The sequence below is a fragment of the Aedes albopictus genome, chromosome 3 (assembly GCF_035046485.1).
Source record: "Aedes albopictus strain Foshan chromosome 3, AalbF5, whole genome shotgun sequence".
NCBI classification, from domain to species: Eukaryota; Metazoa; Arthropoda; class Insecta; order Diptera; family Culicidae; genus Aedes; species Aedes albopictus.
The window spans coordinates 164,146,337-164,218,425 of NC_085138.1; the positions used below are offsets into that span (position 1 = coordinate 164,146,337).

Sequence of the window (72,089 nt, forward strand, 5' to 3'; positions counted from 1 at the left end):
CATGCTGAAAGAACTCTCAAATAAATGGTCATACTGCGGTCTAGCGAATACGGAGTCGTGGGTACGAATCTCACCAGAACTCGGTGTTTTTTAAATTCATCTCTCAATTTGTTAATTAGCAATATTCTGGGCCGTCTAATTAATTACAAGTTTGTTTTTCGTATATTCCTAAAGGAATTGACAAGAGATTTCTCTAGTAATACCTCCTAGCATATCTCTGGAATTTCCTACTATTCCAGAAACTCGTATTCCTCTAGAGATTTCTATCGGGATATCTTCAGCTGGAATTCCTTAAAGAAGGTCAAGAGGAGCTCCGGCAGTAATACCATGATTAATTTTTAGAGTAATCCATGAATAAAAACTCTAGATGAATTCCTAGATAATTCTTTAGAAAAATCTCTGGAATAATCAACAGCATTTCTGGAAGTATCCTAGGGAAAATGCTTAGAAGAATCCCAGCAAGAATAGCAGGAAAAATCCCTAGAGGTATTCCTGCAGGTATCATAATAAGAATTTCAAGATGAGATTCAGGAGGCATCGCTGAAACATTACAGCAGGAAATAAAAGAAAATCGCGTTAAGTACTTGACTCGACTGAAGAGATCCATCGCATTCTACACGTTTTATACATCTTAGGTAAAAATAATAGGTAACTTAATTCTAGGTAGCTTTTTTTTCCGGCATGCAAAAACTTATATCTATATAAACCTCCACCATAGAATAGGTAAAATTTTCCTCCACCACCGAATAGGTACATTTCATCTCTTCAGTCGAGTCAAGTACAAGACACTGAAGACGACCTTACAGTTGAGGTCGAAATACGTATCTGTCAAAGCATGCAAATTCTTAGTGGAATTCAAAAGAACAGTACTTAACGCGATTTTCTTTTATTTACAGATATTCCCCTAACAAGCCCAGGTTAATCATCATCATTACAGCAGGAGCCGCTTATGGAATCCCAGGAGGAGTTCCTGGAAGAATCCAATGATAAATATTTGGAAAAATCCTAGGTTCCTCTAGGATTTCCAGGAGAATACACCGAAAGCAAGGTTCCTAGGAAAACTGCCCTGAATAGTCCCAGTAAGTTTCTGAAGAAATTTCTGGAAAAAATTCTTAGAAGAATATGTAGAATAATTCCGGGAGGTATTACAGTAAGAATTTTCGGAGGAGTCCTAGAAGGAATTGCTGAAAGAACCACAGTAGGAATAGCTTCAGAAATCCAGTTGAAATTCCTGGAGAAAGACCAAGAGGAATTCATGGAGGAATCCCATGAGAAATTTATGAAAGAATCCTTAGATAAAATATTTTGGATAAAAATTCCTGGAGGAGCCACCGGAAAGCTTCTGAAGAAATCACAGGAAAAATATCAGAAGGTATTATTAGAAGGATTCTGGGATGTATCATTGTAGAAATCTCAGCAGAAATCCTAGAAGGAATTGCTGGAGCAAACTATACAGGAATTTCTAGAGAAACCTCATCAGGAATGCCTGGGGGAATCCAAAGAAAAAAATCTTGAAATATCTAGAGAAGTTCCTGCAAGAACCGGTAGAGGTGTTCTGGAAGCATCTATAGCAAAGGCCCTGAGGAATCGCAGAAGGAATTTCTGAAGAAACCTCAGGAAGATTTCCCGGAAGACTTCCAGTTGATTTCCAGCCACAATGGTAAAATAAATTCGTATAGGAATCATTAGAAGAATTTCTGTACGTATCATAGTAAGAATTTCTGGAGGATTTGCTGGAAGAACCGCAGGAGAAGGTGTTTGAGGTATTCTTGGAGGAAGGCCAAAAGGAATTTCTGGAGAATTTTTTGGATAAAATATCTAAAGGAATTCCTGGATGAGTCTTTGGAGAAATCCGTGGTAGAACAATCAAAGGAATTTCTGCAAGAATTCCAGGATGGTTGCCTGGAAAGATCCCAGCAAAAAGCCAGGAGAAAGCTCTAGAAAAATCCGTTGCATAATTTTTGAAGTACCACAGTTTGAATTTCTGGAGGAAGAATAACTGGAATAAACACAGGAATTGCTTGAGGAATCCCAGCTGGTATATCTAGAGGAATTCCTAGAATTCCGGGAGGAGGAGCAATTTCTAGAGGAATCCTAGAATCAGGAATGCCGGAGAAATACAGGGGATGGCCAAAATGTTTGGGATAGGCAACTTTTTTTTCTCCCACAAAAAAGTCCAACAAGCTATAACTTTTCATAGAGCGCATCAAAAAAACTGAAATTTTGACTATTTGTCAACCTATTATGTGTGCATCATTGGTACAAATTTGGGCTCGATTGATTAATATTTCGCAAAGTTAGAACCGTTCGGGTAAAACACTATTTTTCTTACAACTCATTTTTGAGCTGTCATATCTCGGAAACCAGTGAACTGAATTGAATGAAATTTTGAACGTACACTAACAATATGTGAATGCTTCACAAACTATTAAAACATAGGTACTTTTTAAACGTTGAAAAAAGTTATCATGGATTGACACTTTTTGGATTTTTTTCAAAAAAATGTAATTTTTTTACATCAATGTCAAAAAATTTTAGTGTTGATATCCAAAGATTTTCCACTTCTGTTCTCAAGTTATCTCTAATCAGATATATTAGAGCCTATTAATATTGAAGAAAGAACACATTTAGTAATTTTTGTGTGGTATTGTAAATTTGACTTATTTTCCTCTATATGGGTAAAAATTTCAATCCGGTATAACTTAATTCTTCGTGAGAAAATATCACATTTTATAACATCGTATTAAGTATCAATATAATGTTGATAAACGATAAAAAATTCATTCAATTCGGTTCACTGGTTTCCGAGATATGACAGTTCAAAAATTAGTTGTCTGAAAAATAGTGTTTTACCCGAACGTTTCTAACTTCGCGAAAAATTAATCAATCGAGCCCAAATTTGTACCAATGATGCAAATATGATAGGTTGACAAACAGTCAAAATTTGAGATTTGTTGATGCACTCTATGAAAAGTTACAGCATGTTGATTTTTTTTTTGCGGGAGAAAAAAAGTTGCCTATCCCAAACATTTTGGCCATCCCCTGTATGTACAGCTCTCCTTGAAAGAATCGGTAGAAGTATACTGGAGGAATCCCTGATGGAATCGCAGGAAGGATTTCTGGAGAAATCTCAGGAAGATTTCTCAAAAGTATTGCAGTAAGTAAGTATGCCAGGAGAAATCCCTAGAAGTATTTCGTAAGGAGTCCTAATGAGAATTGCTTGTAGAATTCTAGCTGGAATTCATGGAGGAAGGTCAAGAGAAGTTTTTGGAGAAATCCCCTGTGGAATTTTTGGAAGAATCTCTTGAGGAATTCCTGGATAAATCCTTGAAGAAATCTCTGGAATCACCGATGGGATGTTTGGAAAAATCCTGGGGAGATTTTCCGGAAGAACTTCCCTAGTAGAATACCTGGAGGTACCACAGTGAGCATTGTTGGAGGAGTTCTAAGAGAAATTGCTGGAAGAATCGCAGCAGGAGTTGCTTGAAGAATCCTAGCAACAATTCCCGGAGAAAGGCCAATATAAGCTCCTGGAGGAATTCTATGAGAAATTTCTGGAAGAATCTTTGAATAAAATCTCTGAAGAAATTCCTGGAAGAACCACTGGAGGAACTTCTAAAGATTGTCTTGAGTGATACCACCAGTATTTCCTGAAGGAATCCCAGGTATCAAAGTAAGGATTTTCAAACAAATCCTATGAGAAATCGCTAGACCAATCTTTGCAGAAATTTTTAGTATGTGCAACCCCATCTGGACTGCCTGGAGAATCCTAAGGGAAATTTATTGAAGAAATATCGAGAGGAATCCATACAGCAAGTCTTGAGAAATCACTGTATGAATAGATAGAGGTATTTCTGAAGGAATCCATGGAGAAGTATGTTGATTGTTTTTACCAATATGTATTCAAAACGCTAAAGTGTGCTTAAGGTTTGTTCAAATGTGCCATTAAATAATATTAGTATAATTGTAATAAGTTTTAAATTTTAGGTGACTGTCAAGGAAAAATTCTAGGGGGTGCCAAATTTGTTCTAGGGGGTGCCAGGCACCCCTGGAACCCCCCCAAGCTACGCCAATGGACAAAGCCTGCTTCTCAGCTTAGTGTTCTATGAGCACTTCCACAGTTATTAACTGAGAGCTTCCGCTGCCAATGACCATTTTGCATGCGTATATCGTGTGGCAGGCACGAAGATACTCTATGCCCAAGGAAGTCAAGGAAATTTCCTTTACGAAAAGATCCTGGACCGACCGGGAATCGAACCCGAACTCAGCGTTTACCGCCTCGGCTATATGGGCCATTACAGCATAATTTTGGAAATTCTCATCAAAGCAATTAAAAAAAATACAAGAAATCAGTAACAAGCAACAGATTATAGTGCAATTCTTCAGTTTTTTAAAACGCATGAACTCTTCAACGTTTATCGATAATTAATTCAAAACTCAGGTTTGTTCCAATTTATATAAATTTAAATTAAATTAAAAAATTGAATTTTGAAAACACTATCTTATTTATGTTCTTTCACGAGCTTATAGAAACGTATCATATCTGTTATTCTAAGCTTATTCCTTACACGATCGAACACAGAATAAATTACCACAAAGAGGAACTCTGCTTACCCTTCCATGTTGGCACACTTCTAGTTTCAACACAATAATCACTAATAATCACGGTGGTTCACAACTGGCCTACATCTGCAAACCCAAGCGCAGACAGCTTGTCTAGGATAACACCCGACCTGAAATGCTCATGTGTCTATCCTATAATAAAAGTGCAACCAGCACCACACAGTCTCATCAGCAGGAGAAGAAGAGAACTTGTAAGTGGGAAAAAACTGGGCGGGGTTGATACTCTTGATTCCAGGAGATTGTAGGTCCTTACGGGAGAAGGGTGCTGCACCAGAAAAAAAAAACAACAATGCAATGAATAGGTAATGCCACCGATGATGTGGGCATTGAGGATTGTGCATCTCTTGATGTTTTTTTTCTATTTATTTTTCACCACGAGAACGAGCCACTTGAAAGGAGCAAGAACGGGTGGAAAGAAGGGAAGCAGCTAATTGTTGCTAAACTGTGTCTAAATGCGTTAAAAGCCTTTAGGAAGTGTTGCCAGTATATGAGATTCAACCTACATAAGTCGAATTGCTAATTCATATCGCAAAAAATATTTAGGAACTGTGGAGTCGTGAGTGTATTGCTCCTGTGCACCTTACCCTACTCAATTAATAAATACTTCTTCCCGAGATGCAGAGGATTCCCCATTTTCTAGTACCGTAATCCGGGGTAACATTGATGAAACTTTAGAATTTGTAGATTTGGGATAACATTGATCATCTAAGTTACCAATGTTCGTTTGTCGTGGAAAATACTACTAAATTTGAGGCCCTGATTACGAATATTTTACATATTATGTACTTTTTGAGTTATTTTAGCATTAAAATTATCTTAACCGTGAATAACGCTTAGGCGTTGGAATGTCTACATGTCTTAAGGAATTCAAAACCTACTTTTAACAAATCGTATATTTTATTGAAAAGGAGCACTTTCATAAAAGTTTTGTTTATGAAATTCAACTCTGTGATATCATATTGAACTTACACAATGATCCCGAGCAGAAGAAAATAGCAACAAAATAACATATCGAGGTATTAATCTTAAATAACATTATACCTCGATATGCCTTTCATTAGGTGGACATAAGAAGCAAAATAACAAAAATTAATATCATAATTTTGTTTAAATAACACCTGAAAATAACAAGTCTTGTTATTTCAATAATGAATGCATACCATAAATTTCAAATGCTATATTTATTATCCAGAAGGTATAAAATAATAAATTAATAGCATTACTGCGACAGTATTTGGCCATAATCATCCCCTGGAAAGATGCTTCGCACTCGTCAACGATTTGCCTTGGTTTGATTTTAATATTAGTAGAACACAATTCAAAACGTGTATTAGAAATATAAGTTAATTTGGTTTTTCTGTTTGATCAGTCTGTACGACAGTTTTGTCGAAGACGTAGAAACAAATAAATAAATAAATAAATAAATAGATTGTCTGGTACTTTTTGAACTGCTATATATAAGTAAGTCAAGTTTGTGATGTGTATCGGTTATGTATCTGATTCTGATAGCATGAACTATTGCGCGGGTTTGAATTTCCAACAATCCGCGGGTTGGAAGTATGCTGTGAGACCTATCCGAGTAAAAGTCGGATATAGATAAGGAAGGGCCTTTTTGTGGTTTATTTTAAAACTCATATGCACTGCTGCAGATATTATAAAAACGCTAAGAGTACACTGGGTCAAACATTGGACAAGAAAATGAAGAGTTAACAAACTCTGGTCCAGTCAAACCAGATGTTTGAGCATTGATTTGTATTTTGGTCACATATTTGACCTTTTTTTTTCTCTTCTAAACCATTGGGGGAAAATCTGCTCAACAAACACCCTAACAGGAAGGTTAGGGTAGTGTGGGGTTTATGCCGTCTTCTACAACAAAAGTAAAAGTCAGGACTACTCTCTCCTCGACCCACTAAAACACATTCATATGGTCGCCAAACCCTTCGTCTCTCCGGAAGTCCGGAACCACCAAGAAGGCATTGCTTCAGAGAGGGGCTACCCAAGTAACCATGACGCTGGATATAGCGCATTAATTTTGCTTTATAGTGTATTATATGACAAGCGATGTAAAGTTGTTTTGTCATTTAGGTATCATTAAAGTAGGTTTAAAGTCGAAAGTGGCGCTACTATTGTTGATTTAAAGCAAGCTTTACTGTGGCGATTGCTAAAGCATATAAAATGCTTATGCCATATAGCTAATGCAATGAAATAGTATGGAATGCATACTTAAGGCATCATGTCAACAAAAGAAAAAAAGTATTTTTTTCATTTTTCTGTCTATTTTTATCTTCTCATACCTTACACTGATATTTTTTATTCTATTTCGGGAATTGAACCTAGACAGCTGAAACTGGACCGCGATGAAACTCGGACGCGCTAACGCTGCACTACGACTACCATATATTTTGCACCTGGAAAAATGTGCAACATAAAGTAACGTATACTCAGCTCGTGCTTTATTGAGTTGTGTTTTCAGCAGCTCTAAAAAGTTGTGCTAGGGTATGAATGCCATCAGTTATCTTACTCTCCCAAATCCATTCGAAAATAAGCGACTACAGAACCGATTGATTCCACAAACGAAGATAATATAAAGATATAAATTAGTCTGTGTTGATTCTGTTCTTATTGTTTTCATACGTTCTCACTTCTATCATTTCTTTTATGAAATCGGGGCACTATGTTAAATAAGGAAACAAATATCTTAACCCTACATAATTTTTGTTCCCTCAGCATCTGATTGTTTTCAAGTCCCAAACAGATACCAAAAAAACCATACGCAATATAAATTTTCAAACAGCAACATCTGAGCATAATAATCCAAGTTCTACGCAGCAATCAATGAAAATTTGGGTTTGTTCTTCTTTTCTTTTGAATGGTTGTGTTTCTAAAAATGTTTTACAGATTTTTTTTCGAACTGAGGATTGTTTTCTGTTTACAACGATGAAAGCATTAGTAAAGGCATATAGAAAGTAATAAGTCCTTGCATTATCGATTGCCATAAAGCTTTTAACATGGTAATGCAATGAAGCATTAAACAACGTCGCTATAGAACTATACTGAACTGTCAAAATCCTATAATGCTTCAATGCTTTCATAATGTAGAGTAAACGCTTTATTACTTGACAGGTGCAGAATAAAAGTTATCTCGCATTAGCTAAACTATAATACGATTGAATTAATGTAATGATATAATGCTTGTGGTTACTTGGGTAGTGCACATCGCACCCTCAAGGTTAGCTGCGTAGCCTGCAGCAACGAAAATCGATGACTCGCTTTGGAGAGTCCATCACGCATGCCGGCATGCTGGCGCTTAGCCAGTTTCCCGAGTGGTCCTCGCCACTCCCTTTGTCTTCGGAAGGCGGGCAGGGTCAACCCCGCCCGCGCCCAACTGCTTTGCAGACATCAAAAACTGATGCCCACGTGCAACCCGATCTGACCTGCTGAAGGCAAGGGTATCACTACCCTTCAGGCCCTATCAGCTGCACCAGAAGGTTGCTGACAGCAGGGTCTCCACCTGCCCCGCCCTTGCCGGGGACCCCTTTCCAACCGCGGGCTCGGATCCAACCCAGTAGACCGACGCCACGGCAGCACCGCTACCGGGACTTCCTCTCCGCGGCCACTTAATCGCTGTAAGGGTCGATCTCGACCGCAGGGCACCGGTATGACCTACGAAGCCGACTCCGAACCCCTGGACCACCTCTTGTACTGCATCTGGACTAGCCATTCTCCGAGTCCACGCGCCACCTCCTCTGTAGCACCCAGACGATATGGGTGATAGCCGTTGAAACGGCGTTCCAGCCAAACTCATCCCTACACATCCTCTGGACCAAGTTGTCCGGGTTTGTGTCCTCCCCGCATGTGGCAAGAATGCGGTCACGCATTGTGCGAAAACGCGGGCACACGAACAAAACGTGTTCCGCCAGTTTCCTCTAAACCATTGCACACTGGGCATTCGGGAGAATCCGTATGCCCGAAACGGTGTAGATACTGTCGTACCTGTATCTGTAAGGCCTTGTGTCAGGTGGAATGTAACTTCCCCCCCCCTCTCTCTCTCTCTCTTCTCTCTCTCTCTCTCTCTCTCTCTCTCTCTCTCTCTCTCTCTCTCTCTCTCTCTCTCTCTCTCTTGGCGTAACGTCCTCGTTGGGACAAAGCCTGCTTCTCAGCTTAGTGTTCTATGAGCACTTCCACAGATATTAACTGAGAGCTTCCTCTGCCAATGACCATTTTGCATGCGTATATCGTGTGGCAGACACGAAGATACTCTATGCCCAAGGAAGTCAAGGAAATTTCCTTTACGAAAAGATCCTGGACCGATCGGGAATCGAACCCGTCACTCTCAGCATGGTCATGCTGAATACCCGTGCGTTTACCGCCTCGGCTATACGGGCCCTCATTTACATTTACAAAATTACATTCCGCAAAACATGCCGATTTTGTTTTTCAATAAAGTTGTTCAAATCGTTCAAAGATATGAATAAAACGTTCTAGTGGTCCCTATCATTTTTATCAACATATAGGACGATAAAAATGACGTCACTTATTTACGTCCAAAACTGTTGTTTACCAATAATAGCCTACTTTGTCTTATTGTATGCCGTGTATGTGTTATAGTAATCAAATTGTTCTAACCATGGAAAACATTACGTTAACTCACTGGTCCATCTCATCCCATCCGTTTCAATTTGCCTCGGTGTATCTTATTTTCGGTGTTAATAAGATAGTTTAAATCAGTAGATGTAAAAAAAGAAATGCCTTGCTTTTCAGAATGCCTTGAATTGGAACTTAGTATCTAAAAATTGGTATTCTTACGTAAGATGTTCGTAATCGCGATTTGAATTTGGCATGGATCAACGTTTTCACCTTTATTCACTATGCCACTGTTTCCTGGGCTGTTTCACTGGTCCAGGACTCATAGGTCTTCATGTGGAAAAATAATTGAGAATATCGACAGGCAAGTAAGATAAACGCGAAAATATGGCTCAATATTTTGTGGAGAATATCTTTCAAAAATCAATAGGCAGTACGAAGCTTGTCAAGAGAGCTGGCTTTTTAAGAAATCTTTGCTAGTTATTTTCTATATGAAGGGATTGAATCATAAAAAAATAAAAATCAAACAATGATGTCACCATACACTCATTGCACAATTATGGGTCACTCAAAGAACAACCATTTCATAATATGGATCGTTTTTCATACAAAAATAACACTTTCATTATTTTTATTTTATATTCTCATCATTGAAACCCCTCTTTATTGTTTTAAATAAAAATCTGCTTGTAAAATTCATTTTAGGCGGTGAAAATTACTAAAATGTTGGTGAATAATGAAAACCATAATAATGGGTCAAAATTGGCTGTGTAACAATTATGGGTCAATTTGTTGCCTATTATGGGTCACTTAAGAGAAATCGGCTCAAAAATAATGTTTTGTCTATTTTTTCAATGAATGATCACTTATTCTCGATAGACCAACTATAGTAGAATCTAAAACTGGTCTCAAACCTTTTAACGAAGCGTGTTTTCACGATTTGGAATCAATTTTTCAAAATTGGGTCAAAATCTCCAACACAACCACCGATAAACGCCTAAAAGTATGCAATGCCCATGTACGCAGAACTGTCAATATTATGCTGCACAAAAAGTGACCCATAATTGTGTGATTTTCGGTGTTCCTTGGCACAATAATGAGTCACTTAAATTATGCCAGAAATAAGCTTTAATTGGCTGCAGTCACATGAATTTCTACATTTAGAACGTTAATTATACCTTTGTTCTGGTGACGATACCATTTCGCACATGAAAATCACTGAAGCTCGCTTTTACAGAGCTTACGAAAGCAGCGCACGCACTGTCCGATATACACAATCGAAGCGTTACTTTGACAGCTAGTTTTGCGCCGATCAAAAAAATATTGAAAATATGTATATTTCGATGTATAAGCCCGTGTGCGATACGTATAGTGACACAAAACAAATCAACTTATGTGCGAAAAATAATAATAGCTAACAAAAGCTTGCAATTAATTAGTATTTATCTATTAAAGTGGAAAGTGACTAATAATTGTGTGTGACCCATAATTGTGCAATGAGTGTAATTCCATAACACAATCAGGACAAAAACTTGTCGAGCATATGTGTTTTTTTACTTTGTATGTGTTTTTGGGAAGTTCTGATGTGACATTTTTAGAAAAATACCTAAAAATTCAAATTTCACCAAATAGTAAATTGTGAATAATTAAAACTAAAACGGATAGAAAAAACGCCATGCTGTCTTCGGCAAAGTTTTTCCTCATAAAATTTTCTATCTTTTCATGCAAATTGTTTAAAATTAGCATTAGGTTCCGATACTTTTTATGACGGGAAAAATGCAAAGTATATCAAAAAATGACAAATTTTAGTAAATTCAAAAATTCAGTACCGTCGATGGGGGTGACAATGGGTCTGGGGGGTGAGATTGGGTCAAAACGGAGAAACATCAAATTGGAAATAGCTCATAAACTATCGCTATTTTATATTGATAACTTTATGTTATTTCAAAGAGAAGATGTTTTTACACGTCATGATGCAGAATAAGATGTTTAGCAATAATCGTTTTTTTGTTAAATTTGTGACTAAACCTATATGATGAAACTACTAGTAAATCACTCTGAAAAAATTTCTCCATCGTAATGTTTCACACAAGTACCCAACCATAAATTATCCTAAAAGTGGTTAGCTGTGGGTATTAACTGGATGATGCAACGAAAAAAGCGGGCTGTCAATGCAATTTTTATTCAAAAATTCAATATTTTCGACTCTATGTCTAAATATTAAGAATGGGGTTGAGATTGGGTCAAGCAAGTTATCGAGTGCGCATAACCTTAACTAAAAATTCAACTTGTTATCCAGTCCCCATTTGACGTTAGAGTGGTGCCATGTTTACTGTATCTCCATAAAAGCACGATTTTTTCGAAAATATGTCGAGGAAGTGTCAAGCGAATGTGTTCATACGTTTAGTGCCTAAAATCATTTATAACAATAAACCCATGCGTTTGGACAGCTCCTCTGATCATCAGCTAATCTTTAGTATACTGCAATATCGTAAGCTCACAAAATAGACTTGATAGCGTTTTTATTCTCCACTCATTTTTTAAATTTTAAGGAAATATCGTGAAATTACCAGAAGGTTGTGGCCTTCAGGAAATACCGGGGCCATAAAACCGGAAACATGACAAAATATCGGAAGACGAACGAACGACGAAAAATATCATGTTTTTTTTTTTCAATAAATCTTTCAATGCGCCTCTCCCTCATTGTAACCCCCCCTCCTCTCATGGAGGTTGAAACTTTAAATGAGGATGATTATGGTGGCTAAAAATGGCGATACAACATACAAACGTTATTTTATCAAATTTCAACAATTTTATCGGTTGTATTAACCCTTTTAGGTGGATTAATCATCTTTTAAAATTACAAAAGTTTTTTTAGTCATGGTTATATTGTTTTTAGGTAGGCTTTTTTTCTGTGTTGGGGACATGATACCACTGCGACCATTTATTTCTGGAGCTCGATTTGAAAAGGTCGTATGTGCTTTTGTCGATATAAAATTCGATCAGTTTGTTTTAGTTATTGTAGAAATATGGAAGATATTTTGAAGACTTTTAATGATGGAACGGAAAGCCTGTTTTGTGAGGATTCTTCTGTATGTATCAACATTGTTCAATTTCAACGGTATTCGCTACAATGAGCGAATCCAACTGATCGAATTTTCCATCGACGAAAGCACATACGACCTTTTCAAATCGAGCTCCAGATTTGATCTATTGTGGTGTGATCCTCTTTGTTTTGCCGTACTGGAAGTATTCGTCTCTATTTAGAAGGGATTATCCTCCCAGTAGTTGGCATGTGTCCCAATCAGGTACTATATTTCTAATGAAATTCAGCACCCTTTTGGGATTTCAGACCCATATTTCCCACGGCGCCAAGCCCTTATCAAGGTAGAAGTAGGCTTACTAGATATGATCAATAAAATTAACTTTTATTCATAGATAGGCGATTTCGAATACTTTGACCCATTCTCACCCCCTCTAAGGGGTGAGATTGGGTCAATTTTCAAACATTTGTAGTTTAGCAAGCAATTCATATAATGTAATACTTTCTTGCTAAATTTTCAATACCACATATAAGAGTATACAAACCAAATAAAAAGTTATTCCGACTTCAATTGCATTTGTTATTTAACAAACAATCTTTGAGTATCCTTTTTTGACTCATTCTCACCCCCAACGATGGTAAACAAAATCAGCGCACCTGAACTTCTTATTCTAAGCTTATTACAAGTGAGCAAGCACAGAATAATGAAATGCATTATTGTTTGAAGCCTAAGCATTAGTTAAAATATACAGAAATAAAAAATAAAAAAGTTTTTACTACTTTTACAATGTTGAATCACAACGAATATATTCTTTTAATTTTTTTTAACGAAGATTTAATTATTTTTACATACCATATAATAAATGTTCTTCATGCAGTTTTGAGCTGCATTTCTTTTTATATTAGACTAGCTGACCCGGCAAACCTTGTATTGCCCATTTTAATTGTTGCTCTTGCACAGTTTTTCTATTTTTTTTTTTGTTAATTTTCTTAACTTGTTCTACATACAGGGTGTTTGTTTCCGGAGTGCAGATATTTTTAGGGTGAATAGGTCTCCATGAGTTATGAAAAAGTGCCCAAGGAACATGGGGTCGGAAATCACTGCTAAGTGAGTTAATCACATTTTAAGTTTTTTAATTTAGCTCATCTTTGAAACCTTCTATCTACTAAACTATCAGTCGTACCATCAATGTCAACGCTCGAATTGAAAGCTAATGACTTCTACTATCTTAGCCTCTTGGACGTGAACTTTGTAAAATTAGTCTAAAAGGCTTAAATTTTCAAAACATTGCAAAACATGTCGAAAAAACAGCTCTTTTTCAGACATTTTTGATGATTTTAATATGAGAACAAAACTTCTGTTAAAAAAGTTCTTCTACAAAACACGCACGAACTTGTTCTCTAAAAATGTTTCTTTGACAGCAAAAGTCTATCTTTTGTAGATTAGCTAGAAAATGATTTTGAAAATATCGCTCCAAATTGCATCAACACCATGCCAAAATAATGGTCATCACCCCATCCGTTCGTGCGTTCGTGTGATGTTGCTCTATGGTATGAGGACGACGGCAGCTGCTGGTGCTGCCATCGCGAACAGAGAACGAGTTCGCTCTTTGTCGCGTTGTATCCCCGCTTGTGGAAAATTTCGAGGCGGAGTGTGGCTTCTGTGCCATATTCAGTTTGACGCGCACTATACACTTGCTTTGGACGGAGCGAAAGCGCTGACAAAAGTGTATTTACAAGAGCATCCCTTTAAATCCTTCGCACTCGTAGCTCTGCTGCGGTGCTGTTCAGATGGGGAGGTCTATGCGTGCGGGAATTTAGAGCATGCACTAGAGAATGCACTTATTAAATGCATTTTCAAATGTACTTAATGTATTATGTGTAGCGTTATTCTTCTTCTTATTACTGGTTTAACATCCCCAATGGAACTGAGCCTGTTTCTCAAATGCAGCAAAAATTTGCGGGATTTAAAAAAGAAAAAAAAAAGACACAGACACGTTTAATGCTTCCAGTGAGCTATTTGCTCTTTGAAGGAAGCACGACACTAGACAACGGACTAGCATGCAACGCCCTGTGGCACAGCCGAAAACTTTTCCTGACAGCTGCGGCGGGAATCGAACCCGCGCTCCTTAGTACGATGCGACTAAAGGCTTGGTGACCTTAGCCGCACGACCACGAAGCCACCAAAATTTCAAGGTTAATAATGCTCATAAGAAATCTGGGAAATAAATTAATCATTTTAAAAGAAGTTGTTGGTTTTTAGAGAACGTTGGGGATTTTTATGGAATATTGGGGATTTTTAGGAGATTTTGAGGATGTTAAAGGAAACTTAGGAATCATGAGGGTCGTCATGGGAAATGATGCTTTTGTGAAGTCTATGCATTAAGTTGGACATTTTAGGAAAAGTTGAGGATTTTTTAGGAACCATTGGGGATTTTTAGAGAACAATAGGGATTTTCAGGAAATATTGAGGATATTAAAGGAAACTTAGGAATCATGAGGGTCTTCATGGGAAATGATGCTTTTGTAAAGTCTATGCATTAAGTTGGACATTTTAGGAGAAGTCGGGGATTTTTAGGGAATATTGGGGATTTTAGGAGATATTGAGGATGTTAAAGAAAACTTAGGAATCATGAGGGTCTTCATGGGAAATGACGCCTTTGTGAAGTCTAAGCATTATGTTGGACATTTTAGGAGAAATCGGGGATTTTTAGGGAATATTGCTGATTTTTAGGAGATATTGAGGATGTTAGGGAAACATGGGAATCATCAGGGTCTTCATGGGAAATGACGCCTTTGTGAAGTCTATGCATTAAGTTGGACATTTTAGGAGAAGTTGGGGATTTTTTTAGGAAATATTGGGGATTTTTAGGGACCAATGGGGATTTTTAGGAGATATTGAGAATGTTAAAGGAAACTTAGGAATCATGAGGGTCGTCATAGGAAATGATGCTTTTGTGAAGTCTATGCATTAAGTTGGACATTTTAGGAGAAGTTGGGGATTTTTAGGGAATATTGGGGATTTTTAGGAGATATTGAGGATGTTAAAGGAAACTTAGGAATCATGAGGGTCTTCATGGGAAATGACGTCTTTAAGCATTAAGTTGGAAATTTTAGGGGAAGTTGGGAATTTTTTAAGAAACATTGGGGATTTTTAGGGACCAATGGGGATTTTTAGGAGATATTGAGGATGTTAAAGGAAACTTAGGAATCATGAGGGTCTTCATGGGAAATGACGCCTTTGTGAAGTCTATGCATTAAGTTGGACTCTTTAGGAGAAATTGGGGATTTTTAGGGAATATTGGGGATTTTTAGGAGATATTGAGGATGTTAAAGGAAACTTAGTAATCATGAGGGTCGTCATGAGAAATGACGCCTTTGTGAAGACTAAGGATTAAGTTGGACATTTTAGGAGAAGTTGGGGATTTTTTTAGGAAATATTGAGGATTTTTAGGGAACAATAGGGATTTTCAGGAGATATTGAGGATGTTAAAGGAAACTTAGGAATCATGAGGGTCTTCATGGGAAATGACGCCTTTGTGAAGTCTATGCATTAAGTTCGATATTTTAGGAGAAGTTCGGGATTTTTAGGGAATATTGGGGATTTTAGTAGATATTGAGGATGTTAAAGGAAACATAGGAATCATGAGAGTCTTTATGGGAAATGATGTCTTTGTGAAGTCTAAGCATTGAGTTTTTTTTTCTTTTTTAGTCCAAGCATTTAGTTAGACATTTCAGGAGAAGTATTGGATTTTAAGGGAACGTTGGGGATTTTAGAAGATATTGGGAGGTCAAAAGCAAGCAAGGAATCATGAGAGTCTTCATGGAAAATTACGCCTTTGTGAAATCTAAGCATTAAGTTGGGCATTTTGGAGAAGTCGGAGATTTTTAGAGAACGTTGGGAGTTTTTAGAGAACGTTGAGGATTTTAGGGAGACATTAAGGGTGTTAAAGGAAACTTAGAAATCATGAAGGTCGTCATGGGAAATGATGCTCTTGGGAAAGCAAAACATTAAGTTGGACATTTTAAGAGAAGTTGGGGATTTTTAGGGAACGTTGGGAACTTTCAGAGAACGTTCTCTAAAAATCCTTAACTTCTCCTTAAATGTTCAACTTAATGCGTAGATTTCACAAAGACATCATTTCTCATGAAGACCCTCATGATTCCTAGCTTGCCTTCGACCTCCCAATATCTCCTTAAATCCCCAACGTTCCCTAAAATCCCAAACTTTTCCAAAAAATCCCCAACGTTCTCTAAAAATACCCAACTTCTCCTAAAATGTCCAACTTAATGATAAGACTTCACAAAGGCATAATTTCCAATGGAGACCTTCATGATTTTTAACTTGCCTTTGACCTCCCAATATCTCCTTGAATCCGCAACGTTCCCGAAAATCCCAAACCTTTACAAATAATCCCCAACATTCTCTCAAAATCCCCAACGTTCCCTAAAAATCCCCAACTTCTCCTAAAATTTCCAACTCAAAGCTTAGATTTCCCAGATGCATCATTTCCCATGAAGACCCTCATGATTCCCATGTTTCCTTAACATCCTCAATATCTCCTAAAAATCTCCATTGTTCGCTAAAAATCCCCAATGTTCCCTAAAATCCCCGACTTCTCCTAAAATGTCCAACTTAATGCTTAGACCTCACAAAGGCGTCATTTCCCATGAAGACCCTCATGATTCCTAAGATTCTTTTAACATCCTCAATATCTCCTAAAAATCCCCATTGTTCCCTAAAAATCCCCAATGTTCCCTAAAAATCCCCAACTTCTCCTAAAATGTCCAACTTAATGCTTAGATTTCACAAAGGCGTAATTTCGCATGAAGACCCTCATGATTCTTAAGTTTCCTTTGACATCCTCAATATCTCCTAAAAATCCCCAATGTTCCCCAAAAATCCCCGACTTCTCCTAAAATGTCCAACTTAATGCTTAGACTTCACAAAGGCGTCATTTCCCATTAAGACCCTCATGATTCTTAAGATTCTTTTAACATCCTCAATATCTCCTAAAAATCCCCATTGTTCGCTAAAAGCCCCAATGTTTCCTAAAAATCCCCAACTTCTCCTAAAATGTCCAACTTAATCCTTAGACTTCACAAAGGCGTCATTTCTCATGACGACCCTCATGATTCCTAAGTTTCCTTTAACATCCTCAAAATCTCCTAAAAATCCCCAATATTCCCTAAAAATCCCCGACTTCTCCTAAAATGTTAAGTTGGTAATGCATAGACTTCACAAAAGCATCATTTTCCATGAAGACCCTCATGATTCCTAAGTTTCCTTTAACATCCTCAATATCTCCTTAAAATCCCCGATATTCCCTAAAAATCCCCAACTTCTCCTAAAATGTCCAACTTAATGCATAGACTTCTCAAAAGCATCATTTCCCATGAAGACCCTCATGATTCCTAAGTTTCCTTTAATATCCTCAATATCTCCTGAAAATCCCTATTATTCCCTTAAAATTCCCAATGGTTCCTAAAAAATCTCAAAATTTTCCTAAAATGTCCAACTTAATACATAGACTTCACAAAGGCGTCATTTCCCATGACGACCCTCATGATTCCTAAGTTTCCTTTAACATCCTCAATATCTCCTAAAAATCCCCATTGGTCCCTAAACATCCCCAATGTTTCCTAAAAAATCCCCAACTTCTCCTAAAATGTCCAACTTAATCCTTAGACTTCACAAAGGCGTCATTTCTCATGACGACCCTCATGATTCCTAAGTTTCCTTTAACATCCTCAAAATCTCCTAAAAATCCCCAATATTCCCTAAAAATCCCCGACTTCTCCTAAAATGTTAAGTTGGTAATGCATAGACTTCACAAAAGCATCATTTTCCATGAAGACCCTCATGATTCCTATGTTTCCTTTAACATCCTCAATATCTCCTAAAAATCCCCAATATTCCCTAAAAATCCCCAACTTCTCCTAGAATGTCCAATTTAATACATAGACTTCACAAAGGCGTCATTTCCCATGAAGACCCTCATGATTCCTAAGTTTTCTTTAACATCCTCAATATCTCCTAAAATCCCCAATATTCCCTAAAAATCCCCGACTTCTCCTAAAATGTCCAACTTAATGCTTAGATTTCCCAAAAGCATCATTTCCTATGAAGACCATCATGATTCCTTTGTTTCCTTTAACATCCTTAATATCTACTTAAAATCCCCAACGTTCCCTAAAAATCCCCAACTTCTCCTAAAATGTCCAACTCAATGCTTAGACTTCACAAAGACATCATTTCCCATGAAGACCTCGAAAACTCCCTAGTGGAATTTCTACAGGAATTTCATGAAGTATCTCTAGAGATACAGCTGGAGGAATTCCTCGAAGAACCCTTGAGTAATATTCAGAAGAACTCCTGGAGGAATCCCTGCAGAAATTCCATTAGCAATTTCCAGAGGAATGTCTGTACAAATTCCAGGAAAAAATCTTAGAAGAACATCTGGATAAATTATTGGATGAATTATCGAAGGAATTCCTGAAGGAATCTCTGGAAGAACCTTTAGAGGAATCCCTGAAGGAATTTCTGGTAAATACCTGGACCAATTCCTGAAGGAATTCCTGGAGAAAATGCTGGTGTGATTCCTGGAGGGATCCCACGAACCAATTTCTGGTGAAATCTGGAGGAATCCTTTCAGCAATACCTGGAGGAGAAATTTTTGAAAAAACTCCTCAAGGAAACCCTGGAAGAATTTTCGGAAAAAAACCTGGAAGAATTACTGAAGAAATTCTCAAAAGAATATCAAAAAGGAATCCCTGGAGGATTTTCTGGATCAAGTCTTGGGGTGATTTCTGGAGGTATTCTTGGTGGCAAACCTGCAGGAAATGCCTGGATGGAATCCAGAATTCCTGAGTTAATATCTGCAGGAATTCTTGGGGTAATTCCTGGTGGAATTTAAAATAGTCCCGAAAGGTTTTGTACCAGAAGCCTTTACCACTCTTGTATGCCGGTCACGTGAAATAATTGGCCACCTGAAGTTCGCCTGGAGTCCCGTTACATTCTGGGCTATTAGCAAATACTTTGTCTGGAAGAATCCATGCCTCGTGTTGTCCAGAAGTCCAACCTACAGCACCAGACCATGTATTCTGCTTTGAGTTCAGAATCCAGCGTTGTCTTCGCCGGACCGTCAAGTTCTACGTGGTGCCAGTTTGCAGAACCTGGTTCTATTGCCAAATGCCGGGAAACCACCCGGCGGAGACCCATCGGCATATAAACCAATATGCTTGATCGACACGGCGGGGAAGGTGCTCGAGAAGATCATCCTTAATAGAATGTTGAGGCAGACCGAGGGCGTAAATGATTTCTCGAGTAGCCAGTACGGCTTCCAGAAGGGAAGGTCGACCGTAGACGCTATCCTGTTGGCTACAAAAACTGCCGGGAGAGCACTCGAGCGCAAGAGAAGGGGGATTCGCTGCTGTTCAGTAGTAACTCTTGATGTAAGGAACGCGTTTAATAGCGCCAGTTGGCCAGCCATTGCCGATGCGCTCCTGCATCTGGGGATACCCGTACAAGATTCTCGAAAGTTACATCCAGAATCGAGTACTAGTTTACGACACAGAGGTGGGTCGGAAGTGCTTTCACATATCCTCAGGAGTCCCACAAGGTTTCATGTAAATGGATATATCATGTAAATGCATAAAATAGCATGTAAGCATGTAATTCAGCATTACTCTGAGTGTTTACATGGCATATAACGCAAATTAACATGATACATCATGTAAACCATCATAACAGTAAGTTTATTACACTAAAATGAAGTTTACATGACGTGTTAATCTTATTATTTTTATCTGCGCAGAGTAATAACTTTTAATGATATCTGTTCGGAATATGGGTAGAAGCCAGGGTTCTCGTGGCAGCTCGAGGTCAGAAGGTCACATTTTGGGGGATGGACAGGGCAAGGATTGGACCAAAAGTTTCACTGCAGCTTATCCGGAGGTGGCTCAAAAGTTATGACGATTTGAAAATAAAAAATATGAGAAACGTCGTTTTTTTTGGATCACTCTATTTTTCGAATGGCCACCCAAATGGCGAACCAAAAAAAAAATACAGGTCTAATTATTTTTAGTATAGATAATTTTTTACCGATATTGAGCAATATCGGAGCACTTTTATTTTCAAGTCTATTTTTTTCGAGTATATTTTTTTTCATGGAATGGCTGTATTTTTATTATGTAGGGAAACTTTTTTTTTGGCGTTTCCATTTTGTGAAGAGCTCGGACCTAGTTGATCCATCTCGCTCTATTTAGGGGAACTTACGTATTTTTGGCCATTTTATTCTCTTTGTCATGATTTTTTTAAGCCTGCTGAGCTCAAATGTTGCCTCAAATCTTTGCCAACCAAGTTGAATTGTACGACAAAGTTTCAGGCCTGACAAAAACCCCGTTATAACATAGAGAATAAACCTACCGATAATATGCGAAGTCACCTTATATTTATAAGGTGGTGGTTGGCTATAAAATTGGATATAATTTGATTTTCCTCTCTTGATTTTTTATAACTTTGTTATGAGCTTGTTATAATTGTAATATGGATAGTCCAATTATTTTATATTTTAACTTGGCTTCATCTTTGAAATAATAACTGCACTGGTTATAATTTTGTTATTCTTTTCTTATCGGGTTTGGGAAGAGGGGGGGGTCTTGGATAAATTGGGGTTTTAGTGTAACAAAACTACTCTGCAGTTATACAAAAATGGTTAGATAAAAGGAAAAATAATAATTTTAAATATCAAACGTTGCATTCAAAGACTAAGAAAACTCTGGAAAAATGTATTTGTATTGTTTTGAATGGGTAAAAACTTAATTGGATTTTCATCTTATTTATTCATTATCTTTCCAAAAAAAAATCAAAAAGTTTTCGTTTTTTTGTATAAAAATGTGTGCACTGTACTCGAAATTGCCAAACAAATAATCTTACTGGCAACACTACATATAGACTTACACCCTTGCGTTTTATCCTTCGTCCTCTTTCTCTATTACCTTATACGTTGAAGCACCTATTGAAAAAAGGATAATTTTTACATCCTTCGTTTTGGTCACCTCTCTGTGGCGGAGGAGAAGCGAACGAGAAAATCCAGAGGGGATGAACAAGGATCAAACAAGGGTCGCTATAAAACGAATCCCTTTCCTCATCCTTGAAATAGTTTTCGTTTCGCTCTTCAACAAGTAACATATCCTTCGTGCCTTTTTCTGTGTAAAGAGATTCATTTACACGATCAGATCCACAAAATGTCGCGATCGTTTCTAGTCGATTCGTTAATCGGTGACAAATCGACACCAGTGAAAAGTAACTCGTTCGATTACGAACAGTTTACTCAATTACCAGTGACTCCGCCGGCAACTCTACCTTACTCCCCATGCTACGTTGGAAGCTATCTATTCTCAATTGGATTACAACAGCAGCAACAACAACAGTTGCATATGCCGCATCTACATCATCTACCACAACCGCATAACCTGTCGCTGGATCTATCACCCAAACTCTACCAGCCAACCGACGTCAAACCGCCAAGGCTTTCCCCCAAGGAGGAGTACTACCGCAAGCTGTACCGGTGCGAGAAAACCCCCGAGCGTTTTTCGCCATATCCAACGTCCCCACTGAACACCACCAAGCATACCACCCTCAAATCATCGACTCCTTCGCCAACACTCACGGACACCCTGGCGTTCACCATCGATGACGAACTATCCAGCAAGCGAATCCGCACGGCCTTCACGAGCACCCAACTGTTGGAACTGGAACGCGAATTCTCCACCAACATGTACCTCACACGACTACGGCGGATCGAGATCGCCACTCGGCTCCGGTTGTCCGAGAAACAAGTAAAAATCTGGTTCCAGAACCGACGGGTCAAGCGCAAGAAGGGCGATGCCCCGATCGTGTGCCCCAGTATGGGTGCTTCCTCCGACGGTTCGTCACCTTGTGGCCAATCAGTACATCAGCAGAATCATCAAAAGTGTTGCTGCCATGGATCTTCCTGTGGAGGCGGGTCGGATAGTGAGGAAGTGAATGTTGATGGTGATTGTCAGCAGGAGATCGATCGTAAGCCCACCGTTGAACAAGTGCAGTTACTTCAGCAGCATGCTTGGGATTTTAGTAAGGGGTTTCATTGAAAGGGGCTGAAAATGTGAGCTTTTCGAATTTACCAGTGATTTGTAAATAATGTGTTATAAAATCAAAAGTACCTAAATGTAAATATGTCATTACCGACTTCAGAAATTAACTTCATGAAGATATTGTGCATCCTAGCTTAATCACTCAGATCCTGCTGATCTGAGTCAGCCGCCATAAGATTGCGCCCGTTTGATTTGTACACGGCGGCTGACAGCTCCACCCGGCGGCTGCAAAAAAGTTTTAGCCAAGGTGCACACCGTGTACAAATCATACGTGCGCGGTCTGGCGCGATCTGAGGCTGCGCGCTTCGAACGCAGCTTGCTGAGAATCTAAGATAAGCGCGACAATATTTTAAAAGTTTTGTTTGTACATTAGATATAATCAGAGGCTAAAATAAAAGTTCTATCATTATAAAAATCCAACTCTCGTAATCTAAATTGAAAGAAAATATCCCTTATTTAAATGGCTGTTATTTTGTTATGTTTTATATTGTGTACAATTAAAAAAATCAAATAATGTTTAAGGTACACCGGGACAATATAAAACGAAGAAGTCAAGATGAAATTGTGAAAAGGATATCAATACATTTTTTTCTGTGTCAAAAGATCTCTTGCCTTTCCATATAAACACATATTCCTGGTTTTTTCCATAGTTATGCGTTTTCAGATTTTTTTCTTTCTTACATTTTTCTGATGACTTCATGACATTACCCCGAATGAACCAATACCCCGAATAAAATTCTCCAAAATTTTAAATTTTATATTTTCTTAACCCTTCAGGACGCGCGCTATTGTAAAAAGTACAACACTACCAGAAAACCTCGCATGTCGTATACAGCGCGTGCGCGGTGCAGTTTCAGCTTCTTGATGGCGTGCGTCCTGGAAGGTTTAACGGAGGATATACAGGCTTGTCCACACTGAGCGCTTGAAAATTCTGCTCTTTGGATTTACACCATCAGGCAAATCATAAATTAAAAATCTTTTCATCTTATAGATATTCATCTATCTGAAACGTCATTTCGAACTGTGATATGATGTAAAGTTATTTCCAGTGCAAGACTTGCCATGTCGTTGGGTTCCTCCTATTGGCAAGATCAAGATGTTGGATAGTTTGAATATTCACAATTTTGTTGTATGAAGGGCTAAAAGGGAGTGTGGACCCATAAGTGCATTGAAAGATGCGCAATCCACTACAAGGGCAGAGAATCTCCTTCTAACAGAATGTTCCCGATCAGATAGGCATAACAAAAACATAACATAATTATATCGACGGTTGGTATTTATTAATTTTGTTATATTTAGATATATTTGTTGGAATCGGTCTTAAAACAAGTTCCTATAATATCATAGTTATAGCAAAGTCAGTTACAACAAATTAAAATACGATTAGATCATCTTTATATCAACATTATAACAAACTCAGTTATAATTTTCAAAACTCAGTGTGTATCTAGTAATATTTTTGGGTTTAAAGCGTAAGTTAATCGCTGCATGGCGCCATGTGTTCGAAAAACACAGTTTTGGACATGCCTTGTACTCCAATTCTCCAAGGATTTGATGAAAAATTAATTCTTATACATTTACCTCTTGAGAATCCTTTCAGAGATTAAAAAAAGTATTCCTTTATGGAATTCTTAACAAATTCCTCCAACGAATTCATCAGAAATTCCTTCAAGGTCTCTTTCTTGTAAATTTTCAACTATTACATCAATATTTTTTTAGCAAAATCTTCAAATGACTTATTCAGTTTTACGTTTATGGAACCTTTCAAATGTTTCTCCAAATATTCAATCAAATATTTATCCAAGAACCTCTTCCAAAATTGCTGACAGTCTACCCTCAGAAATTTCTTAAATGTTTCTGCAGAAATTCTTCCTTGAATTCCTTGTGCATCTTCGTACCTGACGATGTACAAATACAAAATTGTCATTGGAAGAGAATGCTTGTGATTAATAACTGCGGAGTTCTTGCACCCGATTTCTTTGAGTACTCCCCTCAGGAAACAATAAAAACTCCCCTAAGGATTCTTTCTGATAATTTTCCATGTATTCTTGCAGGAATACCTCCAAAGTTTACTTTAGAAATGCCTCCAGTGGCAACTTCTTCCAAGAAATTCCTGAAGAAATCCTCTACGTAATTCTTCAGGAACTCCTCCAAGAATAAATTCACAAATTATTTCAAAAAGTCCTTCAGGCATTGCTTCATGCATATAATAAAAAAAAACCCGTTGCAGGATTGCAGCAGTCATTCCTTCAAGTTATCCTCCAGAAATGGCTTCTCTCAAGGATTCATACGATGATTTTGGGTGATCCAGTAGGAAAAAAAATATTTAAATGCCTCTCTAGTATGTGGTCACTCACTCTCTACAACAATGAAGTGTAGCTTTTTGCCGCATAGATCATCTGTGAATGCTCATCTGCCGATCGAAATGGCTATGTTAAACAGTAAGCAAGTCAGAAGAACACTACCGCTGTTACCGATACTCCGTATGAACAATGGAAGTGTAGTTTATCTGTTCGAGTAAATAAAGTGTTTAGTTCACCCACGAAACGTACTGTTATAGAAGAATTCGAATGACCCCCAATTGTAGAGGCGCTAGGTAAGATGAGGAGAAAATCGTTTGTTTGCAACAAAAATTCAATTTTTTGTCTTCAAAATTAACTCATATTTCGACTTGGTAGTCGCTATTTTCCATTGGTAATGGCTTCTATTATCATCATTCTTGATGCCGACAGACACCTGATTGGCCAGCTTATAAAAAATCCGGAAGATCGCCCGTCGCAGGCATAGCAGGCTCCTCAAATTAGTCACATAAATTCGGCACCAACATTTCAAAAGGGCGTAACTGCTTTTGCAACCAATGCCTTCTCACAGAGCTGTGGGTCGTATTTCATTCATCTCACGCAATTCACATCCATTAATCGAAAGAGGAGGATTTTATCTTTCTATTTGTGCTAGTGGATTGCTCGAGAGGGATGGGATACGCTCCACAGCTTTGTGAGAAGGCATTGGTTGTAAATGCAGTTACGCCCTTTTGAAATGTTGGTGCCAAATTGTTCGTAAGTACCTACTGGATCTAAACGCATCTGGAAGAAAATTAAATTTTCTTTCCAAAAAGTGCTCGTTTGTTTCTCTACGATGCGGAATTCGATATGAAAAAGTGAAAAAAGTACACTTTGCCTATGCTGCGCCATGTGAAATTTTGGCGGAGTCACGTTTTTCATAGGGTTCTCATTCCTGCCACCAGATGCGTAGGGATCGTTAGCTTCTGTTGGATTTGCCTATATGTGGCGACCTACTTCCGAAACGCTTTATGTGTGAAAATAAATTTCTTCGAAAATTTCTCCAAATTACTTTACAAATTCCATCGAGAATTATGTACAGGGCCGATTCAAATATGACGTCCATCATTTTTCGGGAATTTTAGACCCCCCCTCCCCCCTCTGTCACGCTATTTTGTATACCTTATACACGGAGTGTCACACTTTCTCAGACCCCCCCTCCCCCCTAAACGATGGTCGTCATAATTGAATGACCCCCACCAAAGACTCTTTCTGGAATTTCGTTTATTTTTCATTTAAAAAAAATCGACACTGATTCTTCATTAGGGCCTAACTGACATTTTCGATTTCTCTTCATCGATCCTTTGTGTTATTACAGAAAGTATACTTAATTTGCCAAAGATTTTGTGGTTGAAATGCGAAGACAACGACTATATCTTGCTCTAGAAACAAAAAGAATAATGATTTTGTTTGTTTTGATCAAGTTATTAGTGAAAGAGAGAGTCGACGAAGAGAAATCGATCAAGTCAGTTAGGACCTTAAGAAAAATCATTGTCGAAATCATTCATAAATTCCTCCATGCTGCGCCATGGCAAATTTTGGCGGAGTCACTTTTTTTATAGGGTTCTCATTCCTGCCACCAGAGAAAAGAGCGATCGTTAGCTTCCGTCAAATTCGCCTATAGGCGACCTGGTTTTAAGTAGAGTTGAAAAATATGTTATGATCTCATAGTTCATTTTGCTGGCTGGAACTTGGGCAGGTCATCGATCACGGAAGCTATGGTAGAAAATTTTCGGACGTTTCGTGGTGCCCCGGGGCAAGAGACATGTATGTATGTACATACCTAACCGATCAGGCTAAGGCCGGGTGGCCTCTGCTGTACATAGTACCCGTCTCCATTCCACTCGGTCCATGGCTGTTTGTCTCCAGTTCCGCACTTTGCGTAGGGTCCGCAGATCGTCCTCCATTTGGTCAACCCACCTAGCTCGCTGCGCTCCACGTCTTCTTGTACCGGTCGGATGACTCTCGAGAACCATTTTGGTTGCTATCCGACATCCTGAAGACGTGACCCGCCCACCGTAGCCTCCCGATTTTCGCGGTATGGACGATGGTTGGTTCTCTCAGCAGCTGATGCAGCTCGTGATTCATTCGCCTTCTCCAAGTCCCGTCTTCCATCTGCACTTGTAGCCTCAGTGGCTGCTCAGACGGGAAATATATGTGGGAATATTTGCTGATCACAGGGTCGTTTACTCTGAATATTAACAATTCGTTCACTGCAACGCTGATCACTTACTTGGTAATCAATGAGTGGAATAGGTAGCCAACCGGTTTGTATGTAACCAAGGTGGATCAAAACAATAAAGATGTCGAAGTCCTAAACTGACTACCCAAAGCCGAGGCTTGGATACCCCTTTAGGTACGGAATCGAACCAAAAGTAGCGGAAATGTATTCAACCTGAGGGAGTGCGCCTTTTAAAATGACGTAACTATCAGTGCTTAACTTAACATAATCGTTTTATTCGTCCATTGGACAATAGAGAGAGATAGAGAGGTGGTATACTTGCGTATTACATTGGCGGTTGTTGGTGGCGGGATGGTTGGCGGCGACGGTCTACGTTGGCTAGCTTTGTGGATGGCATCTTCGAAGTGGGGTCAGGCGGGCACCGGAGAGGTTGCTGCTAACGAGGGCGAGCACTTCCGCCCCGAGATGGCTGTCCAAAGATCGTTGTTGAATGACAGGTACTCAACCGGATAGGCTAGGGCCCACCAGTAGGCGTATGGGTTGTTGGGAAAGCTTGGCACCTCCAACGGGCAAACGTGGGTGAAATGGCTTGGTAGAACGCTTCTTCACGGCACGACGGCTTGGTCGGGCTTCAGCGCGGGTGGTGGCGGAAGTCCCTCGGTCGGCACACACGATGACGGAGACGGCGATGAAGATTTAGCTTGAATCAGGCCAGGCGGTCCACACAAAAGCTGGGGAGGAGGACCGACTCTCTGGACAGGCTACGGCCCACCAGCGAGGTTACGGTTGATCGTGGGTTACCGTCACCAGGGTCCAGGTATTTCGGCGATACTCCTGGGAAGCTGGGAAGGAGCTTTTCCGTCAGTACTCCCACTGGACCGATGACACTCTGGGGTCCCACTGGAGTGGCTAAGATCTACCAGCGGTGGGGAGGATTCGTGTTCCTGGTTTTGGGGACGATCTCGGCGATCGACTCTGACGGGCGTCAGCTGAGTGACCACGCGGCCGATTGCCCGGTCTACAAGATGGTGGAGGCAGCAATGGCGATCCCGGTGCGTACTAGGGCTCTAGCTCTACACGAGGGTCGTGCCGCAGGTTTCTGTCCAGTGTTTCGATCCTGGGAAGTAAACGAGACCCTTCGGGAATCGCCCGAGGCCACCATAGAATAAAGAAAAGGTCCGGAAATACTCACGGACCTATTCCGCAATTAGTATACCTTAATCTCTCTCTCTTGTTTTAAAACCACCATTTTGTAACACGATTTCACAATACAACAATGAGCCTTATTATTAATTACCTTTTCTTCTAATAACACAAATTAACACACGTTTTCTTTAGGATCGATCGCTTATGGACAATCTTCAAATGCTTATCTAAAAAAAGGACACATTCAGGTTAAATACACGATGCTACACTCTAATACACATTTTAAATTACGGAAACTCAGAACGGCGCGCACTACTAAACTAGAGGGTAGCCTTTTAAGGAATGAGACCCGACCAATGCTATGTTCATAGTTTTATTCGCTTCGGTTTTTCACATCTTCGTAAAAAGCCGAAGTTGTCATTTCAAAAATGTTGGCAGCCCTTCCACGCAGGGTCACATTACGATTAGGTCAACTCCATAAAGGGTGGTTGTCCTAGCTCAGTACGAACGGTAACGTTTCGGAGTGAGCAAACGCTTTGACTAATATTCGAATGCACGTTTCGGTCAAGCTTATTTCTAGAACAGCTAGGTATACGCCACCAGTAAGGCTGTTCTACTATTGGGATGGAATTGGTTTAGGTGCTTACTGGTAGGTTACGGTGTTAGGAACAGGAACTTGTGGCAAAGTCAACAAGCCACGAATTGGAACCAACGGTTACACACTCCGCCGTAGATGGTACGCAACACCTTCCGTTCGAAAACTGCAAGGGTCCATTGTTTCGTATCCGTAGAGGACGACCGGTCTAATCAGCGTTTTGTAGATAGTTAACTTCGTGTTACGGCGAAATTTATTCGATCGTAGAGTTTTGCGGAGTCCAAAGTAAGCACGATTCCCTGCCACAATGCGCCTCTGAATTTCTCTGCTGGTGTCGTTGTCGGCGGTCACCAGTGAGCCCAAGTACACAAATTATTCAACCGCCTCGATTTTATCACCGTCGATATAAATTCGGGGTGGCGGGCGCGTTGATTCTTCCCTGGAGCCCTTTGCCATCATGTACTTTGTTTTCGACACATTAATGACTAGTCCGATTCGCCTGGCTTCACTCTTTAGTCGGATGTACGTTTCCGCCATCGTCTCAAATTTACGAGCAATAATATCAATATCATCGGCGAAACCAAGCAGCTGAACGGACTTCGTGAAAATCGTCCCACTCGTGTTTATCCCTGCTCTTCTTATTACACCCTCCAAAGCAATGTTGAACAGCAAGCACGAAAGTCCATCACCTTGCCGTAACCCTCAGCGAGATTCGAAGGGACTCGAAAGTGTCCCTGATACTCGAACTACGCACATCACTCGATCCATCGTTGCCTTGATCAACCGTATCAGTTTATCCGGGAATCCGTATTCCTGCATAATCTGCCATAGCTGTTCTATGGCCACATCTGGAACTACTAATAATATTTCGAAATCGGTTGCGGGTGTTCCATCAGAAGTGATTAAAAAGATGTGAACCAAAATCGTGCATGGGAAACATAAAATCGCGGCTTTTCAAAAATTTGCCGAACGTTTGGCAAGAAAATAGCCTGAAACCACATTAATTTTCGGCTTTTAAGGTAACCCGATGAACAGTTGACAAGAACATAGTCTCAGACCATATTTGAGACAACTGGAATCGGTTCCAGGTGTCCCGCTGGAAGTTGGCAAACGTAAAATTCAACGAAACCCATGCAAGCTACACATCAAATAACGCAATTATATAAAAAAAAAACAAAATCAATGTCAAAGCGATAAATCAAATCGTGGCCTGTAAACGTTAGGTGGTAAGATTATAAGTGAAGAAATGGTCAAAGTCTTCATAAATGCAATAGAACAAAATCGTGACCAAAGCGATCTCATCAAATCACACCATTTCAGATTCCTGCAGTGTAAACTTATAGTAGGGTAAGAAATCAAACTTTGAACTAGTCAAATTGTAATCTTAATTTGAACCATTTCAAAATTCATTAAAACGACGTACTTTTCAGGCAAATATTGTCCCGAAAAAGATGTTAAACAGCTTTCCGTAATATAACCTGATAACATGGACTTTAAAAGCATTGAAAAAAGCGTTTTTGTCATAGAAAACAGGCAATTGAAAAATCACTGTGATTTCACCCATTTCCCCCAAGATAAAGCACATTTTCGGTGCACTCGTACAGCTCATGCATTGTATCTCACGCAATATGTGAACACGTCAAATGAAAGCTTATTTATCATAGAATCGACCAACCGAATAATATTCCGCATTATTTGTCATAAAATTATCAAATTTAAGTGATTCTTACTTGAAGAATGTTATCTTAAGTTGAACCATTTGTAATCTTAATTTGAACTAGTAAACGGGGGTGAGCTTCTAGTGTTGGCCTGTAGATTGCGCTAGTGGTTGCTTTGTTTACTCTTGGGGGATGAAAAATTCCAAATTTAGTTTCCAAATTCCTAAAGAATTTCGAACATTCTGAGTTGAGATTCCACTGCCTAATGAAAAATAGGTATGAGAATTAGCAGATTCATGTGATTTTTCATTGTTTAGCATGGAATTGGCTGTTTTGTTAGTTGCTCGAGCTGCTGCCGTCAGTAGTTCAAATTAAGATTAAAATTGGTTCAAATTATGATTGCGATGGTTCAAATTAAGATTAAAATCATTGTTGATGAAAAATCAAATATTTCAATGAAATTCGGTGCAAATACAAACTTTTTACCATTTAACAGAAAGCTTATACCCGTGGCTTTCATGTACATACGACTTTGCCGTAGTAAATTATTTCCATGTGGGAGAAAAAATCACTTAAAATTTGCACTGCTTCAGAAAGCCACAATTTGGTTCAAATTTTGATTACCTACCCTAGCATTGATCAACATTTTATGGAACAAATATTATTTGATCGCATCAACACCGAATAAAGTTTTTTCAATCTTCAATCTCCTTTTGCTTCTAAAATAACTGCTCACAATTTGGGTGCGACTGGTTAAGCCCTCGTTATTCTCATTGCGATTGAAATTTGAATGGGAAATTTCATTTTCAGCATTGCTCTCGTAAGGGGCTGTCCATTAATTACGTAAGGGTTTATAGGGGAAGGGGGGGTTCGAGAATTCTTACGCTCCATACAAAAATATTTCAGTTCTCATACAAAAAATCTTACAAGGGGGGTGAGGGTGTCGAAAAATCGTAAAAATCCCTTACGTAATTAATGGGCAGCCCCTAAGGGGGTCAAATTTTACATGAGTCTTGTTACCAATAATAATAAAATATGGCCTAAAGCGTGCTGAAAAAAACTTTATCGAAGTGATCTGAAATTGTGAATAAAGTTAACCTTCTTCATGCATTAGCTGTCGCTCACCCCGCTACAGTAGTGCATGGAATAGGGTCATAGAAACCCCAATGCACGACTAGGGTTAAGGTGGTCAAGCAGTCAACTGAGAGGTCTAATATTTTTCAGCTCTGTTTTGCTGTTGAACATAAAATCAGAATATTACCATCAATAAGTTTCCCAAATCGATGATGGCGATGATGGCTTTTTTTAAATGTTTGCTTTTCTATATAAAGTGTTCGCAGGATTCAGGAACATTTTAGCTAACGTCGAAGGAAAGATCATGAGTACATATTCAAACAGAAAGGCACTATCACTAGGTGGATGAATCTGTTTTTTTTTTTATCTGAAGATTCCTCCTATCCAGCAAATTCTGTTAGAGATTTCGAACAATTTGTCAAATAAACGGTAATTTCCAACCATTTCAATAAGTTCCATTTCGAGGTACTCATTACTTTATTCGGTGAATTTGTAGGGGACGTTCCGTTTGAAGATAATTTATTTATTATTCTTCTACTATACGTTTTCCTCCATACAACGCACATCACCCCAATCCCTGCAGTATCTCCCTGCAACCGACAACAACAGTTTATAGATTTGAAATTTATACGCATGTTCGCCAAATAGAACGGATTCGAGGTATAGGTACCGTTTTCGTAGCGACTTTCAGCCCGCAAAAACTGCAGCTTGCAACAGTAGATAATGTTTTCGGGATACTTTTCAAATTAAAATAATTGTGTCCGGCCAGCCATCGCATCGCATCGCGTCGCGGAGGGATGGAATCTACTCAAACATTATTACCTTTCATCGACATCCAGTCCTCTCGGCGAACAAGAGTTTGGTAATCGGCGCATATGTTCTCATGATTTGATGGTGAAGCAAGGGATCAACCGTTTCTGTATATACATAGAATGCAAGTAAAATGGGGTTGGCCTCGGATGAGGGTTTGGATGTAACATATAAGGACGCCATGATAGATCCGACATGCTCATCCCCTAATAAAAATTTTGTTGCCTATTGAGCCCCGGAAAAAAGGGATGAGTTCATAAATTCATTCAATGGAAAACGAGTCCCGAATCCATTCGCATACTGTTTAATAGCAACAGGTACTTGAAAGTTGGTAGACACTTGGAAATTAAATTTATTTTGCGTGCAAATAGCGCCGATGGGTAAAGCTACTCTCTTTGCCTTGCCTGTTCTAATGAGGTGAATGGATTTTTTTTTTCTAGCTGCAAGCTGCCTGTGGTTTATATTCAAATTTGGCTACGATGTCATTAACAAGCTAGTTATGAGAGCATGTGACTATACCGCAACAGCAGAAGCAGTTGTTTGTGCGCTTGACATTTGCATTAGCCATCTTCATTGCTGGAGGAGACACCGGAAAAAGGGGAAGCGCACTTCATATTCGCTTTGTGCTAATAACGAAAATATTATTTAAAACATGATGGGTTAATAGCTCACAGTGCAGTACATACTGCTTTAACAGACTCTATTATCAAAATGGTGGTTTGGAAGTTAATTCAAGCCAAACGGACGAAGGCAGAGCTAATTAATATTCATTGCCAGGCCGTCACGGAGTTGCGAAGCGAGCTTGTGCTGTGAATCTGATGGCAGAAGAAGATGCCATTCGTGTATTATAATGATGGAAGCGTATATTCATCGTCGATTGTGTTCGATTTTATTTGCCAGTTCTTATAAAGCATTGATGGCATTCTCCTGATTGCAATTGTTGCACGTTTCGCACATAATTTTTCTGACGTTGGTTGCTGTGGGTGTGCAGAATTCTAGCTTCAGCAGAATATTTGGAACCACCCGAGTAAGTGCATATTAGAACTTATATTTTTTAAATTTTATCATTGTAGGGGGAATTTTCGGGGTCTTCTGAGCCTCACACACCGGGTGTTTGGTGGAGATATGCTAAAAGCTGTATATGTTTTTGTTAGAAATATGTATCATTAATTACACTAGTTTACAGCATTTTTGAACTCGATAAGCTGATGATCGTTTTTGGTGTAGAATCATCCCAACAAACATTATTGTTGTACAACAGCTGAAAAAGCCGCTCTTAAGCTTGATTTTGAAAATTTTGGCTGAATAAGCTGTTATTCAGCTGTCATTGTTACCTGGGATGCCCTGAGTAAGCAGACCATCCGTCCCGTATTTAACGGGACAACAAAATTTTCAAACACTCGTCGCTGAAGCATAGTTGTCGTTTTTGAGTCAATTATACTTTCTTTCCAGCTGAAATAGCATTATTAACAACATGCAGTTCTGTTTGGGCTGCAAAACGGTGAGTTGATAAGGAGAGCGTCCAATATAGCTCTGGTCCTCACAAGTTCCTACCTCATGCTTCCACGGGTCAAGCGATGACAAAGACCGCCAGCTAAGAGTTGTGTGCTTAGCTGGTAGTGCAGCCTGGGCACTGTTGTCCTTCTGACTTCAGCTAGATTGAGGAGGTACGATCCGAGTGTCTGTTCACCAAGGAGGTGCGGCTCAAACAGCGTCTGTTCTGGCATCCAGCGGCTGAGTAAGAAACGCTGCACCACGCCCAGCTAGATCCAAGGTGGTAGCCCCATCAGCGTGGTCGTCTCAGTGTTGGTTGGGACGTTAAACAGAACTGGCACGATGGCCCTCCGGTGAGACAGGAGTGTTGGCGTGGGCCCAATTAGTCACCCGTAAAAATCCCCATTGCGAATAACATAGGAGAAAATACGACTCGATACAATCGGCAAAGACCCACGCGACGAAATAAGGACTACGATTGGAAACTTGGAACATGGAATTGCAAGTCACTAGGTTTCGCAGGATGTGACAGGATAATCTACGACGAACTACATTCCCGCAACTTCGACATCGTGGCGTTGCAGGAACTTTGTTGGACTGGACAGAAAGTGTGGAAAAGCGGGCATCGAGCGGCTACCTTCTACCAAAGCTGTGGCACCACCAATGAACTGAGAACAGGATTTATAGTGTTGGGCAAGATGCGACAACGTGTGATCGGGTGGCAGCCGATCAACGCAAGGATGTGCATGTTGAGAGTTAAGGGCCATTTCTTCAACTACAGCATCATCAACGTCCACTGCCCACACGAAGGGAGACCCGATGACGAGAAAGAAGCGTTCTACGCGCAGTTAGAGCAAACATACGATGGTTGCTCGCCGCGTGACGTGAAAATCGTTGTCGGCGACATGAACGCGCAGGTAGCAAGAGAGGAAATGTACAGACCGGTAATCGGGCGAAACAGCCTGCACGCCGTATCGAATGATAACGGCCAACGATGCGAAAACTTTGCAGCCTCCCGTGGTATGGTAGTCCGAAGCACCTTCTTCCCCCGCAAAGATATCCACAAAGCCACCTGGAGATCACCCGACCATCAAACAGAAAATCAAATCGACCACGTTCTAATCGACGATAAATTCTTCTCGGATATAACCAACGTCCGCACATACCGCAGTGCGAATATAGATTCGGATCACTACTTAGTCGCTGTATGCATGCGCTCAAAACTTTCGACAGTTATAACCACGCGTCGAAGTCGAACGCCGCGGCTCAACATCGAGCAACTTCGTAACGTAGAAGTGGCTCAAGACTACGCGCAGTAGTTAGCAGTGGCCCTACCAACGGAAGAGCAGCTTGGCGCAGCTACACTTGAAGATGGCTGGAGGGACATCCGATCCGCCATAGGTAGTACCTCGGCTACAGCACTAGGCTTCGCGACTCCGAATCACAGAAACGACTGGTACGACGGCGAATGTGAACAGTTGAAAACGAGAAGAATGCAGCATGGGCGAGAATGCTGCAACACCGTACGAGAGCGAATGAGGCACGTTACAAACAGGCGCGGAACAGGCAGAACTCAGTCTTCCGGATGAAGAAGCGCCAGCAGGAAGAACGAGATCGCGAAGCGATGGAAGAGCTGTACTGCGCTAAGGAAACACGAAAGTTCTACGAGAAGCTGAACCGCTCGCGCAGAGGCTTTGTGCCACAAGCCGACATGTGCCGAGATAATCACGGGAATATTCTCACGAGCGAGCGTGAGGTGGTCGAGAGGTGGCGGCAGCATTACGATGAGCACCTCAATGGCGACGTTGCAAGTACCGAAGGTGGCGTGGTAACAGATCCAGGAGTATGTGCACAGGACGAAAGACTTCCGGCCCCTGACCATCAAGAGATTGAGGAGGAGGTTGGCCGGTTGAAAAACAACAAAGCCGCTGGAGCACATCAACTACCAAGCGAGCTTCTAAAATACGGTGGAGAAGCACTGGTGAGAGCACTACACTGGTTCATTACCAAGATTTTGGAGGAGGAAGTATTACCGAAGGAATGGATGGAAGGTATCGTGTGTCCCATCTACAAAAAGGGCGACAAGTTGGATTGCGGGAACTACCGCGCGATCACACTACTGAGCGTTGCCTACAAGATCAAATTTTTCGCCACCGCCTGTCACCGATTGCAAGAGAGTTCGTGGGGCAATATCAGGCTGGATTTATGGGTGAACGCGCTACAACGGACCAGATGTTCGCCATCCGCCAGGTGTTGCAGAAATGCCGCGAATACAACGTGCCCACACATCACTTGTTCATCGATTTCAAATTGGCGTATGATACAATCGATCGAGACCAGCTTTGGCAGATTATGCACGAATACGAATTCCCGATGCGTAGTTCGAGTATCGGGGACACTCTCGAGTCCCTTCGAATCTCGCAGAGGGTTACGGCAGATGGTGATGGTCTTTCGTGCTTGCTGTTCAACATTGCGTTAGAAGGTGTAATTAGGAGAGCGGGGATAAACACGAGTGGAACGATTTTCACGAAGTCCGTTTAACTGCTTGGTTTCGCTGATGATATTGATATTATTGCTCGTAAATTTGAGACGATGGCGGAAATGTACATCCGACTAAAGAGTGAAGCCAGGCGAGTCGGATTAGTCATTAATGTGTCGAAGACAAAGTACATGATGACAAAGGGCTCCAGGGAGGAGTCACCGCGCCCGGCACCCCGAATGTCTATCGACGATGATGAAATCGAGGCGGTTGAAGAATTCGTGTACTTGGTCTCACTGGTGACCGCCGACAACGACACCAGCAGAGAAATTCAGAGGCGCATTGTGGCAGGAAATCGAGCTTACTTTGTACTCCGCAGAACTCTACGATCGAATAAATTTTTCCGTCAAACGAAGTTAACTATCTACAAAACGCTGATTAGACCGGTCGTTCTCTATGGGCACGAAACATGGACCCTTCGTCAGTGTTGGTAAACTCGCGCTCAAAGCACACTCATGAACCGCTCCTGCGTGAGCAAACTCGCACGCGATTCTGTATCGTTTTCTCACGCGCGAGAATTTCATGCAAAATCTCGCACTCACGAGCCAAGCGCCGAAATCTCGTTCGCTTGTAAAACGAATCCAAATACATTTGAACGGCAATCAATGTTGTTGTACGCTAGGTTTGCTTTTGTTTTATCATACAATCCAAAAAAAACTTCAATGTAAACATTAAGAATACCAAGAAATACAGGAATGAGTGAAATCATGAGTTAACTCATGCATGATTTTTTCGACGGTGAGATTGGCGAGTCAAGAATCGCGCGTGAAACAACTCAACCATGAGATTTGAGAATTTGAGTTTTTACCAACACTGCCCTTCGTGCAGAGGACCAACGCGCCCTTGGAGTTTTCGAACGGAAAGTGTTGCGTACAATCTACGGCGGAGTTCAGATGGAAGACGGGACTTGGAGCTGCATCAGTTGCTGAGGAAACCAGCCACCGTCCACACCGCGAAAATCGGGAGGCTACGATGGGCGGGTCACGCCATCAGGATGTCAGTTAGCAACCCGATTAAAATAGTTCTCGATAGCCATCCGACCGGTACGAGAAGACGTGGCGCGCAGCGTGCTAGGCGGGTCGACCAAGTGAAGGACGAATTGCGGACCCTTCGCAGAGTGCGAAACTGGAGACGCACAGCCATGGACCAAGTAGAATGAAGACGACTCGAGTCTCGGATCCTTCGTACTGCAGAGGACACTCAGGCCTTAGTCTAACCGGTACGGTAAGTTAGCTTTGTTGCGGGTTGACGCGATCAAATTCCAATTTTCCCATACAACGTTGATCCACTCCAGTGTCCCATGCTAATGCGCATGTTCCACAGCTACGCTCATTCATTACAATATGTATATAAAACGTTAATACTTCAAAAAGAAAACTAATGTTTCTTCAGAATGTCTAACATACAAAAACTACCATAAATTAATTTCCAGTAAACAGATCATCAATTAAATCGATGTTGTCGCATTAACACCGGTCCTCCCGTGTGTCCACAAATCCGCTGCCGACAGTTGTTCGCCATTGTGCGGTGCCAGGGTCCGAAAAGTAAACAAAATATATAATCCCCATTACGTGTAGCAGCACGGCCAAACTACCCGATAAAGACCTGTCCGATTTACTTCCATTCCAAACAGAGAAGAGGGTCACTTTTAATTCCAGCGAATAGAATAGACGGATTTCGCTTTTCCCGAGAACACGCTAACCAAAATTCGATGGCAAACACAAAGCCCGATCAAAAGGTTCCAAACTGTCTGTCTGGGCACCGAATTTTTGGGCTTCTTTCAACGCACCTTGGCTTTTCATCGTCGGAGCTAAACTTTGGATTGTAGGAAAAACTCTGTGTTATAATTTGTGTTTTGTGTAGACCATAGAAAAGAAGTTAATTTATTATCATAATTCAAAGGCTTTGTCGGCAAGATCGACCCTCGAAAAGCGAACCGATATCGATCCCAATTCCCTATAATGAGCGTATTATTTTCCAGCTGAGACTGTCTGCCAGTTTGTCTACCGCTGCTGCTGCTGCTACTTCTATAATGCTTCCAAGTGTTTGTTATGAATGAATTGTACTTTTCTCGTGTTTCTTTTCTGTGCTGATCGTTTTTTATGGGTCGTCCTTTTTGCGCCCAAGAATATCCTATCGAATCAGCACAGGTAGAACTCCTCCACAATTCATTCATGCATGGGCCGACTCCATTCAGTGTCGCCTTGCCGTCTCGCTGGGTATTATCCATTAAGGTCCTTTTCAGAGTCAGATACCATCAGAAGCAAGCACAAAAGGATATTGCACATTAACTTTCGGATTCTCCTAGTTATACAGCCAGTTGGGCAAGGTCCCCGATGGACATCGTGCTGGGCGCGGTGACAAAATCGCCACCTCAGGGGGTCCTCAGGGGGTGCAGAATGTGTATGTGGAATGTGTGCTCCGAGATTCCCTGGGGTGATTGTGGAGTGCATCTCACACAGGTATATGGTTCTGAATTGCATTCGAATTTTGAACGCACTTTGCGACACGGTTCAACTGCAGATATGAATAGGATGTTCTAAAGAGGAAATTTAGCAATTCATTGCACACTTGACTGAGGCAAAATGATTTTTTTTTTCTGGTTGGAACCGTGGGAACCAACATTCTGCACTGCATGGTTCATTTTGACCGCGGAAATGTCTTCTCTTCCAGACACCCAGTAGTCGCATAAGAATGCACTCAGTACATCGTATAAAGTACTATTTTAAGTTACTATCGCATATACACTACCCGTCATAAGTACGGACTCACAAAAAGTATTGCAACAATATTGCATCACCCTGACTCACCTCGATATCTCTAAAACCAGATCACCTACAAAAATGCCGCCTTCAGAAAAGTTGTTGTTTTTGGGCTCCTGAATAACTTTGCTGAAGACAGCATCTTTGTGAGTCCTCAGGTTTTGGAGATACCGAGGTGAGTCAGGGTGATGCAATATTGTTGCAATACTTTTTGTGAGTCCGTACTTATGACGGGTAGTGTATGTACGGGGGAGGGACAATTTTCATCGCATATGTTGTTGTTTTTTTTTATTCTGTTGGAGGCTCCACCTTAAAGATTCAACTTTCTTTTAGAAACGGATAAGCAGTCTTTTAATAATGAATCGTTTCGACACCCCTGCAGAAGACACTAACCCCGTGTTGAAACGTTGGGCAGTTAACAAAAACCGTTTCAATGTTCTCAAAGACGTAGAGAAAGTTATGTTTTGAACTTATTGCTATATGCATATCTGATAAAGTCATATCAAAATACAAATCAACTTTTATAAGGTATGATACACCGTAGTAAACGATATGTTTATGATTCAATGTGATGAACTTTATTTATTCGCAAAAGCTTGCGAGCGAACTCGTAAAGTTTCAAACAAATATTTATTTATTTATTTATTTATTTATTTATTTATTTATTTATTTATTTATTTATTTATTTATTTATTTATTTACAGTGAATCAAAATTCAACCATCGCGCAACAATAATGACAATGTCGCAACCTGTATTTGTTGCGACAAAACAACCCATGCGACATGAGTTTGTCCCAACATGGAAATAATGGGAATAACATCGTACACCACGAGTTTAAAGATTTTTCGGCCTTGCATTGCGATTTTCGAACGGTAACTTCGAGTCGGTAAACACTGCAACTCTGGTGAAGCTCTATCATCAAACAGTTTCGACTTTGGGTTAGTAATAATTGATTATTCACGAGTTGAAAAGTACGCAACAAATTCAGCTTCCGTCTTGTCTGCAATAAAAAAATTCGAGATAATGTCATTATCTGTTACCAGTAGGGATAAAGAGTAATCGTCGCACCTTGTTTGTTGCTTGTTTTGTGCTTCTTTTGTCTGACAATTCTCTTCACTGTTTATTTATTTATTTATTTATTTATTTATTTATTTATTTATTTATTTATTTATTTATTTATTTATTTATTTATTTATTTATTTATTTATTTATTTATTTATTTATTTATTTATTTATTTATATAACGAATACTTGCTAAGTAAGGTACAACCTTTTAATTCAACATTATTCATAAATCATTATTTTTAACTTAACTAAACAAAGTAATTCCTTCTACTGAAATGGTGTGTGCACTGCCTGCGGAACTTTTTAATACTGGTACAAGATTTTACGTCAGGTGGAAGTTGATTCCAACTTACAATACTCCGAACGAAGAATGACGCCCCATAATGCGATGTGCTGTATTGCGGAATAACTATAGTTATAAGTTTTGTACGCGAGCACTTTGGAATGCTTGTAGTTTGTCAAAAAGAAAACGAGGTGCCTTTGTGGTTATTATTAATTATTTTATAATAATTATTTTGTATAACGTTGTACATGATCGCACATTAAGGAAATCATAAAACCGCATCCAAGCAGTTCAGATTGGAGGTCAGTAACGCTTGAAAATGACGTTAAATCATAGATCCAACGCACACAGCAATTTAAAACCCCCCTAAGTCTATCAAGAGATCGTGCAGAAGCATTTAGGAATAATTCTAAACAAACTTAATTTCACTTGAATAGTCAGCATGCTCCCAGTTTGTTTGAGGTGTCGTAGGCCACCAAAAGTTTTACCACATACAGCATCTATATGAGCATCCCACTCTAAATCACTCTGAAAGATGATACCAAGGTTCGAAACCCTATTTACGTATTCAATTTTTTGGTTATTTAAAATAATGCCAGGAAGAATACTAGACGTGTTACGGGATCGTGAAATAAACATTATTTTTGTTTTGGATAAATTAATTGGAAAAAGGTTGTTGTTTGACCATGAAAAAACACGTGACAAGTCAGCATTAGCAAGTTGAGCTAGCTGCGATTTAGAGTGATTTGTAGAGCAAATATAAATTTGCACATCATCAGCAAACATGTGTATACTACAGTGCCTCAGTGTTGACGGCAAATCATTAATAAATAATGAAAATAACAGAGGACCCAACACCGATCCCTGTGGGACTCCCGTTGTAATACCGACAGTATCGGACAGTATAATTGACCATTTGCTTCAACTACTTGCGAGCGGAGCGTTAAATACGATCATATAAGGCCTACTGCATCACTTGAAAAAGCGATATTATAATTGCGTACTGCGATGATTATACGAATTCATTTGGGCTTATTCTTATTATTCTTATTATTAGTTTAACTCACATTGGTATACAAATCAGGCCAAACATTTCAATAGATCCTACCTGCATTTTAGAGGCTCTCTTTGTTCACTTTCTCTTTCAATTATTGCAATGTAATGATACACTTTTCGACTATTTTTGCAGTACATACAAATCAAAAGACGATTGTTTTGACCATCGTTCAATGGAAAGTGACAATCATAATACAAATAAACAGCTGAGATATTAACGAAAGAGAGGGAAACCAAAGAGAGCCTCTCTTCTACAGATAGGACCTTTAGACATGTTTGGCCTGAAATGTAATCGCATGAATGTAAAAATTACCTCGTTAAAGTTTGTTACAAACTCGCATAAGCTAGAACAGTTTTTGGTGACATAATGATTTTGGTTACAAAGCAAGTTACAGTTATAATTTTTGTTTTATTGGCCTTACAATTAACAATGTGTGGCACTAGCTAGAGAGAGGTAGTAAAAGCTGTTCGAGAAATCACGCTTCGTCGTTTATAACTCCAGATAGCCTGCCGAATACGCACAGCGCAGGTAAACCGAGTGCACTTCAATCAACACTGAGGTGAGTTTGAATATCAGTTTGTTTCATAAGTTGACGTTCAGTGTAAAATGTGGCTCGATAATCCAAAGGTCATCAGTTCCGAGAAACAGTTTTTTTTTCTAATATTATATTGCATAAGATACTATATTACGTCACAATAGTACATAGGGTAACGGTTGAATTTTAGACCCCTAGAGGACATTAGTTTCAATTTAAATCAAAATCAAACAGATTCATAGTGAAGCGCCCTGTACCGTCCAGGGGCTCAACTAAACACTACACGGAATGTGATATCTTTTAATTCATAACAGTCCGACGATATCTTTTTAATAATCTATATTGAAATACCACAAACCATCACTTAACTTATATTACAATGATTCAATTTTTTTTCTTATATCACCTTTCTGTATTTCTTCACCGAAGTTAAAAAAACTGAACCGAACTGGACTTTTACTCTTACGTTGAAAAACTGAACTTTTACAACTACTGTCTTTTCTGAACCAAGATTGAACACTCTAGCGTTGAAACTGACCCACTGTCTCACTGACTGTCTTTGAACTCAACAACTCCGTTCTTCAACAACTCTAACGTCGAACTCTCCTCGATTACTCTGTTCTTCAACAACAACTGCCCCGATTGAAGCCAAAGCCTCCGTATTTATAGCCTAAATTTCCTAGCAATACCCGAACCAGCTTGGGCGTGTCTAAAATTCCTACGATCATTCTCGTCTTGCCGAAGATGTCATGATAAATCCTAACAATGCCCGAACCAACTTGGGCGTATCCAAAACCCTACCAAATGAAAATACTAATAAGTCCAAAACCTAGACCTCTACCTATCCTACTTGTCCTCATCGTGATTAAAATCCTTCTCTTCTTGAAAACATCACGACTCTTCTATCTTGGGCGTATCCCAAGCCCTACCAAGAATATTAATATGTACCAACGAAAAACTTAAATCTCCTAACCACGCCTGACTTGGGCGTGTTCGCACAAAACCTACTGAGAATCTTTACACCAAGGCCTACATCTTCTAGCCCCGCCTCACTTGAGCGTATACAAGGCGTGGGTGTGTGAAAGAATTGAACCAACCATCGACGTCATTATCATTCTCCCCATCATCATCATCGTCACCATCATCATCCTCATCGTCTTTGGAATTTGGCACCAAATTCTCCAAAACAAAGCACCCGCTTTGTTATTGAAGTGTACCTTACTTGGGCACAGTGAACCCTAGCCGGCCCCCGGCCGCGGATGTTGGTTGAAATTATACCCCCACATTCTTTTCTTTCAGTTTACTCGAAGTCAAAACAAATCGAGTGCAAAACAAGTCCGGCGCCGTATGCCGCCAATACGGTGTCTCAATTTCAGAACATTCCAGCTAAGGTTCACCTGAGTTCAGAACCTTACCCGGCCAATTCGGCGCCTTGATTTCGAAACAAAAATAAACAATCTTTGTTCCAGCGCGATCAATATGATGTCGCGGTTCTATATCATTCTTTCGGGTTTATTACCCATCGTTGTCCCAAGCGTAATTGAAATTGCATCACACCGACCGGACCTAACGCGGTGCAACACGATCGCACCCGGCCACCACCGGACGATGATGGGTTATAAAAACTAGGTCAGTAACGAATGGTGCGATTTTCGTTGCTTCCAATATGCCGCGCGTGAGGTAGGTAGACCCTACGATGAAAATTGAATCTAAAATCCCCCGGGCAGCTGTTGGGAATGTGGGGTGAAAATGCATTTTTGTTTCAGTTGGATTGACTTTGAATATCGGAAGGCGTGGGAATATTTAGGTCTTTGCAATAGGGTGTCACACATTATGATGATGTTAGTGTGATCGCAAAAGCCTCCACTGTTCGTTAAAAATACCCACAAGGTCATTTCTTGATGGAAATTTGATGAATATAACTTACTTTTGAAGCATCAGTTTTCACTGTTTTCACCCCAATACATTTTGGACCCTCTTAAGTATGTATTTTGGACACCCGGTGTTTAAACCCGTTTTAACCTATTTTCTGCTAATCTGTCACTTAAATATGCTAGATGACATCCTAATTACTTGATTGACAAAGGCTGATTAGACGATCTTAGCGAATTGTATGCGCTAGAATGATAAACGTTTTTGTTTACACCTGCAAGTTTCCTCACACAGATCGAAAAAAGAGTGTAAAATTCTGTGACATATGATGCACATAATTGGAGCGTGGGATATCGCAAAAGTTTACATGACATATCATGTAAAGTTCATGAAATAACATGTAAACTTCCATTATATGTCATGTAATTCAGCATGACTCTGAGAGTTTACATGACATATAACACAAATTTACATGATATATCATGTAAACCATTATAACACTAAGTTTACATGACTAAAATGAAGTTTACATGACGTGTAAACCTCATTATTTTTATCTGTGCAGCACCGCAATCACTTTTTGTAAACATGTTGCGATACTCGCACGGACGACGAGATTGTCAAAAATTAATTTCAAGGCAAATAATGATATTTCCCGTGAGGAGATGATTGCTGCCCGTGCAGAGCAATCTAATTTAGCGAATGAATCTAAAAATTTTCATCATCCTTTCATTAAATCTGTGATAATTGTGATAATTCTACCCAGGGGGTCCATAATATACGGGTGTCCAAATTATATTGCTTACCGTACTGTACATCGCACAAGATGTCGCTTCAAGTCATATAGCGTTATATCTACCAAAGCACGTATAATGCCTCCTCTTATGTATGCATAAGGCACTATTAAATTGAGACAATTGCGAAGAAAAAGATTAAAAGTATAGGGGAACAGAGCCCAAAATGCCAAGATGGGGTAAAATGGCCCAACTCATAAAATCATTCCTGAATGGGACTTGATCATTGATATAGGTGAACGGTGTCAAGATATGTTTGCATTGAACATTCTTCTAGATGCTAGGCCGCCAAACCCACGGAAAATCTTTTGATTTCCCAATGAAAATTGGCAACTTCCGGTTTTCCGTGCTTGCAATTAAGGTTTTCTGGTGTTTTTATTACCAGCCAAGTGTTTCCAACGAGATTGAGCCACGCATGGAGTCGCATGGTTGTTGATGTATACGCTTTCCATGTTAGGGGTCATTCAAATATTACGATCATCGTTTTGCGGGGAGGGGGGTAACACTCCATGTATTGAGTAAACGAAAAAACGTGACAAAAAAGTGAAAGTGAGTCGAAAATGCCAGAAAACAGAAGGACGTAATTTTTGAATGTTTTCATGAAGTGGCATCTTACCCCATGGCAGATGGCCTTTTTGCACCACTTCCGTTTTACGAACCAGTTTTTGAAATCGCTAAAAATCAATGAAAATGTAATAATTTAGTGAATATTTTTGCTGAAGCATCGAGCAAATATTGTCTAGTTGCTGTTACCACTTTGAAAGCCTAACAAATGAGGCTATATATCATTGAAAACGACGAAAGTTTGAAAAATGGCATATTGCCCCACTTTCCCCTACCGTCTAGAGAAGCATACTTCAGTTAGCGAGTGAGTGAGATAAATACGTGCTAGTAGAATAGCTTTCGAAGTGCACGACATTCATACATATTTAATTTACTAGAGTAAACACAATTAGGTCTGAGACTACCGATGCCAAGTGATGTTAGCCGTATAGACAGTAAGGGAATAGGACAGATCGCACTGCATAATTGGGTTCTTTAGGGGTATCCAGATTATTGCATAATCGGAATCTTCGTCCAAAAATTAGTCGAAATCCAAAATTTCATCATTTTTGGTGCCCGGGAACTATTAACAAAATGCATTTGAAGTTTGTATGAAGAAAATTTTTTGTTCGGGGCGAAGTGTCACTTTATCGATTAAACTGCAGTCATTCTAGATTAAACATGTCATTCTAGCCACGGAAATTAAAACTGTTTTGTTTATTTAATCATCAAAACAAAGGAATTGGAACGCAATAAAATTACCTTATACTCAGAAAAATGAGCTCTTTCGATTAGGCTAAAGAAAATGGCAATATTTAATTCATTGAACAATCCAATTGTAAGAAACCCAATCTGAATTCTAATTAGTCGACGCGCCAAAATCCGAATTTTTAACTCGAATGTGAAATCTGTTCTGCTGTACGCCAGTGAAACTTGGTGCTTGGTATATATCAGCGAGGAAAATTCAACGGCTGCAGGTCTTCATTAACCCTCTAATACCCAACCCCGCCATTAGACGGGGCATAGTTTGAGCATTTTTGTAATTTTAGTTTGGTGGAAAATCAAAATTTTTATATTTTTGGCTGATATTTAGGACTGTTTTGTATATCTCAGAATGGTTTTTGGTGTATTTTGAAGCGTATTTACATTAAAAAAAACAATTGAAAAATTGATGCTTTATTCACCTTTTAGAAGTCATTGTTTATTTTGTACTGAATCGCTACAATTAACATATTTTAAATTTTTCCCAAATCATTCTATCCTTGTTTAATAGTTTGAGGAAATCGAATACACTCTAAAATTATTTTCTTTGAAATTACACGGAAAATAAAATTTTCTATAAAAAAATAAACATAAAAATATTTCAACAATAATCATAAAATCTCAAAATGTTTTCATCTCAAAAAATCCGTACCCCAAATAGGCTTCCATGAAAATTATTTAAGTTTGGGGATGTTCAAAAATAAAAATTAGAAAAATCAAAAACTGAAATTCACGAAATCGAGAATTAAAAAGAATCATCTTCCAAAACATGTTTAAATCGATTTTAGACGACGAAAAATGATATTTAAATCAAAATCAAAAATTTGGGTATTAGAGGGTTAATGGATGCCCTGCGGTATATAATTCGTACATGGTGGCCTCACTTCATAGTCGATGTCATAAAAAGCCGATAGCGACAGAAATTCGGGAGCGAAAGTGGAGGTGGGTTGGCCACACTCGACGCAGGGCAGGGGCGGGAACAAAATCTGCAAACAAGCAAACAAGCGTTAGACTGGGACCCAGCAAGACATCGCAGCAGAGACAGACCCAGAGGCTCATGGCAGCGCGGCCTCAATAAGGAAATAAAGGAAGTCGACAGAAATTTGACCAGGCCATAGGTCAAGGCGATGGCTGGCAATCGCCCAGGATGGAGATCTTTCAATTCGACCCTCTGCCCCACCTTGGGTGCCCAGGACTGAAAGTAAGTAGTACTCGCAAATGCGGGTGAGATCGGAAGCTGCCTAGTGGGGGCTGCAAGGCTAGGCAGATATTAAACCCGAAGGTCGGCAATACGGACCCCAGCTAAACGTCCTGAGCGTTCCGGATGGAAGGGAACATAGGATTGCGACCGTTGTTAGGCCCTCAGGTACCACAAAGATGAGCGAACCAGGAGTAGGACGCCCGCTGGACCATTGTGAAGCAGACGAAGAGAAAAGAGAAGGCAAAGGATGAGCAGAAACGTAGGGAGGGTAGATGCCAAGCGTGACAAGGGCTACGCGCTCGTCCAAGACCGAACAGTCTAAGTACTCGGACGCCTTGGAGGCGATGCAAAGCGGCGCCAAGCTCGTGGACCTGAAGGCCGACGTGCACAGTATCAGACGTACTAGTACGGGTGAAATGACCTTCAAGCTCAAGTGCGACAAGGAACACAAGGGCACCGCCTACAAAAGTCTGGCGGAAGTGCTCCTCGGCGAAGGGTTCGAGGTGACGGTTCTTACAGTGGATGCGACTTTAAACTCCTGAGAATGAAGAACCTAGACGAGATCACCAAAGCGGAAGAGATCGTCACGGCACTACGACTACAGTGCGAGATGCAGGTGATCACCGCAGCCGTTCGACTACGGAAGAGACATAGATAGCCCTGGTACAGCTTTCTGTGGCAGACGCAAATAAGTCCGTTAAAGTATGGAAGCTAAAGGTGGGCTGGTCGTCAGTATGCCAACTGACCTTGCATGAGCCATTGTAGGTTTGCTTCAGGTGCCTGGAACCAGGACACAAGTCATGGGACTGCAAAGGTTCTGACAGGAGCAAGCTGCGCAGGCGATGCGACAGGGAAGGTCATAAGGCATAAGGCTGCACGAGTCCTCACATGTGTTTGATTTGTTCCGGGAAATCCGTGAACAACAAGCACCCAACGGGTGGTCCAAGGTGCCCGGCCTTCAAAAAAGCCGTAGCGAACAAACGCAGGTAACGCAGCTGAACCTGAATCACTGTGACGCAGCTCAGCAACTGCTTTGTCAGGCAGTTTCAGAGTAGAGACGGATATCGCCAACATAGCCGACCCATACCGAGTACCCGCCGGCAACGGTAACTAGGTCGCTATTTTTCATCATGGCGTCGGGGACAATAAATTTCAATTTGTTTGTTCTAGCTGTCACGTCGGTACGTCGGTGCTTTGTGGTCGCCATAAAGTAAACGAGGTTTTCTTCTGTAGCTGCTGTGTACCTCCGCAGTGGTCGATCGTGCAGTTCACGTAAATGCTGGACTGTATGACGACTGTGTTGACAGTGAGCGAAATCTACTCGATTGAAGCGGGGACTAGCTGTCAACGGAGCTCTCGCGTGGATGTGATACGACCATACCTAAGTCTTCCGTAGCAATGTGAGAACACCGGCTTATTTATTGGTGGACTCAAGCGAACGTGGATCTGCACCGCGCCTACCTATGGGTCAGGCGGTGGATTCAGCAAGCACGGACTGAGAAAGAGTGAAATGAATGACGAGTGATGTTCACCGCTGCGCTGCTAGTGTCGCGCTAAAGACTGAGATAAGGGCAAGCAAAACGAACTGCTTTTACCGTAGACTATATATTGTCGGAGACAAAAACCACCGAGATATCACTCCAACGTAAGTGAAGGGAGGTTCGTTACTGCGCAGTAGTGACCCTGGCTGTAAGGAATGCGTTCAATAGCGCTCCTGCCTTCGGGGTTACCAGGAAACCTGTACAATATTCTCGGAAGTTATTTCCAAAATCGAGCACTAGTTTACGACACAGAGGAGAGTCGAAAGAGCTTTCACATAACCTCAGGAGTCCCGCAAGGTTCCATCCTGGGTCCAGTGTTATGGAATGTCATGTACAACGAGGTGTTGAAGTTGAAGTTCCCGGTAGACGTAGCAATCGTCGGTTTCACTGACGACCTTACGCTGGAGGTCTTCGGTGAATCGATCGAAGAATTGACCGAAGCTCACTCGATGGCAGTTGTGGATGAGCTCCAGGATACTGGAATTGGCTCACCACAAAACTGAGGTGGTGGTTGCCAACAACCAATAGTCGGAATAGCAAGCGGTGACTGCACTATCATTTCGGAGCGCTCCGTTAAGCACTTGGGCGTGATGATCGGCGAAAAGCTTATCTTCAGTAGCCACGTTGATTACGCCTAGTGCAAAAGAGCCTCCACAGTTGCGCTGTCCCGGTCCCGGATGATGTTCAATAGCTCTGCGGTGTATGCAGGCAAGCGCAAGCTTCTGGCTAGTGTCGCCTCGTCCATGTTAAGGTATGGCGGCCTGACTTGGGGCACGGTGCCAAGTACCAAGAGCTACCGTGGTAAACTGAAAAGTGCTTATTGACTAATGTGCCTGAGGGTTGCGAGCACGATGCACTCTGCGTCATCACTGGTATGGTGACTAACGGTACCCTTATCAGGGAAGACGAGTGCTTCTGAATTCACAGCACAAGAGGCATACGTAGGACTGCCAGGTTGGCCTCTATGGTCTCAGAGAGTGACTATGGACTGCAGACGCTTTACAAGAGGTGGTCCAAGAACTTGGAGTCGGCTCCGTTGGTTATACCGACGCCCTGCCGTCAAAATCGACCCTACTGCGATTAAGTGGCCGCGGGGAGAATATGCTGCCGTGACATCGGTCTACTGGGTTGGATGCAAGGCCGCGGTTGGAAAGAAGTCGCTGGCAGGTGAAGGGCCCATATCGACACGTCCTTCTGTGGGCTGGCTGATAGGGCCTCACTTGGAGGAAGGTTCAATCGCTGTGCATGCGGTATCAATTCATGCAACTTGCTGTGCAACTGGAAGCAGGCGTGGTGTCGACCCTGCCCTGTTTCCGAGGACAAATTGGGTGGAAACTGGCAACGCGTTAAGCTATTAGTACACAGGGTCAAATATTTGTCCAAAAGGAAACTAATGCTCAAACATCTTGTTTGACTCGATCGAATTTTCATTAGTGTCAAACTGATTCTTTCCTTGTCAAATATTTGACCCTGTGGCTTAGCATGCTACCTTGGTGGACTCCCCAAAGCGAGTCATCGATGTTCGTTGCTGCAGGCTACGTATATAGATAGCCTCTCCCTGAAGCAATGCTTTCTGGTGGTTCCGGAGAGACGAAGGATTTGGCGGCACACAGAGGTTTAATTCTGAGAAAAGCTGGCAGAAACTCAATTTTGAACATATCTAATATGGGAAACAGTACATTGAGCATTCATCTATAATACCAGGAGCACTAACTGGCATTTAAAAAAAAAATGTAAATGTTGATTTTGTATCTTGTTACAGCACTGAATAGCTGATGATGAAAAAAGTGCTGATAAAAACACAAACAAGTTCAACCACTACACAAGTCTATTGATATAAGTGATACAATTGCTTTCAAAAGTTTATTTGTAAGTTCTTGTGTATATCAGACATCTGCAATGGAACAAGATATCAAAATAACACTTTTGGCTTCAAAATTGACATTACATGTCATTAGTATGAGAAATTCTTACAGTTCGACTTTAAACTGTCTTACAAACCGCTCCCCGCTACTCCCCGCGGGGAGATTCCGTTCAAATGCTCGTTTATGTATGCAGAATCGGTTAGAAAAAAATGCAACTGCCAAGAGCTGCCAAAACAATAGCGCCATGATGATATGGGTATAGTAAAATTGTATGAAAAACATCAATTTTTTTTCGGATTTTGGTCGAAGTAACCGATAAAAAATGAAAATACCTTTAAAATGAAATTGAGCGCTAAATCATATTCCAATACACTCATATATGCTAAAACTAGCAGACTACTATGATTTGGAAATTTTTGACAGATATTTTCAAATCTGGACCACTGTGCGGAAATGGGAATATGTTTAGTGGGTCGGGGTGTAGTCCTGTCTTCTACTTTGCAGGTTTCTGTTGAGCAGATTAATATTCAAAAAAAAAATACACATACAAACATCAACTCATTTCGTCGACCTGAGTTGATACATATATGTGAGAGACCCTCCGAGCCTTTCTTCGAAAATTCGTGTTTTGTGTGAACATAACAGTACACTTTGGTGTAGGTACGAGAAAGGGAAAAACAAAAATAATGTACCAGTCAAATCACGGCTCAATTATAGCATTATGTTGAACGAGAAAAAAAAATGTTTTAATAAAATATAAAAGCCAAATCTGTAGTGTCTTATCAAGTATAAACCGATGACGTATATTAATTATTGAACATTTACACGTTGAAAAAAATCGCTTTTTCTACTCAGCATTAGTGTTTTGCTGACGGTGGTGGCCAACCGCGCGAGTTACGGAGGGTTAAAAATTGAACTCATCCTGTACACATTAACTCCTTAACCCTAGTCATGCATTGGGGTCATAAGACCCCTAAACGTGCCCTAGGACAGCGAGGTGAGCGCTAGCTGCACGAAGAAGGTTAACAGGTGTCCCTAATCCCAAGTCAAAGTAACGTGTAGAGCAGGACGTTTGATTCATAAAAGCAGGTACATATCTTCCGTAAGCGTCGTAGACTTGAACCAACCCGGAAACGAGTAACCAACAGTGCAATCTTCACTTTTCTTTCGCCATCAATTTTGTGCCAAAGAAAAGAAAGCATTGAAAAGGTTGTTCCTTATGGGATTTAATGGTCTGCTAATAAGCTTCAAATGGCACACAGGAAGTGGTTCTTTTTGTGGCGCGTAAGCATAGACGAATTCGATATGAAAAAGAAAGTTTTTTTTTTCTTGGCTTCAACTGTCAGAGGCTGATTTTTGAAAACTCTATTAACTTGTCTTTTTGGCATAAAAAAGATTCAAAGACAGATCGGTTCACAGTGAAAAGTTCTTTTTGTTGCTCAAACTCTTTGTTTGATATTTGCATACCCTTTATTAATTTTATTTTCTCAAACTTAGTGCTTCTCATCACATGCTTCAACTGACGTAATGAACTCCACATCAAGACAGAAAAATGTGGACAAGAAATTTCAAACTCAAGACTGTCCCATAAATTTATGATCCAAGCGCACCTTCGATTGAAACCTTAAAGAACATACGACAAGACCATTCAAAAAGACCACTCCATCAGTTTTAGGGCACTTCAAACTGCTCTAACTAGAATTTTGTCATCTACTACTTGGCATGGCAGAGGACCCTTCCGCCGTACGTGTGACCATAAACTTCCAGCTGCGTGCTCGGCCTTTCTTTCTGCTTGGGCGCACCGAGAGCGAGCAATGTCGTCCACGCTTGAAGCCTACAGGAAATCGATCTGAAGCTGTTTGGCTGAAAACCGTAAAATTTAAACCTTATTAACGTCACAGCGAGCGTCCGGTTGGTTCGATGGAATACAATTCTCCACTCTGGAAACCGAACTCGAATCATCAGAACTAGAGCTCCCTGATGCTATATGTAGGGCAGAGATGGTTCCGTATGGGATTTTCGTTGAAGAGTCGTGAGGGGAGAAGAGGGTGAACAGAAAAAAAAACCGGTGAATTCACACTTTCGCCCCTCGCTTGTGAAACGAACTCAACTCCAGGAAGAAACGATATCAACAAAAGAAAAAGTCCTGAATCATTCTCTTATTTAGGAGGAAAGCCTCTATACGGTGTGTATGTAAACATAACGAACGGCAGAAGCGCGGCTGGTAGCGGCTTGTTTGAGGTGCGCCGTCGATTAATGGATGTAGGTTTAATCCAATTAGCGGTGAAATTAGGATAACAAACAAATTTCATTAAAATTATAAAATGATACCAAATTAAATTGGTCAGGCTTGTCAACGGGCTGCAACGGATGTGTTAGAATGAGAACATGTTCATCAAATGGATAGTGTCGTAAATTTGCTCACGAATCGAGCTCTCGCACTCTGTCTGTTCTCACTTCGAGGAACTGAAAACGACCGCCGTAGTCATTCGATTTCGGCTGAAAAACAAGCACTGAGACTGATATTTAGCAGCCCTGCAAGGGACGAGCTGATTGGGGAGAAAAGAAGTCGCAATGGCAGAATGTCGTAATCAGAATACCTACACTCAGGCAAATAAACCTAAGATTATCATAAGGTCTCACTTATGAAATGACCTTTAAACAATTTATAACGGCTAGAACGATTTTCATAAGGTCGGTTTATGACGCAGAATTGACTCACAGTTTGGCTTTTATACACATTTAGCAACACGATATTCTCAAGCGTCGATAGCCCCGTGGGTTGGGCACGAGCTCAGTGATCTCGACGTTCATGGATCGATTCCAGTCTGCATCATTTTGAGATTTTTCAGCTCTTTTCATAAGTTCATCTTATGTAATTAGGTCATAATAAGCATGTTCAATTTTCATAAGGTAATCTTATGGCATCCATACTTTACAGTTATGGCTAAATTTCATAAGGTATTTTGATGAATTTCGGTAGTTTACTTCGCTGAGTGTACGAGACACGAACATCTGAACGAGAAGGAAGTACCGCCATGTAGTGCACACTTGCAGAGTACTAGTGATAAGGGCTCAGAGCAACTACCACGAGGGCCAGAAACTTCCACGATGATTGGCCCGCTTTGGAATCAAAATCCCATCCATCTGGGATCCCCGGATAGTCCGGAAGGTGACTATGCATCCACGTGGTTCCCGTTACCCCAACGACATCGGCATTCCCCTCCAGTCACCCAGGCTCCAAGATAGGATGGTTGCTGCCAATCCCTCCAATCCCGAGAGCTTCTCGACCGTACCCTCAAACAAACTTCCGGAACCAAGCAGCCCCAGTTATAATATGAAGGGCTTTCTTTGCCTGCCATCGCGTAAACTTGTATATTGTAAAACAAGCACAATGTTACACTATACCCAGAAATTTGACAACAAGTTCCGTCCTGAGTGGGAATCTATTCTTTACTTTGGGCTTTAAATAATAGTTTAAATGGTACTAGTTTATTGTAGACTATATATCATCCTTTTAAACAACGGCAGTTCTTTGGACTAAAATTTACGGCTATGGGCGTGATTACCATTATTGTTTCCTATATAATTTTGGCTTCTTTGAAAAATAGGCTGTTCTTTCTAGTAATGCTTTTTGACATTTTTTTGCGTGTTTACTAATAATATTAATGTTCATAATATTTTGCCTTATTTTAAAATAGGTCGTTCTTTCGAGTTATACTATCACAGCGGTTATTTTAAATTTGGCTTCAGATATTCCGGAAAAGAACTCGCTCAAAGATCTACTGAAAGGCCGTGGTCCGTGGTCACAAGTTCACTTCATAAGTGGATGATCATGGGCTCGATCCCAGCCTCGGCACTTGTATTTTTTTGTCAGTTGAAAAATGTTCATGGCAAACATCACCGTGCTACAGAAACTTGAATAAATTCGAAATCCGCTTCTCTATCCTTACGAATCTTGGTTCTTTTAGTTGTATTACTTACTACATCCTTTGAACTTTTCTTTCGACGTTTTGTCCTAGTTATTTTTTTATTACTACTTTCGACCTTTTGACTCACCGACCTTTCGACCTTTTGCCCTAGTTATATTTTCATTTCGACCTTTTGACCACTTGTATTTTCGACATTTTGTCCTAGTCATTTTTTTATTCCGACCTTTTGACTCTTCGACCTTTTGACTCTTCGACCTTTTGTCCTTTCGACCTTCTGACCGTCGATCTTATGACCGTCGACCTTATGACCTTCGACCTTTCGACCTTCGACCTATTGTCATAGAACCACCATCGGATCTCTTGCGAACACCACCTTTGAATGGTTGTTGTGCGGCATTCTCGTAATGAGCCATTTTACGAAGTGACAACAATATTGATGATGATATTGATTTTCACGGGATATTGGACGCTACCTCCTGTCAAAATTCATTCATAAAATCGGCTCGTAAAATGGACTATAGGCAAATCTAACGGAAGCTAACGATCCCTCCGCATCTGGTGGCAGGAATGAGAAACCTATGAAAAGAGTGACTCCGCCAAAAAGTGCCATGGCGCAGCATAGGCAAACTGCACTTTATTCACTTTTTCATTAACTGTTCTTTCCAAAAAGTGCTCGTTCGTTTCTCTACAATGCGAAATTCAATATGAAAAAGTGAATTTGGGCAAATTTTGGCGGAGTCACTCTTTTCATAGGGTTCTCATTCCTGCCACCAGAGAACAGTGGAACAGTGGACGATATCAGCAAGAGAAAGAGACACCGAAGAAAAGGTCGGACTATATTCAGGAAGTTCGTGGAAATAGAGTGAAGGTAGAAAGCTAGGAAAGCTAGACCGAAAGTGCAAAAATATCATATATACAGGAGTGTGAAAAAGACAGTTCAAGTGTTTCCCTCAATCCACGAAAGAGCAAGGATAAGCGTGTCGACACTGGAGATGTGAGGTCTATGCAAAGTCTCGCTAGCCTCTGAGAAGGGTCACCTTCTGTGACCCTCTCCTCAAGCCAATGGTAGCTGTGATTACTGCAAGTAGTTAAAAAGACACGGATACGTTTAATGCTTCCAGTGAGCTATTTGTTTTTTTAAGGAAGCACGGCACTAGACAACGGACTAGCATGCAACGCCCAGTGGCACAGCCGAAAACTGTCCCTGACAGCTGCGGCGAGAATCGAACCCACGATCCTCAGCACGATGCGACTAATTGTTTGGTGATACTAGCCGCACGACTACGAAGCCACCCCTGATAAAAAAGATCATAGAGATACAACAGAATGTACTGTTACAACGCGCTGTAATGAATGGTAGTTACCATTAATTCAATTATTTAAAACGATAGAGTAACAACAGACCTAATGGTTTTCCACCATAGCATCTATTGTAAAAGTCACTTATAAAATAGAAAAAGGGGGTTGTTATGTATCTTTACCACAAAAAAATCCAAATTTTCTGAAGAAAATTCAAGTCAAATACCATTCAATTTATGGTGTTTTATTATTGAAATCTCTAGTGCCATTGATTTTACTGTAGTTACAATACATCATTTTCAGCAGAAAAATACGTACACAATATTGTTGTTGAACAATCAAATTTATCATTATTCAATGATTTTATTAGAATTTTTATCAGGGACACAGTATACAGTTTTACAATTCACCATAGAGTGCAGCGAGCTCGTGATGCATAATTTGCCGCTATACACTGTTCTCATGCACACCACCAAATATAGTCTTATAAGCACCCGGCGATCGAACACATCGAGAACTTGCAAGTATTCCTCGAGCATATCCCAGGTCTCCTGTCTGCAGCAAACCACTGGTCCTATCAAACCTTTTATAAAAGGTACATTTAATGCGAAGGTGAATCTTTTTCGACCGCAGCTTTTTATGGAGCCCTTGGAGTCCAACTACTTCCACTTCCATATTTCACGGCTAACATTGTTGTCTGCCGTTATTAAGGATCCGAGGTAGTCGAAGTCCTCTATCACATTGAAAGCGTAACACTTGCGCTGTCGTTCGCGGTTTCGCCTGTCGGCATATAGGGTATATGTACCATTCCTTCGCCTAATTTGTAAGCCGCCTTGACAATTTTGACCAAAACTCATGAATTAATAGCACTAGAAATAATATGTTGACCATATTACACACTCTAGGCAATGCTTGTTTCACCAATTGGAAGTAAACTAACGTAAATATTCAAGATTTTACTTAATTAAGTTGATAATATTCGATGCGATGGTATGCAATGTTGGTCTATGGTACAAAACTTGGCCTATTAATGGATACAACGTTGGCCTATTATAGCCGAGGCGGTAAACGCACGGGTATTCAGCATGACCATGCTGAGGGTGACGGGTTCGATTCCCGGTCGGTCCAGGATCTTTTCGTAAAGGAAATTTCCTTGACGTCCTTGGGCATAGAGTATCTTCGTGCCTGCCACACGATATACACATGCAAAATGGTCATTGGCAGAGGAAGCTCTCAGTTAAAAACTGTGGAAGTGCTCATAGAACACTAAGCTGAGAAGCAGGCTTTGTCCCAGTGAGGACGTTACGCCAAGAAGAGGAGAGGAGGAACGTTGGCCTATTGCTTTCCATTCACTAGAACCACTTATTATCTCATTTTTTCAATATTTCTGCTGAAGTATTATCTCTGCTTGTTCACCAATCTTACTTTTAATTTTCATTTTCGGAGCCAAATTTTCAAAAAACTATAAATATATTACTTAAACTAAAGTTTTTTCTTAATTTAGTAAGGAAAACAACGCAACCCTATTATTGTGTTATATTTTTACAGTCACCGCACACAAAATCTTTCTTCCTGTTCGTTCTTTCTGGTTCTTACACAAGAAATGTCGTTGACGTCTTTTTATCGCTGTTTTTGTCGTCACTTTACTGATGGGCCAAGATTTGGGTACATAGTGAAAAAAATGTCCTCAATATTCGGCCCACATTCAATTTGTAAAATAGTTATTATTCGTTGAAATCAAATACACAAGTTCAAAATAGCGTCTTTGACCGTCGCATCAAATGTTCAGTTATTGAAAAGTCAATTCGAAATGTTCCAGAATCATGCCATTTATGATCATGTGTATAGACTACCCACTAAGCCGAAGAATCATGGCGTCTACAAAAGCTAAACAAAGTGACATTTTTATTCGATTTTAATGCTCCAAAGTGCTAAAATTGAAACAAAATGTTACAGTTGTTTGGCGCATAGCTTTTCCGATATCCAGTTATGCGTGTTTGTTTGAGTTTTTGGTTTACATTGAGATAGGCCGAACGAGGGGACTATGCCAACGAAGCATCCAGATACCCTACTTCGTTTTTTACGCGTTGACCATTGCAGTTCCACGATTTAGATGATTATGCAGTTCTGCCATCGTTTTACCAATTATATCCTTGTCATCCACAAAACAGTCCAATTGGCCGGATTTCGTGAAAATCGTGCCCTGGCTCTTGATCAATACTCGTCGTCGTCACATAACGCCGCGATACAGCCAACACCACCCCTTGAGGTGATGCCTAACAGAGTAGTCATGGCCAAAACGAAGGACGTCAGATGAAACGTTGTTCCCGCGCCACGATATGAGACCATGGGCTTTCATCTTCTATGGCCAAACCCACCAAAGCAGGGTGACGAACGACAAGCTCATCAAAATAGCGAAGTCGCTCAAGATAAACAAGGCTGCGGGTCCAGACGGTATTCCGACAGTAACCATCTAGACCGCCATCAGGGCTACCCCTGACATGTCAGAATGGCTATGCAGATGTGCCTAGACAGAGGCGAATTTCCGGAGAGGTCGAAAAAGCAAAGATTGGTTCTACTCCCCTCTTGGTTCTCAACACCCCTCTGCCCTTTTATCCAAACAATCAGAGCGTTAATGATTAATCATTAATCATTAATCTTAATCACACTAATTTCGAAATTTAATCATTAATCAGTAATCATCATCATAAGAAATGAAATTAATCAATCATTAATCATTCATCACCTAAAATGATTCACCATCTAAAATACAGGGTGTTTGTTTCCGGAGTGCAGATATTTTTAGGGTGAATAGGTCTCCATGAGTTATGAAAAAGTGCCCAAGGAACATGGGGTCGGAAATCACTGCTAAGTGAGTTAATCACATTTTAAGTTTTTTAATTTAGCTCATCTTTGAAACCCTCTATCTACTAAACTATCAGTCGTACCATCAATGTCAACGCTCGAATTGAAAGCTAATGACTTCTACTATCTTAGCCTCTTGGACGTGAACTTTGTAAAATTAGTCTAAAAGGCTTAAATTTTCAAAACATTGCAAAACATGTCGAAAAAACAGCTCTTTTTCAGACATTTTTGATGATTTTGATATGAAAACAAAACTTCTGTTAAAAAAGTTCTTCTACAAAACACGCACGAACTTGTTCTCTAAAAATTATTCTTTGACAGCAAAACGCTATCTTTTGTAGATTAGCTAGAAAATGATTTTGAAAATATCGCTCCAAATTGCATCAACACCATGCCAAAATAATGGTCATCACCCCATCCGTTCGTGCGTTCGTGTGATGTTGCTCTACGGTATGAGGACGACGGCAGCTGCTGGTGCTGCCGTCGCGAACAGAGAACGAGTTCGCTCTTTGTCGCGTTGTATCCCCGCCTGTGGAAGATTTCGAGGCGGAGTGTGGCTTCTGTGCCATATTCAGTTTGACGCGCACTATACACTTGTTTTGGACGGAGCGAAAGCGCTGACAAAAGTGTATTTACACGGTAAAAAATCTGCACTGTGATATAAACTGATTGGCACTTGAATTCGCACTACTGTTCAATCAGTTTGTTATCAATTACATATCATTTGACAAAGAACATCCAATGCCTCTTCAATTTTAATGTAACTTCACATCAATTCGTTGTTGACAATGTTTTGATTTTAAAACTAAAATTAAAAAAAAAATGTGTACAGCCGCACCCAGATTCGATACCAGGTCCTTCAGAGTCACGATCAACTATTTTACCACTACACTGCTTCACATCTGTTAGAAAGGTGCGAATCGAAGCGAAGCACTTTCTACCGCCTGTCATCTATATTTACTTTCATGCCCAAAACAGTCATTACCAAATCAACAACTTTTCACTTTGGATCGTATTGCTTTTTACAGTAGTGCAAATCGAAGGGATTTTCTGTTGATTTCTGTGGTGGGTTTGTTTTGGTCCTCAAATCAACACTGACAGCATTGCGATCTCAAAGGAAAAGCACTTCTGTTCATGTTGATTACGACATTGAATAGTTAAGGGATTTTTCCCTTACATCTAGCGTGCAGAATTTTTACCGTGTACAAGAGCATCCCTTTAAATCCTTCACGGTAAAAAATCTGCACGCTCGATGTAAGGGAAAAATCCCTTAACTATTCAATGTCCTAATCAACATGATCAGAAATGCTTTTCCTTTGAGATCGCAATGCTGTCAGTGTTGATTTGAGGACCAAAACAAACCCACCGGAGAAATCAACTGAAAATCTCTTCGATTTGCACTACTGTAAAAAGCAATACGATCCAAAGTGAAAAACTGTTGATTTGGTAATGACTGTCTTGAGCATAAACGTAAATATAGATGACAGGTGGTAGAAAGTGCTTCGCTTCGATTCACACCTCTCTAGCAGACGTGAAGTAATGTAGTGGTAAAACAGTTGATCGGGACTCTGAAGGTCCTGGTATCGAATCTGGCTGTGGATGAACAATTCTTTTTTTAATTTTGGTTTTGAAATCAAAACATTGTCAACAACGAATTGATGTGATGTTCCATTAAAATTGAAGAGACATTGGATGTTCTTTGTCAAATGATATGTAATCGATAACAAACTGATTGAACAGTAGTGCGAATTTAAGTGCCAATCAGTTCATATCACAGTGCAGATTTTTTACCGTGTTCGCACTCGTAGCTCCTCTCTGAAATAAAAGCTCTCATTTTTGAGTAGCGCCCATGCCGCACAGGGACTGTGTTGGAAACACACATTTTTTTTAATTGTTCGCACGCTCACATTTTTGCAAAATATCAATATTTTTCGGTATTTGAAGGTGGTTTATAAACCCAGTGAGGTTGCCATGTCGAAATTATTGCAAAATACATGCTCATATGAGCGTACGAGCAATTTTAAAAAAATGTGTGTTTCGAACACAGTCATGTGCGGCATGGATGTTTACTAAAAATGTGCAGGCCGAACACATTTTTGAGCGGAGCCGTTTTTGCGTGTCTGCTGCGGTGCTGTTCAGATGGGGAGGTCTATGCGTGCGGGAATTTAGAACATGCACTAGAGAATGCACTTATTAAATGCATTTCCAAATGCACTAAATGTATTATGTGTAGCGTTATTCTTCTTCTTATTACTGGTATAACATCCCCAATGGAACAGAGCCTGTTTCTCAGCTCAGCTGATAAACATGCAGCAAAAAATTGCGGGATTTCAAGGTTAATAATGCTCATAAGAAATCTGGGAAATAAATTAAACATTTTAGAAGAAGTTATTGGTTTTTAGAGAACGTTGGGGATTTTTAGGAGATATTGGGGATTTTTAGGAGATATTGAGGATGTTAAAGGAAACTTAGGAATCATGAGGGTCTTCATGGGAAATGATGCTTTTGTGAAGCCTAGCATTAAGTTTGACATTTTAGGAGAAGTTGGGGATTTTTAGAGAACGTTGGGGATTTTTAGGAGATATTGAGGATGTTAAAGGAAATTTAGGAATCATGAGGGTCTTCATAGGAAATGATGCTTTTGTGAAGCCTAGCATTAAGTTTGACATTTTAGGAGAAGTCGGGGATTTTTATGGAACGTTGGGGATTTTTAGGAGATATTGGGGATTTTTAGGAGATATTGAGGATGTTAAAGGAAATTTAGGAATCATGAGGGTTTCATGGGAAATGACGCCTTTGTGAAATCTAAGCATTAAGTTGGACATTTTAGGAGAAGTTGGGGATCTTTAGGGAACATTGGGGATTTTTAGGAGATATTGAGGATGTTAAAGGAAACTTAGGAATCATGAGGGTCTTCATAGGAAATGATGCTTTTGTGAAGCCTAGCATTAAGTTTGACATTTTAGGAGAAGTCGGGGATTTTTATGGAACGTTGGGGATTTTTAGGAGATGTTGGGGATTTTTAGGAGATATTGAGGATGTTAAAGGAAACTTAGGAATCATGAGGGTCTTCATGGGAAATGATGCTTTTGTGAAGCCTAGCATTAAGTTTGACATTTTAGGAGAAGTTGGGGATTTTTAGAGAACGTTGGGGATTTTTAGGAGATATTGAGGATGTTAAAGGAAATTTAGGAATCATGAGGGTTTCATGGGAAATGACGCCTTTGTGAAATCTAAGCATTAAGTTGGACATTTTAGGAGAAGTTGGGGATCTTTAGGGAACATTGGGGATTTTTAGGAGATATTGAGGATGTTAAAGGAAACTTAGGAATCATGAGGGTCTTCATAGGAAATGATGCTTTTGTGAAGCCTAGCATTAAGTTTGACATTTTAGGAGAAGTCGGGGATTTTTATGGAACGTTGGGGATTTTTAGGAGATATTGGGGATTTTTAGGAGATATTGAGGATGTTAAAGGAAACTTAGGAATCATGAGGGTCTTCATGGGAAATGATGCTTTTGTGAAGCCTAGCATTAAGTTTGACATTTTAGGAGAAGTTGGGGATTTTTAGAGAACGTTGGGGATTTTTAGGAGATATTGAGGATGTTAAAGGAAATTTAGGAATCATGAGGGTTTCATGGGAAATGACGCCTTTGTGAAATCTAAGCATTAAGTTGGACATTTTAGGAGAAGTTGGGGATCTTTAGGGAACATTGGGGATTTTTAGGAGATATTGAGGATGTTAAAGGAAACTTAGGAATCATGAGGGTCTTCATAGGAAATGATGCTTTTGTGAAGCCTAGCATTAAGTTTGACATTTTAGGAGAAGTCGGGGATTTTTATGGAACGTTGGGGATTTTTAGGAGATATTGGGGATTTTTAGGAGATATTGAGGATGTTAAAGGAAACTTAGGAATCATGAGGGTTTTCATGGGAAATGATGCTTTTGTGAAGCCTCAGCATTAAGTTGGACATTTTAGGAGAAGTTGGGGATTTTTTAGAAGATATTGAGGATGTTAGAAGAAACATGGGAATCATGAGGGTCTTCATGGGAAATTATGCCTTTGTGAAGTCCAAGCATTTTTTTTTTTCTGTTCGGATGAGCCACTGCGACCAGTATTTAGATCTTTTGTGGCATTACCCGTATCCTTAGTATTTAGTGCATGTCGTACTACTCCATTGTCATTGAGAGGCAATGAAGCATCGATTTCTGTACAGTTCCTGTTTTGTTATCCCAGAGGTGCAAGAAAACTATTGCGATGAAAAGGTCCCGTTATCATAGAGATTTAAATCCCAGTGAAATGTTTGTTTTCCTAACATCAAGTGTAGTCTCGGGTGGGCAAAGTCCGATTCTTTAACTATCTGCAAGGCAGAATAAATGCAGTTTTAGTAACTGTCACCAGTAACAAGGACTTTGTACCGTGAATCCTTATTACCAAAACACATTACCCCAACTTGACAAATCGGATGTCACTAGGGTTCGGTATGGTAGATCTTGAACCGTAACGCAACACATAAAGGCGATCTACCTACGTTACGGGCTCCGTTAAAGATCGAACATATTTTAAACCCCCTCGACCATTCATCCATCAGCACGGGTCGCCTGACACCTTGGATTGGGGTTCCCTGTTTAGTGGATTTTTACCCCCGGAACAGGTGGTCCGTACACAGCTAGTCGCGTTCGGTAATTTTTACCGAAATCTCAACTGCTGAGCGTTCGGTAACGGTTTTTTTACCGAAATTCTGTAAACATTACCAATTTTCGGTAAAATGTTATCGTTTATCTGTCAAATTCTAACGAAGTTCGGTAAACGTCACCGAATTTTTCCGGTAAAAAACTTAACGGTTGAGATTTCGGTAAAATATTACCGAAGTCGGTGATTTTATCTAAGTGTGTAGTGTTATTCTTAGCCAATTGAGAAAACTGCTACCGACACTACACAGCTATCTAGGCTGATCGGAAAAAGAAGTAAACATTGATGGTTAACTTCATATGGACCCGAACAGCCGCAAAGTCCAAGCATTTAGTTGGACATTTAAGGAAAAATTTTGGATTTTTAGGGAACGTTGGGGATTTAAGAAGATATTGGGAGTTCAAAAGCAAGCAAGGAATCATGAGAGTCTTCATGGAAAATGATGTCTTTGTGAAATCTAAGCATGAAGTTGGACATTTTTGGAGAAGTTGAAATTTTTAGGGAACGTTGGGAGTTTTTAGAAAACGTTGAGGATTTTAGGGAGACATTAAGGATGTTAAAGGAAACTTAGAAATCATGAAGGTCGTCATGGGAAATGATGTTTTTGGGAAATCAAAACATTAAGTTCTACATTTCAGAAGAAGTTGGGGATTTTTAGGGAACGTTCTCTAAAAATCCCCAACTTCTCCTAAAATGTCCATTTTAATGCTTAGACTTCACAAAGGCGTCATTTCCCATGAAGACCCTCATGATTCCTAAGTATCCTTTAACATCCTCAATATCTCCTAAAAATCCCCAATGTTCCCTAAAAATCCCCGACTTCTTCTAAAATGTCCAACATAATGCTTAGACTTCACAAAGGCGTCATTTCCCATGAAGACCCTCATGATTCCCATGTTTCCTTTAACATCCTCAATATCTCCTAAAAATCCCCAATGTTCCCTAAAGATCCCCAACTTCTCCTAAAATGTCCAACTTAATGCTTAGACTTCACAAAGGCGTCATTTCCCATGAAGACCCTCATGATTCCCATGTTTCCTTTAACATCCTCAATATCTCCTAAAAATCCCCAATGTTCCCTAAAGATCCCCAACTTCTCCTAAAATGTCCAACTTAATGCTTAGACTTCACAAAGGCATCATTTCTCATGAAGACCCTCATGATTCCTAAGTTTCCTTTAACATCCTCAATATCTACTAAAAATCCTCATCGTTCTCTAAAAATCCGCAACGTTCCCTAAAATCCCAAACCTTTACAAATAATCCCCAACATTCACTCAAAATCCCCAACGTTCCCTAAAAATCCCGAACTTCTCCTAAAATGTCCATTTTAATGCTTAGACTTCACAAAGGCGTCATTTCCAATGAAGACCCTCATGATTCCTAGGTTTCATTTAACATCCTCAATATCTCCTAAGAATCCCCAATGTTCCCTAAAAATCCCCGACTTCTCCTAAAATGTCCAACATAATGCTTAGACTTCACAAAGGCGTCATTTCCCATGAAGACCCTCATGATTCCCATGTTTTCTTCAACATCCTCAATATCTCCTAAAAATTCTCAATGTTTACTAAAGATCCCCAACTTCCCCAACTTGAAATGTCCAACTTAACGCTTAGACTTCACAAAAACATCATTTCCCATGAAGACCCTCATGATTCCTAAGATTCCTTCAACATCCTCAATATCTCCTAAAAATCCCCATTGTTCCCTAAAAATCCCCAATGTTCCATAAAAATCCCCAACTATACCTAAAATGTCCAACTTAATGCTTAGAATTCACAAAAGCATCATTTCCCATGAAGACCCTCATGATTCCTAAGTTTCCTTTAACATCTTCAATATCTCCTAAAAATCCCCAACGTTCCCTAAAAATCCCCAACTTCTCCTAAAATGTCCAACTTAATGCTTGGACTTCACAAAAGCATCATTTCCCATGAAGACCCTCATGATTCCAAAGTTTCCATAAACATCCTCAATATCTTCTAAAAATCTGCAACGTTCCCTAAAAATTCAATGCTTAGACTTCACAAAGGCGTCATTTCCCATGAAAACCCTCATGCTTCCTATGTTTCCTTTAACATCCTCAATATCTCCTAAAAATCCCCAATGTTCCCTAAAAATCCCCGACTTCTCCTAAAATGTCCAATTTAATGCTTAGATTTCCCAAAAGCATAATTTCCTATGAAGACCCTCATGATTCCCATGTTTCCTTTAAAATCCTCAAAATCTCCTAAAAATCCCCGGCTTCTCCTAAAATCTCCAACTTAATGCTTAGACTTCACAAAAGCATCATTTCCTATGAAGACCGTCATGATTCCAAAGTTTCCTTTAACATCCTCAATATCTCCTAAAAATCCCCAATATCTCCTAAAAATCCCCAACGTTCCATAAAAATCCCCGACTTCTCCTAAAATGTCAAACTTAATGCTAGGCTTCACAAAAGCATCATTTCCTATGAAGGCCCTCATGATTCCTAAGTTTCCTTTAACATCCTCAATATCTCCTAAAAATCCCCAATGTTCTCTAAATACCAACAACTTCTTCTAAAATGCTCTAAATTCCCGCACGCATAGACCTCCCCATCTGAACAGCACCGCAGCAGAGCTACGAGTGCGAAGGATTTAAAGGGATGCTCTTGTAAATACACTTTTGTCAGCGCTTTCGCTCCTTCCAGAACAAGTGTATAGTGCGCGTCAAACTGAATATGGCACAGAAGCCACACTCGGCCTCGAAATCTTCCACAGGCGGGGATACAACGCGACAAAGAGCGAACTCGTTCTCTGTTCGCGACGGCAGCACCAGCAGCTGCCGTCGTCCTCATACCGTAGAGCAACATCACACGAACGCACGAACGGATGGGGTGATGACCATTATTTTGGCATGGTGTTGATGCAATTTGGAGCGATATTTTCAAAATCATTTTCTAGCTAATCTACAAAAGATAGAGTTTTGCTGTCAAAGAAACATTTTTAGAGAACAAGTTCGTGCGTGTTTTGTAAAAGAACTTTTTTAACAGAAGTTTTGTTTTCATATCAAAATCATCAAAAATGTCTGAAAAAGAGCTGTTTTTTTCGACATGTTTTGCAATGTTTTGAAAATTTAAGCCTTTTAGACTAATTTTACAAAGTTCACGTCCAAGAGGCTAAGATAGTAGAAGTCATTAGCTTTCAATTCGAGCGTTGACATTGATGGTACGACTGATAGTTTAGTAGATAGAGGGTTTCAAAGATGAGCTAAATTAAAAAACTTAAAATGTGATTAACTCACTTAGCAGTGATTTCCGACCCCATGTTCCTTGGGCACTTTTTCATAACTCATGGAGACCTATTCACCCTAAAAATATCTGCACTCCGGAAACAAACACCCTGTATATGATCCAATTTGAATTAGTTCAAAAACCAATTTTAATCATTAATCATAATCTTTAATCATCCTAATAATCTAATTAATCGTTGATCATAATCAATCATCACCAAAATTGGAATTTTAATCATCAATGATTAATCATGATTAAAAATTTTGTTAATCGTGAACGCTCTGCAAACAATATTCCCGAAATTTGAAGGGACCGAAAACATTGACCTTCTTTCCTTCAGATGGTTGGTTTAATAATAACTATAAATCCCATTTTTTTAACAAAAATAAAAACATTTAGTATAGATGTTCTGTTTTGTATAGGGCGTTCTAGAAATCGTGAAATCTAGTTCACCGTGTACATTTCTTATTGTTGTTATCGTTGCTATGCATAGTTCTCGTTTGTTCCCGTTGCCGTGACTGGGAGTGCACGTATGGTCCACTGCACGAAATTATTCTGGCCTGCTTACTCTCACACGAAATTTGACGTTTGAGAGGTGCCGACACCGCTCAAACGTCAAATTTCGTGTGAGAGTAAGCAGGCCAGAATAAATTCGTGCAGTGGACCATATCGGAACGGTTTTTTTTTTGCGCGTAAAGATGGTAATACACGATGTGCTATATGTGCCTGATCTACGTTTAAATCTGTAATTATCGGGTAAGTCAGTCGGGAGCAGTACTGAGACTCCACGACTCAATAGCCTCAGAGTCGGCACGCTCACGTCCCGTAACTCGCGGGCAGGGAACTCTCGCACTTAAAATAGGGAACTACAATAGCATTTCACGGACAACTACACTTTATCAAGGTTTATCACACTATATTTCCGGTTCCTGGTACTACTTGTCTCCCACTTTCTTATTACTAATCTGACCTTATAGTTGGGGTAACACTCTACCACACCTGTCATCCACTGCGTCCTGGATACTGTGCGCGATGACGGCGCGCAGGGCTTCATACAGCTGGCGTACGCGATAGCGGCGCACGATAGTTTACACCGCCATAAGTGATGGCAACGTCCTTCGGGTTTGGGTGGCTTGGGGTGGCACCGCACAGGTCGGGTCTCGGTCCTGCCGATATGGTGACGGATCGGCCTTCGGCAAGTTCTGTTCCGGATTCACCCATATGGTCACGGAGACGACGTAGGAAAATCGGCCGGGCACATTCACGTCCAAAACGGCGGGGTTCTATTTTGTGGAGGGGCATAAATAACTGGTTTTTGGCTAGCAGTGGTGGTAGAATTATCTGTAGTCCACTTCGCACACGCTCTGTCCACTCTACCAACTTTCTCAAATACACCTTCTACTTCGTAAACTACTCCAAAAACTTTCGAATCTTTCTAACTCTCGCTTCACTTTTTAGCTTTCAGCTGTCTTGGTCGACGAAATTTGAGCAAATGTCTGATCATGGAGTCGTCGACGGCCTCGAGGTTCATGACCTCGTTCCTCGGTCATTGCCCTCTCCAACAGTGCTATTTCATAATGGCCCCAGTGAGGCCACCCCTCATGGCCGCTCCGTGGGTGGTAACCAGTCCTTCTGGTGATGAGTTTTTCAACTACGGTGTGTAGTATTCTGAAGGTTGCTTTTAGGGTGGAGCTGGGTGGAGCCTGAACTTGTTCTATACTTATCCTTTCCGGAGCTTTTATCTGGGCGGGACCTACACAAATCACGAGTATTACCTGCCATTCAATATTTCAACAATTCACGCAACACAAATCACGAAATCCTCGGTAACATTCACCAAAATCATCAACACTTACAAATCTGCTCGCTAAGAAGAAAATGGATGCAGCAGGTGTGGAAGTGATCTTTAAAAGATTATCGGCTGAAATGAAATTCCAAGGAAAAATTGTTGCAGTTCGTACGTTGCAAAGAAGATTCATCGAATTGGAATTGGCAATCAGGCAGCATCTGAACAGTTTTTCATCTGTAAGATGGCATAGGATCATCGTCGATGGAAAGGATCCAGAGGGGGAAAGACTAACCGTTACAAATCTGTACTCCGGAAAATGGTCAAGAAGCATCACACCTGTATCAAGCACCAACCTATCAAGATGTTTCCAATAAAAACTATATTTCGATCCTCGTTAAACCACTCCGTGTTTCCTCTGCACTCAAGAGTAGTAAATCAATAGTATTTTTATTGTTTATCAATAGTTCCACTATTGAAACAAGTAGTTGGCAGTTGGGTTCAGGGATGGGAACACTCACTTTGAAAGAGTTACACTCACTTGCTATTTTCTCAGCTCAGAAGCATGCAATCAAGAAACGTTGTATGGACGACTTTTGCCTTGTGGTTTTGTATAAAATTTTGTCGAATGGAGTAGAGGTCGCACACGAATCCCTAAGTCGTGACAGAGCTGTGAAAGCGACTCTCCACGAGGTGAGTGTAATTTACATTCACCTCGTGGAGAGTTGCCTTTGCAGCTTCCTCACGACATCGGTATGCGTATGCGACCCCTATTGTATTCGGCAAACTTTTAGATAAAATCACAAGGCAAAAGTCGTTCATACATCGTTTTTTGATTGCACGCTTCTGAGCTGAGAAAACAGCAAGTGAGTGTAACTCTTTCGAAGTGAGTGTTCCCATCCCTGGTTGGGTTTATCTAATAAGATTACAACCATGTTCTAAAAACTATTGCATCATATCCACCTAATTCCGTTTGTATGGAGTTTGTCGAAAATGGATGGTGCTCCCCGAGTAGGTGAGAAAATCTAACGAATAACACATTCAGTTATTAATAATTGAATTACTGAAGAACAAAACCTGATATTGGTTTGAATGAAATAATAGGTAAAACATCAGAAATAATGTCAAAATCTAGTATGGAGAAGTGCTCAATAAATGCTCGTTGAGATATTACAAAACAATAGCAGACAAAAATTTTGTCACAAAATTTGTCGACGTTCCTGCAAAAATAAAAAATAAATTGCCAACATCCAGCAACGAACCTACGATTTCAGGATACTCAGGTGCTTACCACTCAACTGCGGCTCACTGTTATGAATATCATTACAACAAGAGCATGAGGTTCTTCGTTTCCCCCAGCTCAGAAAAGGGTACATGGCATTTCACGAACATTGAGCCATCTCTATGGGTGTAAGTTAAGGTGGCCCACACTTATATGAAAAACAAAAATTTCAAAAAATGCGAAGTCTTACCTCCTCAATCAGTTGTTTTGGACTCCCAGAAGCTACGTTCAAAATTTAAGCAAAATCGGTTGAGCCTAAGGGGCGCTCAAAACACTTGAAGTTTGTATGGGGAAACTTGGCCAAATGAATGCAGAAATTTCAAGTTTTCGAATTTTACCGCTAGGTGGCACTGTAAGCGTTCAATAATCAAACCCTTTGGTATTATTGTAGGTGACTATATGCCAAACAACTTTGTCGAAGACTGCAAAGTGATCCAACGTCTGTGAAAAAAGTTATACCCTAGGTAAAGTGAGGATAAACTTTATTGTTATTTTTCCAATACATGTAAAGGAATAATATCAATAATGAAATCTCAATACTTTGCCTACACATGAGCTGCACAATGTATGCTTCAGAAAATACAAAAAAAAGACATAGTCGTAGTTATGTTATTTTACAACGAATATTCACAATAAAATAATAGCATGAAACGAGCTCACCCATTAATGTGTCTCCATCGCTGGTTGTCGGTCAGATGGAGAAGAACGAATACAGGCGTGTTGGCTTGGCGTCCCGTCGTCGGAGCCCCGCAGAGAGAAGGAAAAAACGCAAAAATTTAGCAAAGCCAGCGCGCGAAGCTTTGCTGCTGTCGACCTACCGCACACTACTCTGTATGTGTTCCATTTCGTGCAGAAGAGCTAAATTTGTTCTTATGTAGAAATTTTCAGATATTTCGACAAGATCAAAAACTGATATCATATCAGAGCTTTTAGTGCTATATTCTTTAAATTTTTGAATAATACATCAAAATCACATCGAGTTATGACATCAGAAATTGTTCGATTTGAGATTTGACTTAAATATTCTTGTCTACCCGGGTCTAGAGTAACCATGGGAAGTAGAGGGGTAAGGCCGCACGGGATGACGTGTAATGTTTACTATCTTCCCTGTCTTTCTAATTATTTGCCTCGCGATTTTGAAGATGCAAATATCAATTTCTACAGCACTGACGGTGCTGAAACTGGTCAATAATACAAAGTAGGAATTGAGATTTGCATCCTAACTAGCAATCTCCAAACAATCATGCATGCTGAATTTTTGGTTTATAATAGTAATGATAGCTAGCCTAAACTACTAAAACTAAAACTATGTTGTACATATTTCTGTTCAAATTTTTTTTCGATTGAAAAAGTAGCCACTGTTCAACTTTTCGTATTGGTATTAACAATGACAATTTAAAACACTATTCAAGAGTTTCATAAAATTTCTGTTCGACTAGCAGTAATTCCGTGTATAAATGGATGAGCAGGCTCAGGCCCCATAGCAAGGTGAACTTCCACCTGGCAAAGTTTCTGTCAGGCTATGGGTGCGTTCCCACCTTGTATATCTAATCATCAGTTTTCCTCATTCTATAAAAAAAAACCAGCGCAAGCGGTGTCAGTCATGTCAACAGTGAAACCTCGCAGCAGAACCAGCAGTCCAAGGAGCACCAGTTCGATCATTGGATGGATCCGCATGTGATGGTCGATTCCTCGACATCTGGAACTGTACACACCTAACCTATAGATGCCCAATTCCCGTGTTGAACTAGCATTTATTAAAAAACACGTTAATAAAGATAAAAAAAATAATAACCTATAGATGATATCCAATCTGTAGCCTTCCCAGTCAAATGATTTTTTTTTTTCAGAACTTTCAGCTTTTAGTTTTGTCGGTAATAAATGTCAAATTACTTAAAAAAAACACGGACACGTTTAGTACTTCCAGTGAGCTGTTCGCTCTTTGAAGGAAGCACGACACTAGACAACGGACTAGCATGCAACGCCCAGTGGCACAGCCGAAAACTTTTCCTGACAGCTGCGGCGGGAATCGAACCCGCGCTCCTTAGCACGATGCGACTAAGTGCTTGGTGACACTAGCCGCACGACCACGAAGCCACACACTTTCAAAGCATTTATCAGCATAAAACTTTTGATAAACCCTGTCACATTGTTAATTTTGCAGCATCCCGTGCCCTTGCCATTGACTCGTTCGCGAAATAAAATTAAAGAAGGATCTTCAACGAACAACGGATGCAATGAAAGGGTGGTTGTTCTCAATAAAGATTGTTTGTTTTTCACAGGATTTATAATCGAGACGAGACCATCCCAAATGAATCATAAAGAATCAACATACCCAGAAGCAATGTATCGATATGTAGGTCGTAATCGGCTTCTTTATAATTGACGAAGAAGTTGTGAGCATACAGCTGTCGGCAATTAAGCTTCCTTTCACACGATCAATGAACGAATCACTGATGTTGAAACCG

At 40.1% G+C, this 72,089-nt stretch overlaps 1 protein-coding gene across 1 annotated transcript; it reads left to right on the top strand.

The window, feature by feature from the left end:
• Positions 1-21,499: 21,499 nt before the first annotated feature.
• LOC134292205 (homeobox protein Hox-A1-like) lies at positions 21,500-22,450 on the top strand. The gene has a single exon (XM_062861139.1). The coding sequence runs from the start codon at positions 21,500-21,502 to the stop codon at positions 22,382-22,384; it is 885 nt and encodes a 294-aa protein (XP_062717123.1). The 3' UTR covers positions 22,385-22,450.
• Positions 22,451-72,089: the final 49,639 nt, after the last annotated feature.

Coding starts and splice junctions, on each gene's coding strand:
- LOC134292205 (XM_062861139.1), top strand. CDS start 21,500: ATGTCGCGATCGTTTCTAGTCGATTCGTTAATCGGTGACAAATCGACA.